Source organism: Capsicum annuum, chromosome 10 (assembly GCF_002878395.1).
Source record: "Capsicum annuum cultivar UCD-10X-F1 chromosome 10, UCD10Xv1.1, whole genome shotgun sequence".
NCBI lineage: Eukaryota > Viridiplantae > Streptophyta > Magnoliopsida > Solanales > Solanaceae > Capsicum > Capsicum annuum.
Window position 1 is genome coordinate 62,838,375 of NC_061120.1, and position 72,089 is coordinate 62,910,463.

Below are 72,089 nucleotides of genomic sequence, written 5' to 3' on the forward strand. Positions count from 1 at the left end.
TTAGAAATTAACATCAATTTAGTGAGCAAAATATGGTTAGTTTTTGTTATAGATTTTGTTGCTAGTCATTCAACAAAACACCAAACTTTCACCTATTGATTCTTTCAAATACCTAATAGGTGTGTTCAACAATTGGTAACCACAACCTTAATCTAGGTAACCCTATTTATGGGATGATACCTATGGTGTAGTCAACCTCACATTCACCCTTATGTAGAAGATAGTGAATATTTAGAAAACTACACACTCATTTGTCTATCATTTCTTTGGTCTCCACATCCCTCTTTCAAGGATTATATGGATTCCTAAACTTCACCCAAAACCCTTCTTTCAAAGATAGCTTGGGGTTTTCTAGAGCATGGAGCTTTCACTCTTCATACCCATGCGGGTATTTGGGGATTTCACCCATCAAATCCCAACCAAATTATCTTAGCAATGATAAAACCCATAAACTTGAACTACTAAATAGAAGCTAATTAATAACAACCCATACACAGTTTAACCCCTATTCACACATAACCCCAGGAGGGAGATCTAGCTACATATAAGATAAATAAGCAAAGATATACAAAAAATATCCATTATAATGACTTGTTAAAGATTAAGTGAATGTTACTTCAAACATGACACTACCACAAATCAATAATGAAAGTGAGCTAATCCTCCACTTAGAAAGTCTCTAATGCATTCTTTGCTAAAAATTTATATAATATTTTCTTCTCCAAGAATGGAGGCTGTGAATCCAAGAACTAAAACCTAAGAAAATTAGGGAAGATGCAATCCCCATAATGTTAGGGTTTGAGTCTTTTTGTAAATATTGGGATCAGCCACGTGCATTTCTAGTTTCACCCTTGGGCTGATTTATTTTGCTAAACTGTGATCGCGCATGTTTGGCTGTGACCGCAGTCTCACGACTGCAGTTATCTTTTGTGATCGTAATTGAATGACTTTTTCTTGACTGCAATGATCGCAGTACCTAAGGACTTTCTGCTTCAAGTCTTCAGCTATACATTTCTTGCTCCCTTTTGATCAGTTTATGCTCCAATCTATATCTTTCGATCTCCTCAACCCTATGCCTACAAAGAGTGGATATTAGTTCATTTTATCACCAATATGTCTCATTAATTCTTTCAAAACAAGGTAATATACACAAATATTTAGTGAGAATGAGTGATAGAATTATTATGCATTACCTTCCTTTACCCAAGAGTGTTAGAGAGAATTCTAGAGCATTTATGAGAGTTTTTTGAGTATTAATGAATAGTATAATAGGGTAAGTAAAATCCCAAGTATGATATAAGTTGTCGAGCCTTAATAGGTTACTTGGAGAAATTTACAGATTGCCCTCACTTAAACTACATAAAAATCCCGTCATAGGTTACGACTATAATATACCAATCATACCGTCCAATACTAGTGGTACCCACCACTCGTAACCTGGGTCTTCTCTTTAGACCAAACACTGTCCAACATATAATGTAACATGACCAAGTCATATCCAAGCATACGACTAGTACCCTCGATATGTACCCCTAACAGAATAGAATCACAAGAGATTTGAGCACTTTTCACTATACGAGTCCATGGTATGACTCGTACCCTGGCTTACGGCTTATGTTGATCCACTCATACTCAGATCCAAGTTATTTTACTAAGCATCAGATCAATTAAAGGAAAACCCCAAACCAAATGACCCATATCCAACCGTACGACCAGAACCAACCTAAGTTGTACCCATTCCAGAAACCAATCCAACAAACCCGCCAACACTGGTTAGCATATGACCAAGGTATACCACTCGTACCCCATTATACGACTGGTACCCACTTGTCATATGTTTTCCAGAACCTAGAAATCTAAAAAATTTTCTAAGGACCAAAATCTAGGGAGTTTAAATAATGTAGACTTGGGGGCTAGTATGGTACATATAGGTATCAAGTGACTAAGTCTCCTTCACCCTACACTAACTTTGGGGTCCACACTTTTACTAATTTCTTTTTATTCCTCCCTTATTTCTCCCTTTTCATTCTTTATTGCATATTCAGGTTGGGTATGGTTTCCTTTATTCATTATTTCTCTTTATCTTTTTTTCTGACATTTTTTCCTTTTCTTTCTTCAAAACAACATCCAGTCTTACTAAATTTTCTCTTTTTATTGCCTCTATTCATGCCCACTTTACATCATGACCTCTATGATAGCTACCCTTAACTTAGGCGATTAGCCTGAGTTTAGGTTTACGATATCCAAGGAGGACCAAATCTAAAATAGGTTCATTGCAACACAAATGGGAAGGTGAAAGGTGAAAACAAAAAAACAGGATACAAGTCTAAAAAATGGGATCAAGGGATACTATTTCACATTAAGAAAGTCATTTTGGCAAAAAAGTGGACTAACATAAAAAACTACATATGATCCTTTCCAAACCAACTATCCTACAATCTAGGTAAGACTAAATAGGTAAGTTCTAGATTTAACACACAAAGGGAACTAGGTAGCATCTCACACACATGGCACAGAGTCACATCACAAGCTACTTGCTATTCGTTTTATGCACAAGTTAGCTATTATTATCATGTCCCTAATTCTAATGCCATAAAAAGATCCACAAAGGTCACACATATATATATTCATACAGTTCTAAATAAGAAATTTTTAAAGGGGTATCTTTTTATCTAAAAATCAACAAAAATATGACAACTTCCCTAAATACTCATAATCACCTAATTACACAAAGAGAACACAAAATGAAACAAAACACATAACAACATAAATTTTAAATTTGGACATGATGATTCTATAATTATACCACAGTCAATAGGATAAGAAGAACAGAAATAACAACCCACGATGGCTATGGTATAACCCATCCCTAACTGAAAATTGCTTATTTTCCCCAATGTTCTAAATAAATATAAAGGAATGAAATAAGGACATACCTGGGACACATTAGGCATATGTGTCATTATGGCGCTCGGGAGAGGGTATCTGGAGTGGTGGTGGTTCACTACTAAAAGGTGCACCCACTGCTATCTCAGTCTGCCTTTGTTAATCAATAGTTGCAGTCTTCATCGAATCATATCTTGCTTATTTTAGAGCCTTTTCATATGGCATAGTAGGATCATGCAGGTCCCCCTCTCAAACTTTCACAGTCCCAGCATAGGAACCATATAATCATTCTCTGTAAATATATTAAATCATCTGGGCATAGGCGGAGGTACCGGCTAAGTAAATAGGGGCACAACTAGAAATATGGCTAATATATGGCTCTTAGTGAGAAAGTGTACCTCTGTGCTAGGTACAAATATGTCCTCTCTAATATCACCTAGATCCGGCATCTCAATGCTAATGAACTAGGTCGATACCTAACCCTCAAAATCATCTATTTATGAATGCAACTTAGCTTATAGATCTGACATAGCAGCTCGATGTATAGACTCTAATCTGTCCTCAACCATCTCTAGTAAAGTCCAGATCCATGGCCGAATTTATCCATATAAAGTCTCCACCTTAGCCTCAATATTCTATGGCCTAGTGTTGGTGACTCTCCAACTATCCACAAGCTCTGCAAAAACACATAAGATACCAATATCATACCTATAATAGTTGAAGTGGATGGGTGAGGGGGAACTTAAGATGCACCCACCAGCTTAAAGTATAATCCATGGTTAAAGTATATGTAGTAGGGGTCCCTTCATCCTAAGTAATCAACTTGGGGGCCGCTCTCTACTCCCTTATCTCAAAATCTATACTAGCCCTCACATCACTCCTTGTGTGTCAATATACTCTATAGGTACTGATAGGTCCTCAAATAGGGCCATAAGCACTGTAGTAGGTGCACGAGGTCTCCTGGGAAGGTTTGGATGAGTCGTATCCTTCATCATCCTAGTCTGTGTTGTAGTTCATTTCTTATACTCACTTATCAACTCCTGGTATCTTTGGCACACCAGCTATATCATATGACCGTTGAACAAGACATGGGAACGACAGAGTCTTGGCCCCACTAAAACCTCTTTTGTAAAGATCAAGATGAATAATAGTTATAAAGCAATATCATATCCGACCATCATGCTAGAAATTAACGCAGCTCCATCCTAAGTTAATACATTATCCCCAGTAGTCGTACATAGTCTATAATGGACAAGTAGCCCCCAAAACTTTAAGGAAAAAATATGTGTCGCCTTCTTTATCATACCCTACTTCTCAATCCAAGGGGTATCATCACCCAAAGGTGAAATATAACTAGCGGTCCATAACGCTATCTTAACTCTATTAGTCTCGTGCTTAGCATCTCGTATAATTTGTCTATCTCATGAAACTCTCAACATATAATCACACTCAGTTGTATATGCTAAACAAATATAGTTAGGCCCAAAAAGAACTCAAAAAATGGCCGCTGCTGAAATATCTACCATAACCCCTCTCACATGAGTTTGCTTTAGCTAGGGCTACTTAGTATACCTCAGAAGACCTCTACTCTTTGGCATAGTCAAGGCTACTCTGGCATAATATGATGCATATAATTCCCTCACCAAAGTCAGGCTATAAGAACCTAGGGTTCGAGTTATCCACCTTAACTAATATTTGTCAAATATAGCCCAAAAAAGTGGTGCACCAACTAACCTAGACAAGTCAATAGGTCTCTCCTTATAGATAGTCCTCATAGGCCAGCCTTACTATGTAATAAGGATGTCTTTCTCTAAAATAGTTTGAAGTCCCTCCATGCACTATCTCGGGTTTTCCTTATTAAGAGGTTCCTCTCAGACATATGTAAGGTCGGATGCTTGATCATGCTGAGCTAGTGTCTGTGACTCAAGAGCTGGCACATGATGTGTAGCCTATTTCGTACCCTCCTTAGACTAGGGTACAACTGACTAATGCTCCTGAATAATTATACTCACATCAAATTGGGGTACTACAGATGACCGCTCATCATCTGTTGTATTAGACTCATCCTAGGATCCCTCCTGAGACTAGGCTCCTATTTAACTATTGTGTGAGGTGACTCTTCTTTATCCTCCTCCTCCTAATCATCATCCTCATCATCTTCACCACTATCTTTAACATGCTAGGGAGACTATGGTAGTTATATTCGAACCATCATCATCCTCGATCATCCTTGGAACTTAATAGCCTTAGCCTATGTCTTAGGCTAAAGTGAAAGTCAATAGCTTTCCCCCACCATAATTTCTATGGAATTTGTACACCAAACTTAGCAATAAAAATGACTCAAATGCAACATTCATCCAACCTTTAGTCACTATCCCTATCACTCTATTTGATACTGTTCTTGATTACGCCTAGGGTACTCCTCCTCAGAGCTATTACTCTCAAGAGAGTCATCCCATATCCTAGTAAGTCCATCCTTCTTAGCGTTCAACAGATAATGAGGGATTGTAAAATTTGATGAAAAGCTCAAAATCCAAAAACTTCAATTTTTTCCTCAATTTCTGCATCCCTATCACTTATTCTCAGTCCCAACAAGTTCCATATGCACATATTTACTTAGAATTAAATTTTTAACAAAGTTAGAATTTAAAATTTTAGTATTCCTCTACTTTTTTAAGTTCAACTTCCGTTTAGGGTATGATTTTGAGGTTTAATTAAAGAACAATGCCCCGCATTTGGATTTTAGGATAATTACATGGCTTCTACATACAAGTGAAGTATTTCCTTTAGGATAAGTTGTTACCAAGAACAAGTGATATTTTTACGTTTTATTAAGTGTAGGAGTGGGGTAGTTTTAATTTTGATAAGGAAGAGGGAATTTTGAGTATTTGTAAGTTAAAAAATGAGTTAAAGGGGCTTAAATAGGGTAGGGGATGATTTAGGGTTTAATTAAGAATTGGTGGGCCCAAAATTTTTAAACAAAATTTGGGTGCAAAACTGCCCACTTATGGGTTGTTTGCGATAAATATGGTATGTATGTGCCCACTGTATATGGGTCTAATTTGTTACAAGTTTCCTGTTCTCTCGACTTTGTATTCTTACACTTATTTTGCTACTTAAAAGGTCGTAACTCATATTTATAATCCTACAAGTAAGTTTGTCGGTTGAAGTCTAGAAATTCCTTAAAAATCCTCAAAATTTCATCTTTTAAGTTAATGCACAACTTACCTAGCCCATGTGGGACTTATGACCTTGCTGAATTTGTCAACAAGTCCCTTTACTTGGAAGATCATGGTTCAAGAAATTTTTACCGCTTTCTAGGCAAGTCTTTATTCTATTTTACCTATAAAAAAATAAATGTGAACACTAAAATAGTGGGATGCCTCCCACCCAGCACTTGATTTAACATCACGGCACAATGTGGCTATGTTGGTTATTCAAAATTAACCAATAAGCCCATAAGTTTCCTTCCATGCGGTGCTTGATTTAATGTCATGACACAATGCAGGTACCTTGACTACTTAGAATTCATCAAGGTACCCAAAGGAATGCCCTCTAGGGTCATCAATACAATGGATCACTGACACAACCCTCATGCTAGTAGGCTACTTCATAGTTCTTTAGATGTTAAAAGTGACATATTTATTGTTGACTCTAAACTTGAGCCTCCCTTCTCCATACTGACCATTGCTCTACCCATGGCCATAAACGATCTTCCCAAAATAATGGGCATCTTGAAGTCAACCTTATAATATAGAACATCTAAATTAGATGGAAAGATAAGGTTGTCAACTTCTACTAATACATCAAAAGAAATCCCCATGGGTTTTAGCATAGTGCATTCAGCCATCAATAACTACATCGTAGTCAGCTCTAGAGGGCTCAAGTTTAATTTCTTGAATGTGGTCAACGATATCAGATTAATGTTGGCCCCTAAATCACATAAGGCTCTACCGAATCTAGATTTCCTCATAGTACATGGGATTGTGAATGCTCTAGGATCACCCTTTTTTTGTGTCAAAGACTTGGATGTGACTATACTGTAATTTACACTCCTCCAACTTACTCAAAACTAGTTACCCTATTCTTCATCATCAGCTTTTTGATAAACCTAAAATATCCAGGCATCTATTCTAAGACCTCAATAAGAGGGATATTCAAGCTTAAATCTTTTAGTATCTTAAGAAATTACTTGAATTTTAATTTCTCTTTCTTCTTCTTCAGTCTTTGTTAAAAAAGGTAATCACACTGAAGGATCATTGACCTCGCCCTTAGTTGTATCCTCACCAACACTATCATCATCACCTGTTGCCTTGTTACTTTCCATGGCAGGTGTCTCATTTACCATAGGATTATTATTCTTGGGTACCTCAATTCTAGGTAATGATGGATCAATCGTAGATAAACCACTATGAGTGGTGAGAGCAAAACAATGACCATCATTCTTTAGGTTTTGGACCATCTTACATAGAAGGGTACCTGGCTGCCTTCGATTCAACATAGTTGTCATTTACCTAAACTGGTGCTCTAACTACTTCATAGCAGTGGCATGAAACTCAACCTTTTAGGTTAAACCTAAAATATCAACCTTGATTTCCTTAAGGATATCCTTCAAATTTCTTAACCCTTCACCATTTTGGCTAGCATCGCCTCCATTCTCACTTCTATATCATGGATATTTGGTAGAATGTACTTGTCTCTCTTCTATTTATTTTTGTCCTTTTTCCTCCAATCACCATTGCACTCCCTACTATGATCCATATATCTATTACCATAAAAGTTCTGACCTTGGTTTTCTTGCCCTTGGGCACAGAAACCCACAAACTCAACACCAAAATATCTAGCCTTATTATCTAAGTCTAACTAATATTATCTGGAGGTTGAACACTATGCACCTACTGTATTTACCTTTTTAGAACTCACTACTGCAAATTACATAGTTAGAAACCCAATATTGGTCCTCAAATGCGCAATCTCTATCCCACAGAATCATTAATTATTTTCTAGTTACCGAAAGCTTAGATAGCATAAGTGTCATAACCCTTCTCAGCTCCTAAGTATGCCCCCTCGATTAGTGAGAGAAATCTAATCTGGAACCTCAATAGCTACTTTCTAGCATAATCTCATAAATTCTCCTCCAATGATGGTGTTTGCTATAGCTTGGGAACTGATGTTTGGTGCTCTATATAATATCTACAATAAGTTCATCCTTGAAATATGGTGGTTCGACACCATACTCAGCTTCTTCATAAAAATGAATCAAGCCTCATAGATAGACTCAAATAAAGCTATTTAAAATTATATATATCATCTTTAAGCTACACATCCTAGACAAAGGGAAAAATGGTTAAATAATTTCTTGTAACTCATTCCATGTGGTGATTGATCCTCTTGGAAGTTCTCCTAAGCTTAAAGAAACTTCTCCGGCAACAAGAAGGGGAACAACCTCAATCTAAGTGCCTCCTAGTCTAGCCATGAGATCGTATAAAAAATGCAGATCCTCATAAAATTAGAAAGGTGTATATTATCAACATCAATAGCTGAGCCCAAAAATACACCCATCAAGTTTAAGGGTTGGATCATGGAACTAGTTATGTTGAATTTTACATTGGGGGCAAAGTAGGAGGAATGATAGTTTCTATTTTTGCTGACTCAACGCATCCCATATCTTCCTCATCATCATATGTCTAAAAGTACTGGAACATAGGATAACCTGAGCCTAAACTCTTTTAACTCTATGTCTATTACCATAGAGTACTATTTAATGATCAACTATCAGTCTTAGCCAGGCTTGCTCTACCTGTTGAGCCAACAGGATTTCTTAACCTTTCTTTTATAGTTATATACCTCTGCTAACATCTGATCCACTGTCTATCAGTAATATTCTATTAAACAATTGGAGTAAGAAATGGTATAGCGTTAGGATCATTTGAATCCCTTCTAAGTTGCCTTCAGGTACTAGGTCTGCCATCATACGATTAGGTTATTGAAGTATCTCTAGGTTAGGATTTAGTAAGAGTAAAGGAATGCCTTGACTCCAAGTGTTAGGCATACACTTGTGTATACCCAAAGAAGAACAAAAAAAGTAAGAAACTGCAAACTCCAACAAACTTTAATCAGCACAACACCGTCTTCCCCTATGATGGCGCAAAAATTTTGATCAATGCCCAAACTACACCTCCGATTAAGGAAAAATAGTCGCTGTCAAGTAAAGTAACCCAACTAGATTGGGGTCAAACCCATAGGGAAGACTTAGATTTATATCTATAGTTTGATAAACTTAACAGGTAAAGCAGAAAGTAAATGGGGGTTGTTGATATTATCTCAAATAATTAACAGTATATAAATTTTTTTGCAAGAAGTCAGAGACGAACACTAGAGTTGTGTTCCCCCTTTCTTCTTGAATCCATAGATTTATCTTTCTTGGCTTAATGAACCCAGTACGTTGCATACAGAATCTGATAAGTTATGTTCCCTTAACTATCTTGTGGACTCATTGATGGATTTCATCCTTTATATTTTGAGTCTCACGATGTCGCATTACTAACCCTTATCCTAGATTCTAGTTAATTATTAGCTTTCGAGTCTCAAGTTATTAGATAAAAGATAACCATCATACTTAGCTAATACTAATTATCTTTGATCGATAGTTAATCTTTAAATTACTATTGTATTATCTTTCCTAGTCACTACTCCTCTTGTTGAGTAAGTAACAATAATCTAGGACAGGTTATAACATTTTCAACCATTAGAACATTAATCAAATCAAAGATAATGCAATATATGCAATGATATTGGTTTAGAACAACTTAGCACTTCCCCTACTTCTTTAATATACTAGAGTTCCTACAACCCTAGCTAAGGGTTTTAGTTGTTCATGCTTGTGAAATGATCAACAAAACTCATAATGCAAACCATTAAACAATATCACTAGTATAATTGAATAAAAGTCAAAGTTTGAAACTGAATTATTAGCCAAAAACAATACAAGAGTAATCCCAAGATCAAAGATGAATCTTGGAATTAAATATATGTTTGTGAATGTTAAGAGTGTGTGACGTAACTACAAAATGTCAAAAGGGTATATATAGTACACAAGGAAACCCTAAAAATCAAATCCTAAATGAAAAATGAAATTTAGGTCGGTGGCCACTTACATAGGCCACATACGGACCGTATGTAGACCTTGGTAAGTACAAAACTTCTACACAGATCCTGTAGCTCTCTGGACTTTTGATCTTTGCATATACCTTAGTTACATATAGAATGTAAGTGGACATAGGTTTGTGCAGAGTCTTTTTTTCATACTCTTGAGCCTCTGGACTTCAAATTCTAATGCATACTTTGATAACCTACACTCGGTAAGTGGTAAATACTCCTAAAATTTCCTTGGTAAATAGGCAAAAACTTAAATTTTTATTGTTTTCTTCAATTTTGTCATCCAAACCTAATTTCCTACAAAACATACCCAAAACACATTATATCTCACAAGAACATCTAAGAAACTTGCATATTTTCATAAGTTTAACATTGAAAGTTCTATAAATCCATAGCTCATCATTTGACAACCTCGTACATCATCATTATCATTCTTATTGTATTTTCTTCATTATTGTTGTGATGATGTTTTTTTTTTCTTTGACATATTCCCCGTCTAATCATCCAATATATTTAAACTTGTACTCACTAATCCTTGTATAGATATTTTCCTTTCATGTCCTATTTGTATGTGGTATATTGTACCCCAGTGGTCTTTCTATGTTTGTTGCAATATATGTGATTTCTTAGAACTGTTAGTGCAAGTGGTATGGGCTATAATTGTGGGACATTTTCTAATTGCAGGTAACTTTCCCTTAGTGTGTATTTTGTATGTCTTATTTTCTACTTTCCTCAGGAAGCCTATGATACTTACTAAGTACAAGTGGACTATAATTTCTCCTATTGTACCCTTCTGGTGCAGATTCAGGTTTATGTGTTCCTTTATTACTTAACTCGGGCAATTATGGGAGGTTTCCAGGTATTGAATGATCTTAAGGCATCCAGATATCTTCCACAATCTTTCTCTATTATTATACTATGTGTTTAATAGTTTTCAAAGACAGAGTTGTATCTATTAGATTTTATTATAAATTTTATTTAGTTTTGAGTTGTACTAGATATGTTCTTATATTATTGGCATTAGATTTTTGGGGTTATGGTTGCATTGTGATTTATGTTTACTTCCATATTTGTTATACTTATCTAGTTTGACTTTATTCTAGAAGCGTTACCTTGGGGGTATTTCTATTTTCACCCTTTTGTGTATCAGTTGGGTGATAGGGTTACTGGTCAAGGTGTGTTGCGACAAGTTCCATCATGTCCCTTGAACTTTGGATCATGAAAAGTTTGTATCAGTGAAGCCAGGTTCTTTGGTCACAACGATTTAAGAACAGGACTAATAGAGTCTCACAAATCGGAACATAAATGTTCTAACTATCTTTGAGAGGCTATAGTATGTATTTTAGTAAACTTTCCTTATTTTATTTCTTGTTGTGTGAATTCTTATATACCTTGTGTTCTGAGTTGTGTTTCATTCTTTCTGTACAAATAGTTTTGACTAGGTCCTGTGAGGTCAGAGATGTAGAGCCTTCTCCTAGAAGGCAAACCTTATGACATAGCTAGACTTTGGGGAGTGGATAGGCCCATGGATCAGCCTCATCTAAGAGTAGTGCTAAGAAAGTCTTCCTTGAGCTTCAAGTGGAGCATGTTGGAGTTGTTGTTGGTGCATTTTCTAACCAACTTAGATGCTTCTCTTTTGGTTATGTTGGGTGTATCTCCAGTTTTGAGTGTAGATCCTCTAATTGCACTTACTTCTATTTTGGCCACTTCTTAGACACTAAGTACTAGTCCTCTATCATCACCGATATCTTTGTATGTTTTACCAAGATCAGGAGTTAAACTTTTGACTATGTTACCTCCTTATAAGGGATCTTAGTCTATCAGATTCACTATGCCTCCTCTTATTATGAGTACTATTATCTCCTCTTAGGATTAAAAGAGGTTCAGAAATTTACTCATTTGGGTCCTTCTAGATTCAGTAGAATAATTTTGGTTTATTTGAGTCGCATGGGGCTATCTATACTATTTATCAATTGAGAGATGTTGCTAGAGATTATTGAAGGTTGGTTTCTAGTCGTAGGCCTCTTTATTCTTTAGAGATAATGTGTATCAGTTTGTTGATGCCGTATTAGAGAGATTTTTGCTATATAGTCTTAAGAATTAGTGAAAGATGAGTTTGATTATTTGGAGCAGGGCTGCATGACTTTAGCTGAGTATGAGGCACACTTGCATTCCTTGTCAAGATATTCTTATGCTAGTATTCCCACAGAGTTCGACAATATGAGGAAAGTTGTAAAGGGTTTAGATGTTTCCCTTCAATTAGCTATATCTCATGTACTTGTTTTTAGATCATCCTTTTGGAGTATAGTGGATCATTCTAAGATGATCAAGGGCATTCTTAGATCATCCTAGGAAGGCTCTAACAAGGTGCACTTCTTGGTAAGTTCAGAGGTTAGGTTTCTCATGGTAGGGATTTAGAGGTTCTGGTGGATATTAGGGTAGGCCAGTGTAGACGGTTTTATAGATTTTATGTGGTGGACCTTCTAATTCTATAGTTCAGGGTGGTCTTCCTATTGAGGCAGGTCATAGAGATTGTTATGTGTGTCATTAGGTTGGCCATTTGTCCAAGGACTATTTTTGTTGTGAGATTAGAGCTACTCTTATTTCTGTTATGAGAGGTAAGGGTATTACCAGAGGTGTAAAAAGTAGAGGTAGTGGATCCTATGGTGGTGGTCGTGGGACTACTCAACCTGTTGGTGGTCGTGGTCAGTGTTATGTTAACCCTTCCATTCCAGAGGTGAAGGGTTCAGATGCTTTAATCATACAAATCATCCCCATTTATTTTAGGTCTGTAACTGTGTTATTTGATCCTAAATTGACTTTTGCCTATGTGCCTGCAATTTTGCTTTAGGTTTTGATTCTATTAGTGAACTTTTTGCAATGCCTATTTATGTATTTTCCCCTATAGGAGATTCTTTAGAAGTGGATTAGGTGTACCAATCTTGTGTAGTGATGTTTTATGGCTATGATACTTGGGTAGATTTGCTTGTGTTAGATATGGTTGATTTTGATGTTATTTTGGGTATAGATTGGTTGGCTCCTTATTATGTTGTGTTAGATTATTATGCTAATATCTTGAATTTAGCTTTATTGGATGTGCCAAGGATAGTTTAGAAGGGTGTATTTTATTCGGGTCCTAAGAGGGTCATATCATATGTTTGGGCTCATAGATTAGTTGAGAGGGGACATTTATCTTATTTGGCTCATATTTTTTACACTAATGTTATTTCACCTCCTTGATTAGTTTTTGTTCATTTTGTCCATAGGTTTGTGGATAGGTTCCTTATATATTTGCCTAGTATGCCTCTGAATCATGATATTTATTACGTCGTTGATGTTGATCCAGGCACCAAGCCTATTTCTATTCATTCTTATAGGATGGACCCAACTGAGTTAAAGGAATTGAAGGATCAGTTACAGGAGTTATTGGATAAGGTATTTATCTAACCTAGTATATCACCTTAGGGTACGCCTATCTTGTTTGTGAAGAAGAAGGAGGGGTCTATGCGTATATGAATTGATTATCGACAGTTGAAAAAGGTAATGGCTAAGAATAAGTATCCTCTTTCTCATATTGATGATTTATTTGATTAGCTTTAGGGTGCTGCGGTGTTTTTGAAGATTTTTTTGAGATCCAGTTATCACTAGGTGAGGATTAGAGCTTTGGATATTCCAAAGATAGCTTTTCGGACACTATATGGTTACTATGAGTCTTGGTCATGTCTTTTGGGTTGACCAATGCCTAGCAACATTCATAGAGTTGATGAACCGAGTATTTTGATAGTATCTTGACTCCTTCGTTATTGTATTTATAGAAGATATCTTGGATTATTCCAAGAGTGAGGCTAAGCATGAGGATCATTTGCAGATTTTGCTTCAGGGATTAAGGGATAAGAAGTTGTATGACAAGTTCTCCAGGTGTAAGGTTTAGTTATAGTCTATTTCTTTCTTGTGTCATATGGTGACTAAGGAAGGTGTTATGTTTGATCCATCCAAGGTTTCAGTAGTTTGTAATTGGGCTAGACCAACTTCGCCTACTGAGATTATGTGTTTTGTCAGCTTGATAAGTTATTATAGGCATTTCATTGAGAGTTTTTCATCTATTTTAGCTATGTTGGCCAAGTTGACTTAGAAGAAGATTTCTTTTTAGTGGTTCGATGCTTGTGAAGTGAGCTTTCAAAATATCAAGGATTTGTTGACTTCATCTCTGATCTTGACTTTGCACAAGAAGGGCAAGGGTTTCGCCATATTTTGTGATGCTTCATGTGTTGGTTTGGGTGTTGTGTTAATGTAGGAGGTTAAGGTGATTGCCTATGTTGCTCATTAGTTAAATCCCCATGAGAGAAATTACCCTACGTATGATTTGGAGTTATGCGTGGATGTTTTTTCTTTGAAGTTGTGGAGGCACTACTTGTATGGAGTCTATTGTGAGATTTTCTCGGATCATCATAGCCTCCAGTACTTCTTCACCTAATGAGATCTTAATATGAGGTAGTTTCATTGGCTTGAGTTGCTTAAGGATTATGACTTGACTATTCTCTATCATCTAAGCAAGGTTAATATGGTTATAGATTCCATGATTTAGAAATCGATTAGCATGGGTAGCCTGGAATAAATTTTGACCCAAGAGAGGACTTTGGCCTTAGAAGTTTAGTCTTTAGCTAACCAGATGGTTAGGCTTGATTTTTCAATAGTTATGTATGTTTTGGCATTTATAGAGGCTAGGTCTTCTCTGATGGAGAGGATTTGTGCTCATCAGTTTGTGATGTGGGACTCAGGTAGATTAAAGATAAGGTGTTGAATGGTGAGGCTAAGGAAGCCTCACTTGATTCTGATGGAGTTTTGAGTATCAGAGGCAAAGTTTGTATGCTGAGAGTGGGTGATTGGATCAAATTAATATTGGAGGAGGCTCATTGTTCCAAGTATTCTATCCATTCAGGAGTAACTACGATGTATCATAATTTGAGGTAGCATTACTGGTGGGGTGGTATGATGAAGGATATAGCAAATTTTATCGCTCTTTATCACTGAAACTAAAGTGACCAACAATTATTTGCTAATCTCCAAAACCCCCTATTTTATCTTTTTGTATCATCTGTTTGAATTCAACTTGTATCTATAGTTTCAAGTTAGTTTAATCGCCACTCACATTATTCCCCGTGAATTCGACCCTGACTCCAAAGTTGGGTAAATATATTGACAACGACTACCTTGCACTAAATTGACGTGTAAGTTAAGCTTTATCAAAAAATAGCACCGTAGCCGGGGAATAATTTGGTGTATTGAGATGTCAACCTGGATACATGGTTTTTTGAGTGATGACGATTCTTGTGATGATTCTTGTTATTATTGTGGGGGACCATATTTTAAGGCTTGTTGTCCAGATTTACCTGGAAGTGCATAGACGGGACCTTCACAATATGATGCGGATACTGTCCTACTTACTGTAACTTGGTGTTTGGCTTGTGGTCAAAGTGATCATACTGAAGATGTGTCCAATCACGATTTAAGTGAACAAATTGATGAAACAAATTTTAGAGAATGGAAAACAGCTGTGGGCATAGCTAAAAGAGTTACCACTCCCACCATGTTTACAGTGGCTAAACAAAGAAGAATATGAAAGGGACATTAGCCAATTTGAGGAGAAAACTCAAGAATTGCAACCACTCGATTGTCATCTTGATCTTGAGACTGACATTGAGAAGGTGAATAAAAGTGAGTGTGTAGTAGATAGTGTAACTTTTGAAGTAGAATTAGTTGGGCCTCACTTGAAGCATTTTTCCATATTATGTTTAGATGATTTCTTGTCTGTGGAATCATCTAAAATAGAGGAGTGTGAAGATCAAGAAAAAAAATCATGTATTCTTTATTTTACACTTGCTAAGTAACATAAAAACACACCTCACTTTAAGATCGAGTGGTTTACCATGCTCAATCCATTACTCGACTTCTTAATTTTTGTACTACCCCCTATGATCGAGGCAAGAAGATGGACTCTAAGTTGAGGGTGAAATTCATATCCTCAAGGTGGAGGAAAAAACTGAGTTGGGTCATGCCACGACATTAAATCAGACGCTACTTGGGAGGCAACCCAAGGTATTTTGTTGGTTGTATTTGTATTATGTGATTGACATCAAATCTTCGCACCCATGGTGCCATAGGTATATTTCTAACTTTCTTGTTTTGGTTTGACGCATTAAGGACATTGCATGATTTTAAGTTGAGAAAGGGGCAACTTGTGGGTGTTGATGTCCTCTTGGGGTTTTTGTTGTCGTGCCTTTTTCCCCCGGAGTCTTGTTCCTAGTAGAGCCAGCATATTTTGTTTGTTTTATGATATTTTGTAGTTGACTAGGAGAAATACAAGTACCTATTACAGTTAACACGGTTTTGTTATTTTGTGAACATCTCTCAAGTGGTTTAATTCTTTAACTGTGTGATTTGCATCTAATTGTGACCACTATGGATCTTTGTATGGTATTAGCTCTAGTGACTTGATAACCATTGCTAAACAATTGCATGAACTGGATAAGTAGTAACTTGTGATATACTTGTCTGCCATGTGCGTATGAGATTCTACTTAGTTCCCTTTGTATGTTGAATTCAAAACTTGCGCGGTTAATCTTACCTAGGTTGAAGGATATGGGTTAGGAAAGGATCATAGGCTATTTTGATATTAGTCCATTTTTAGCCTAAATGACCTTCCCTGTAAGTATAATATCCCTTAATCCCTATTTTTAGCCTAAATATCCTATTTCTTTTATGATACCTATCACCAAACCATTTATATCATAATGAACTTGTTTTGGCCATGGTCCTCCTTGGACACTTTGCACTTTGACTTAGGCAAATAGCCTAAGTTGAGGGTGGCTATCATAGGGGTGCGTGATGTAAAGTGAGTATAAAGAAGGGTATTAAAATATATATATATATATATATATATATATATATATATATATATATATGTAAGGCTAGGTGTGGTAGAAAAAGAATGAGAAAAGAAAAGTCGTGAAAAAAAAGAAAATGAATGACTAAATGACCACACCCATCCTGAATTTGCTTGATCAAAAAAAGAGAAGAGTAGCAAAATGTAAATGAGTGAGACCCCAAAAGCTAGTGTAGTGTCAATGAGGCTTAGTCACTTTAAATATCATCGAGTATCATACCAGCCCCTAGCCTACATTACAAGCTAAAGAGAAGACCTATAGTGACCCTAACTGACCTATCTGAAAGTCTTGGTAATAAAAATAAGGGCAAGCCTATGGTATTCAACATACATTGATTTGTACTTCATTCTGAGAGTGAGTGTCTGGTGATTGTCCCAATGGTTACATATGTAATATCTGATATAAGTGAAGTGGGACTTCTTTGTAGTGAGGGCACACTGGTGACGTTACTAATTGCTAACTTGTTTGGGTAATATAAGATTGATAGATGCATGGTTGTTGTTGCTGAACTGATGTCATATCTTAATTCTTGTGTGTCTCATTGTTGTTCTTCAGTAGCCTATATAGTTGATTTAGAATTAATTGACCTTGGAGAAGGTAAAAATGGTTTTGAGATAATATAGATGATTGACTGCCAAATGTACTTTGTATTCTCTTGGTTGTGTTATAGTTGCTTGAGGATAAGAAATTGTTTTAAGTTGAGGGTATTGATGTGTGAGTAGATGCTAACACATTTGAGGCTTTTAACTGAGAATAATTGCCAAGTCTTAAGTAATTTTTGTCATTTTTGATGATTTTATCTTTGATTTTGCAGTGAAAGTCAAGATGCAAGAGAACCAACAATGATGGAAGTAAAAGAGTTTAAATCTGAAGCAAATAGAAGAGAAGTGCGGCTAACGACATTCCTGATAAGTCGTCAGCACTCTGATAGGTTATCAACTTCATCGTCACCCTTAAACAAAGAATGAGATTTAGCTAGAACAAGTGACAACGACATGTGTTAAGCCGTCAGCCTTGTGATAAGTCGTCAGAGTCGCCGTCAGCCTTAGAACATGGGAGATATGGTGGAGAAGTGATGACATTGTCTGATATGTCATCATAGTTTTGATAAGCTGTCACGCTTTATTCTCAGCCTAAGGCGACATCTGTGATAAGTCACAGACTCCTGATAAGGCATCGCAAAATATCATCACCTGTTCGAGAAATTACTGAACTCTGTGATTTTATTGCCATAATTAGGGTAAACTATTTAAAGTATTGTTTAGGGTTTTCTTGGTGGGGTACTCGACATTCTGGACTTGAACTTCACGTGTTTACTCTCTAGTTTTTTGGCTTGAACAAAACAATTAACTTTGAAGAGATTATCATCAATATTTTAGGATTTCTACTTTGTTCTAATATAAGAAACACTCGTTGCTATTCATCTTGCTGTAAGTTCATATTTCAAATTATGAATTCACCTTGTTGTATCGATTATTACATTATGAGTGGCTAAATCCCTTTAACCCAAATTATGGGATCTATGGGTTAGGTCTTGGTAAGTTGCTAAGTGTTCAAGATTCTAAAGATAATAGGACTCCTTAATACTTTTGAGATTTTAATTATTTTCGGTTTGTTGCAAATGATATATAACACCTGCTTTGATTTGTTTGAGATAAGAAATCAACTATAGTAGAAAGTGAACTATTGACAGGGACTTGGAAGCTACCAACCTTCCGTTTAATAATTGATGGTATAACAAGGTTAATTAACCTGAGGTGAAGTCTTGTTAGAGAATATAAATTGCCTAAGTCCGAGAAGATTAGGTAATTAAATATTTAAGTAGGTCGAGAGATAATTAAGCATAACTTTGATAAAGATAATCTGTTGTTCCAACCTATTGTGAGAATCTTGAATCACTATTAGGCCTCAAGGTATGGACTTTCTTTGTAAGTCCTTAGATAGAGTCTGGATCATTCAGGATAGGCTTTGAGCACCTTAGAGTAGTCATAAATGTTACGCTAATCGTAGACTTTGTACCTTGAGATTTGGTGTTGTGGTCGTATTTTTCCTTCGAGTTTCACCAACGAAGGGTGTGACGAGGTTTGGGAAGAGGAGAAAGCTTATCCCCATGTGTATTGGTCCATTTGAGATTCTTCATACTTTGGTAATGCAGCTTATGAGTTTACCTTACCCCTATATTTATCGACTATTCATCTTGTTTTTCATGTTTTGATGCTTTGCCGCTATATTTCAGATGAATCTCATGTCATTCATTGGGAGTCAGTTCAGTTAGACGAGCGATAGTCTTTCATTGAGGATCCGATCACTATTTTTGCTAGGGATGTTAGACAGTTGCATTCTTAAGTTACCTTGTGGATAAGGATCAATGGCAACATCGACCTGTATATGAGGCTACTTGGGAGGTCGAGTCTGATATGTGTAGTTCTTATACCTAGCTCTTTGTTGATTTAGGTATAACCTTTCCATAGTTCGAGGACGAACTATATTTTTATTGGTAGATAATGTAACAGCCTAAATTTTTGATATTATATGAGAAATATGGTGTTTTGTCTGATTAGACTATTTTACTCCTCCCCATAATTGCATTTTGGCATTTTTTGGATGTGGGGATGAGCATGGTTCCCAAGGCATTTTGGTGCCTTTTATGCGATATTGTGCTTTTAGTGGCTTTAAGTGGCATATTATTGACTTCAGTAGTTATCTTTTGATCCCTGCGACAAATGGTTGAATGGGCTACGTCAACAGATTCAAAATATTGATTTTAAGGTGGTAAGACGTTTGGTGTGGTTATGGCTTTTAAATCTCATTTCAACCCTCGATATGGAAAATTTTTATTTTAGGTTTAGGCGATCAACTTCATGAAAAGGACATATTTTCAAAATTCTAATACCACCATAGAGTTTGGAGCACCAAATTTAGTGTGATTACATATAGTTTGTCTCCGTATATCAAATTCTGAATAAATCTTTAGGCTTTGGCGGAAACACGAAAGAATTTCCAACTTTAAGCGGGTTTTTGGTGCATGTTCAATCATAATACTTGATTGGCAATTGCACAAGTGTGGATGAGAGGGTTGTGCGATTGCACTATGGGGTTGGCGATCACCACACCTCCTTCTGTTGTCAGGGTGTACGATTGTACACCAGGGTCTGCAATTGTAGTATCTGATCACCAAAAAAGGGTATAAATAGACCCCTTAGGTCGCGATTTAACTCATTATTCAACTTGACTCTTGAGATCAAAACCCTCCTATAGTGTGAGAGCTTAAAAGAGAAGTTTGTGGGTGCTTGTGAAGCTAGACTAACATCCATTTCTTGATTCTTTTATGCATTTAAGGTTAGAATTCACCCTTTTCTTAGTTAATTTATTAATTAATTGCTCAAAAATCCAAAACCTTAGGGCTTGATTTTAAACCCTAATTTTATTCCTTTTCACTTGAAAAATGTTCCTAATACTATAATTACGTATTTTTCCTTGATTTCATCTTCAGAACAACATTAATTCTTGATTTTGAAATGGATTCAAATGTTTTATCTGGAAAAAATTTAAAATGATTTTTTTATTTGAACCTCATTTTAAATCGATTTGAGTAGGGTTTTCAGCTGTAGGTTCCTAAAGGCATGGGGAACACATTTTTTAAATAAAGTTACAATTTTTCCCTTCTTTTTTGAAGACCCATTTCAAGGGTCCGTTTTGGTCCAAAACTAATAGTAGGCAATATGGATTCAATAGCTTTGTTTTGAAGCATAAATTCTATATTTATTGGTTTAAATTGATTTTGAGATTGTTTGTCAGAATTAAGGTCGTGTATTGAAGTGTTGCAGGTCAATTTTTGGCCTTGAGGTAAGTTATGGCTTAACTCTTTCAGACTAGGCTGGGTAGTTAATTTGTATACAAAATTCATGCTAAAGGACTGGGAACTAATCATGTATTTTTCTATCTTAATGTGTTGTTCCTGTGTGGGGGTAGGCCTATATGTTATGTAATTGTTGTTTTTGATATATTACGTGATATATGCGACCGCATGAGATCCTTTGTGATGTGGATAACTTTAAATACATATGCACAGTTATATTGGGTAGTTGAAATACCTAATATGGTACTATTGTTGCATTGTTCTATATTCATACTTTATTAGCATATAAATCATATAGAATTTCATGGACGGTGGAAACAATAAGTGAAAGTTAGCTTAGGTGTTGTGGAATATATCATTCTGGATGGTTGTGAAAATATATCATTGTGGTTGGTTTTGAAATACTAATTGTGATTGATTGTGAGAATGACTTCCTTATATCTTACTCACTCGTAAAATGTTGGTACCACTATGGTAACTTTTGGGAAATACTGCAACACCTTTTTATAACCCTTCTCGAGGGATATATCGGTAAGGAGATATTGTTACATCTTATGAAACCCTCCCTGAGGGATGTGTCGAGGAGGAAATATGATATATATATATATATTGTCTATGGGTTGACAAACCCTCATGGGTCCCATATTTGGAAGTGTGTCACGATAGGTACATATGGAGGTTATGCGACAACCTCAAGCATCATCATATTCATCATTCTTATTGTGTTTACTTCATTATGGTTTTGCTATGATTGTACTTCTGCTTTGACTTATTACCTATCTAATCATCCTATCTTCTTATACTTGTACTTACTGATCCTTGTATGGATATTGTCCTTCCATGTCCTACTTGTATATGGTGTATTGTACACCTGTGGTATTATTGTGTTTGTTGCAATATATGTTATATATTAGAATTGTTAATGCAAGCGGTGTAGGCTACCGTTGTGGCACATTTTTTGATTGCAGGTGACATGCCCTTAGTGTGTATTTTGTATGTCTTATTTATTACTTTGCTTGGTCAGCCTATGATCCCTACTGAGTACAAGTGCACCATAATCACTCTTATTGTTCCCTTCTGGTGCAAATTCAGGATAGGGTGAGCACTACGTTGCTTGACTTGGGTGATTATTGGAGGTTTCAAGGTAGTGGATGATCTTCAGGCATCCAAATGTCCTTTACTATCTTTCTCTATCATTAGACTATGTCTTTACTAGGTTTCATGGACAAAGTTGTATCTATTGTATTTTCTTATGTATTTCATTTGGTTTCGAGTTGTACTAGATGCATTCTTATATTGTTGACATTAGATTTTGGGAGTTATGGCTTCATTGTGATTTATGCTACTTTTCGTATTTGTTATATTTATATGGGTAGGCTTCGTTCTAGAAGCCTTACCTTAGGGATATTTTTTCCCCTTTTGTGTATCAGTTGGGTGATAGGATTACTTTTTAAGGTACACTGCAACAAGTGCTATTATAACTCTTGAACTTTGGGTCGTGACACGAGGGGTTGGTGGAGACTTTGAAATTTCCAAGTCTCAAGTGGTGTTGGTGCACTCACATATGCGAGTCAAAGATAGTGATAGCGATCTGTCCACTGGCAGAAAATATCATGAACATGACACTTACGTTGTGAAAGAGACTCCCTAAGAGCCGACAGATGTCGTGATCGCGACTCCCAGGCACCCGGGAAGGGTATAGATACCCCATTTCTTCTTGTTTTTGCGCATTCCTCATCCATTCTCAAGGGACTTAAACTGAAGAAATGGAATAGCTTAGGAATAGCATTGTGGGTACTTTTTGGATCTTAGGCAAAGATTGATTATGTGTTTTTCCTTCAAATTTGAGGTAAGATTCCTCCATTTCCATGGTTGATTTTCCATTTTCTTCTCTAAAATCCCAAAACATTGATGACTTGATTTTAGCACCAATATAGCTCAGAATTCACCCATTTTTTAGGATAAATATTCCTGAGCATAAGGGGACGTTGAGTTAGTTTTGGAAATGCAATTTCCATAAACGCGCCCCTACATGGAATTTTGTGTGGTTTTAGACCCAAAACACAATAGTGAAATATGGGTATCATTGTTCTCGTTTTGATGAGAAGAATGTGATTTTGATAGATTGGTACCTTGTGGAAGCTTCTTGGAAGAAAAATCGGTGATTTAATACATTCTCCAAGCTCTCTTTAGCATCAAGGTTGCCTAGGTTTTCCCTCTTCATAGATTTAGTTATGTCATGGTATGTTTATCATATTATGTTAATATTTGAGATGAGTTTTAGGTGTTGGTGATGGAATTTTCAATACTTCGGTTAGTTGGACCTTTTAGGCCTTGTGAAGTCCGTACTTTAGGCATAATTGGCTTAGGATTGATTGCGGCTTAGTTAACCTCTAAAGTGGATTTAGATAGTTTAGCCTTGTATGGGGTAGAATTTGCCTTGTAATGAAATTCGGGGATTTAGAAGTGGGCTCTTCAACTCACCTTAGGCCAAGATTCATGTTGACCCTTGTAACTTTTTATACGCTTGTTATACAACTTGAAAATGCTTACTAAGATGATATTGAGGATATTTTACACTTGATAGTTAGGATGGGTTGGTATTTGGAGATGATGCTTATTGGTATTATGATAATGATATATTTACCGGTTCAAATCTGACTATTGATTATACTACTGATGATATATTTATTGGCTTGAGTATGAATATTGGCCATGATAATGATTATATGATTATCGGTTCAAGTCCAGCTATTGATACAATATTGATGATATGATTACCGATTTGAGTATGTGTACTGATTATGATGTTTATTATATAATTAATGGTTCGAGCAGATATTGATTATGACTATGATGATACATGTACCGGTTCGAGTCTGGAAAGAGAGTGTGATATTGATTAAATAGATACCGGTTCAAGTTCTAAAATAGGAAAGTTGTTATAGTGCGGCATAATGTGGACGGATTCTAGTTGGATTATGGAAGTTAGTAAGTGAGAGTGGTTCTGGTTATACTTTACTTGGTTGTATCCTCCAAGCTTATAGGGGCTTGCGTTGGGTTACTTACTTTTCCAAACTTATTGGCTTATAGGGGCCAATGTTGTAGTTATAATTGCTCAATTCTTTATGGTATTGTTCGGGTTTATTTATTTAATCACTATAGTGATGTGGGAGTTATTCTCATGTTTGCTAATTTTTCTTGACTTAGTTATGTTATCTTGTATTTTGTTTTATTTATATCATGATTTACCTCAGTCGGCCAATGATTCCTACTGAGTACTCGTGGTTTTGGTACTCTTACTAAACTTTTGTACCTTTTTGGTGCAAATTCGACTACATGTTGCTATCGTTGATTTGAGGATCGTGGTGTGGTGGATTTCAGAGATAAGGTGAGCTCTTGGAGTCGGAGTTTCCCCATTTCCTTCTATTTATCTATGTCTAGTATTTTATCTCGATACAGATTGTATTGACTATTCTAGAACTTATGGTGTGTTATAGTAGCTCTTGTGCTGACTCTACCAGGTCGTGGGATGGTTTTCAATGTTATGGCTACCCTTTATACTATTTCTATTGCCTTGATTAATTACGAATTGAATTGTCTATTTCACCCTTTTTGGGGAATTTCTCACCAAGTTAGCCCATTTCAAATATAGCTCCAGGTTATGGTTCGGCTTACCAACCGGACGGGTTTAGTAGGTGATACCATGACTCGTAAATTGGATCGTGATAGCATGAATACGCCTCAAAGTATGTATACTATCACTAGTATCCAGACAATACTACCATAAGCGCCTAATAATACAACCATAAGAGCCTAAGGGTCTATAAACTGAACTTTTCTTTACGGATAGAATACTTACCTAGAGTCCAATTGGTATCGTAACCTCGGCCTTAGGACCAACAATACATTTTTAACATCATACAACCACATAACTCAAAAACTATTGGAATCAGCGACATAAAATCACTACAAGGATCTAATTAGGAAAATACCTCCCAATTCACTAAGTAAAATTGTAAGTCTTATATTAAGGGATCTATTATATCAATCTACAACTAAAAAAGTCTATATTCAAGGAAAAAGGGTTTCTAAGGTTATAACAAGTATACTATGGAAAGGTTCGGGTCATATTTCTATCGCAAATTCCCTAAATAGGTTAAATTATGGTATATTAGTCATAATACCCTTTTATAATCGCAACCTAGCATGCAATCTATATAGTACACAATCTTGTAAAGAAAAGTAGACCGGAGACAACTCCAATGTCGAACAATAATCTTGAGTCATCCATAAATTGCTCGTACTTCCTTCATAATAACGAAATGATATTGCACTATCAAAATCATAATCTACACATTAATAGTTGTAAAATAATATCCATATTGCAGTATAAAACTATGGGCCCAAAATTAGATTAAAAATGGGCTCGTGGGACACGCCAACGGAATCACAAAATTGTATCTATCACGAGGTCCTTCGAAGGACAAGGAATGTGTGGTCAAAGTTAAGCATGGATGAAGTACCAATTGGGGCCCAACTCAGACCCTAAGGTTTAGGAACTTAAGACCTAAATTCTAGGAATTTACAATGAAAAATGATTGAATTTGACGGAGAAAATAATGAAAAATAGCTAACGAGTGTTGAACTACATTAGTTCAATGGATGATTCCCGATAATTTTCCACACTTCAAGATCCAAAAATGGAGGAAAAGCCTAATGAAATGAAAGAAAATTGGGTGAAGGAGTGAATATAATACCTAAAGTGTCTTCTTAAGTGGCTATGGGGTCTCTTACGCGACAACCACTTAACCGACATTTCATCGCTAAAGCAGTGGGTTAGTAGAGGTGGGGACTACTTAAGCAACACCCTAGTCACTAAATTGATGTCCGCTTAAGCGAATAGGGTTCGTTAAAGTGACCCTCAAATGGGAGGTCAAGGCCTCTAAGATGGGACAAGGTCTCTAAAGTGACTATCTCTTAAGCAACAATACTAGAAGTTGAGGCATCAAATTTTGCTAAGTCCAAATAAACTCCGATAGGCTGCTCGGGATTTGTTCGATACCCCATGCATGAAAAAAACTATACTACCTACCAAATTCAATATTTTTGACTCAATGAAATTATCAAAACTTTCATTTGAGATCATTTTGACTAAATATTGGTCCCACACCTAAAATTTTATTTTAACTAAATTCTATCCAATAATCCAAAATAAGTCTGAAAGCCTTGGGACCCAAACCAAGGGTCCGCCTAGCCTGAAGTTATCTTATTGATGCTAATGGTGCTATTGGAATTCTCATCTAAGACCTTTTACTAGGCGTTTTGGTCCAAGACCATTTCCTTAACAGCGAAAGCTCCAAAATAGAGAAATAAACCAATAATCCAAATAAACTGTCAGATAATCGAACTGACAGTTTTGGCAAGTGATAAATAACCTGTAGCTACTATTGGAAGTTTTGAAATATTGAAAATGTGAGGATATTTGGAAAACACCTAGAGGGTCATATATAATATCCACTACTAAAAGGACTTTCGCCCGCAAAAATAAATGGACAACAGGAATCCAAAAGCTCAAAGGGATGAGGTATTGGGGCTATATGGACTAAGCATGACTCCCCAGATAACCTCAAACGAAAAATAAGCTTTAAAGGAATTTCACCAAAGGTATCCCTTTTTCGCCAACTTCCTTACTTCACTCTTCAATAACCAACATTCAGCCTTATTAACCTACAATTATTCAACAGAATCAAGAACTGTTGAAACATGCAATCCCGAACCACAACACTCTGATATTACACTGATACAAGCATAACTATTTGAAACTCAACCAAATTGAAGACCACTCAAGGCATGAACCATGCAACCAAATCAAAATTCCAAAATAAAAAATCCTCTTGCCTTACCAATTTCTCTATCTAATATAATATACACAAACTATTATATGAGTCCTATATGCATAATCTTCTCTCACTATCTCAATATACTGAAGCTGATTCACTAAAAAACTGTAATGGAAAGCAGAAGAATAAGCCCATAACATGCTACATGGAAACCCAAATGGAGATGAGCAAATCTTGTGATCTTCAGTCAAAGCTAAAACTGGTTAGGACGACCCTTGAAACCAATAATCATAAATCACAAGCATAATCTCTCCAAGCTGAAAAAGTCTCTCTAGAATAACCCACTGACTATGAGTGAAAATATGTTAATGCCAACTTAAGCACACTTCTTCTATTGAAAAGGCAATCCAAAAGTTCTAACAAACACTGAGGATCAAGGTCAAGCATAGTAAAAACCAATATAATGTGCCGATAGAGCATCTTTCGAACATCTATCAAGTGCAACCTATCAAAATTGAAGAAAATTGTGTTAGTAAGTAACAAATAGGCCTAGTCAACCTATAAATGAATGTCTAACTGAAATGAACTTGGAAATGGGGTTGCAATTTATTTATGAAATCCATAGTTGTAATCTTAATATCGAATCAATCTCGATATCAACTATCCGAACCGATCCTCTTGATATTAAACATTCATAGGTTAAAATTTATCATAACCTTCAACCATTGATTCAAAAAAGTCAAAATCCAAAACTTGAGCTAACAAGTTAGAACTAAGGCCATACACCCACATCAACCTCACCATCAGGAATCAGGCATGTCCTAAATGGTTTTCACAAGAGTCAAAACTAAAATATTGTCGAAGAATGTAACCATAACTGAGGAAACCCACATGTTAAAGGTATAAACAATCAAATCCAATCCGCTAAAGTTATGATACATCAAGGCATAACAAATAACTCACCAAGGATGCAATGAATAAATACAAATGGTAGTCAAATCTTGAGAAACTTGGAAAAGTTACTATCCTAGCCTGAATTTGCCTAATCCAATACTCAACTTTTGTCAATGAATTTACATAGAAAACTATCACCAAGGTAATCACTCCATGAAATAAAATTAGGCCAAACAATTGCCAAAAAAGAGAATTTTTAGAATTCACCCATTTACACCAACTCTAACTCAATTGAATAATGAATCACATCATAGCAAGAATGAACCACCCGACACATTTTTAATATCAAGGTCAATACTACAACATGGCAATGAAATATCCAAATCAAAAGGAAAAATCTCAAAGTTATCAACCTTAAAACTAGGTTATAGAAAATAATAGCATATGCTAGAATCTCAACAACCTAAAAAAGCAGCCCATAGACATTTCGACATCAGGAATAGGCAGCATAATTGAATTGCCAACTTTAGAACCACTACAAAGCCCTGAAAGGCCAAACCTACCTTCACTATCAGAAACCACTCAACAACTGACCCAACCTCACTGACAAGAAAAGAAAACTAACCTACCAAGCAATCTAAGCCAAATGAATATGAATCACAAGGAAGGGGATTCTAACTAGATAACACTAGTCTAGCTATCATTTAAGAAAGAAAAGTAACAACCAAAATAATAAGGTGTAGAAGGCACCAAAAAAGAAAAATACCACATAGATCCTCTCAATATACGACTATAAGAAATCATTTTGGGGGGTAGCCACAGAAGCATAAAAAATCTACATAGAGCCTACAACAATCAATATAGTAACATCAAGGCATAAAATCACTGACGGGTATAAAAACCTCAACTCAACTAAAATAGAAAGTACAATATAGTTATACAAATTGTACCTATATCAAAGGAGTTCATTGTCATAGTCGTGATATGCTTAAAGGAGTATAAATCAAGGCATATTTAAACCCAAACTGAACATCTGAATTAACAACTAGGCATTTAGTGTACTACCTCTAACAGAAGGTGCTAAAACACTTTGAGACTAATCTGGATGAACTGAATGACTAGTATCCCATGCTAGACACTCTTTAGACCAGTGACCAGTCTCTTTGTAGTCATAACAAATTGTAATGCCCCAAGACTGTACCATGGATGCTACACGGTGCTCATAATCCTAAAGGACCACAAGATAACCCATGACTGGTACCTGCTACAATCACTGAATAATAATACTGCATAGTGTGGAAATTAGGTGAAAATTTTTGTAAGGTTCAAAACTGAATCATATACTGATATGTAAATACTGAATATTGAATATCTGGCAATCATATCTAAAAACTGAATAACTATCTGCAATAGTCTAGTCTGAAAAGCCTCTAACTGAACTGTTTGAAAATAGAGTTGATAGGACAAGTCCCTAACTAACTCCAACTACTTATAATATACTGAAAATGCTGAAAATAACAACTCTATCCGTAAACTATGAAGACTCATCACTAAATTTGCTGCTAATAATCTACGCTTCTAGGTACGGTCAGGAGCCCATGCATCTAAACCTATGACATAATACATCATAGTACAAAATAAAGGTATCCTTTAGTACTTTGAATGTAATGGTATGCTAAGTGAGGTAGGAGAATATTCATGGGTTCATATGCATGGACAATAACTGACTGAGTAACATGAATACAACTGAATAAGAGTACATGTATAACTAAAACTGATGAAACACTGATTATGCAATACTGTGCACATATCTACATATACTGTGTCTGAGATCATAGTAACACTGGATATTGAGTTCTGATAACTGAATAATTGATATCTCAGTTTACTGATAACTGAGTTACTAATAGCTGGGTGACTATTTCTGACAGTGGTGATTCTATAGAACTGAATGGAGTTTTATACTCCGCTGGAAGACTATGTCTTATAGTCCTAATTCTGCAGAATTAAACTAAATTCTATACTAAGATTGAAATTGAAACTATGGGAGATAATCATCTAACCGACATTCCTTTCTCTGAACTGATTGGGGTCAAACTTATAACCCCAGCTGGAAAGGTATTCGTACCGTGCCACGGGTAAAGGCAAGCTGAAGAGTCACCCTTATCTAGCAGGTGCTCAGCATAAGAACCGTGGTACCCTCAACTTGCAGGTAAAATACCTCATCAACACTCTACTGGCATATTGATGTCTCAACCTACGCTGGCTACATAGTTCTAGAATGCAAGGACTGTTTCTAAGGATTACATGCTCTACTTGTAGGTGAGTCCCCATCCTTGGTTTCACTCAGTGCTAAATCCTACTCCCAACTGATTAGACACTAATCTGATTTCTAAACTGTACTAGGCTGGACTGAACTATTACTGATTGTGTTTTCTAACTGAATTTACTGGGTCCCATTGAATGATGAAATACTATTGAGTTTTGAACTGAGTACTGAACTAAGACTATGACTGATTACTGAGTACTACTATTCATGACATTATTAAGACTGTTCCATAACTACTGTAAGCTAGATTTTTGGGTATTGAATACCCCCAGGACTCGGTAGAATGAAAAGTAAAGCATAGCATAAACTTGAAAAGCATAACAATGTTCATTTGCTCACAACTCATTCATAGAGGCATTTTATCAAGCACTTGTAAGATATAAGCTTGCATATATGCTTGCATGTCAAGATTTTCATATTTAATTCACATGAGTAATTTATCAAGCACTTGGAAAACATAATTTATGCATATGATACTAAACAACATGTAGGCATCATAACTTCAAATCTCAATTCGAAAATCAAGGGCTTTTAACATGAATCCACATGATACTACACACATGTTAAAAATTTCACATAAAACTTGAAATAAACCATGGATTAGAAGACAATTAACATCATCATTATTATTACACTCAAATCCCATATGGAATTTATGAAATCAATTAACTATGAACTCCAAGGGTGGAAGGAAACCCTTGGATGAATACTTCACATACCTTGATGCTTGAATTTGTGAAGACTGAAGGTTTATTCTTGAAGCTTTTCTCTTGAAATTAAAATCCATAGGTTTTGTTCTTGAGTAACTTTGAGATAATTTGAAATAAAGTGAGAAATTTAGCCTCTAAAGTCATTTGATTTTATGTTTTAGGGCTAAAATGGGTGTAAAATAACCCAAATACCCCTCTAGATGCGGCCTTTTAATGACTAAAAGTGTGCCCAGTGATGTGGTTACGGATGCATCATGTCGATGTCATCAATGCAATGACTAATTCCCCACGTTAAGTTCACATTGGTTCACTAGAGTTACACTGAAAGCCGGAGGAAATTATCTGTCAACGTGATGGGCAATGCGACGCATCGAGATCATGTCGACCCACTATTTTGGTCAACTGAACATGGTTCAAATGAGATCCAAAAAATCTAAAATTCACCTGAAGTGACCTAGTGACATTCCTGATAATGAATCAACATAAAGATTGATAATTTTAAGGTCCTGAGGGTTGTAAAATAGGATCGCCAACTTATGAAGTCTAAAATGCTTCTAAGTATAAACACTTCGCTGAAATTACTAAGTCTAGGACCTCTTTTCAAGCTTTAACAAATTATGTTAAGCTTAGAATTTTGCAGGGTCTTACACAAACCCCTAAAGATCTAATATAGCTAAAAACATGATATGTTCCTAACTTGTTGACCAACTAATGTTTGGGATATGTTCTACTAAAATGATCATCCTCATTGTAATCAGAAAATACCTTAGGGGCTATAGGCTGGCGAGGAACACCCTATCTGAAAATCCAACTCACATTTGGGGCATTCCCTAGAATAAAAACAAACTTCTTCATAGTTCAAACATGCCCTTGGGACTCTTTGATGTCTTATACCAACTGATTCAAAATGGTTGCCACGACCTGAAGGCCTATAATAAATACTCCATGATGTTTGATAAAAACTCCACCCAATGTTACCACCATGATTGATCTGAGAGCCATCTATAACCTAAGATGCGACCTATATGAAATTGATAGGTTGTAAGTGATGTTAAACTCTACTAGGAGGAGCCCTACCTTCCAATATAATACCATTAACATTGTACTAATGACATAGCCTCTTATTGATACCTCTATATATCTCAATATATGCCCACTATGTGGCGATCATATGATGAACAACTTGAGAGAATGAAGACCCAACCACTATCAAATAGTTTCATACTGAAAAATGTGGTGAAGATAATCCTCTAATAAATCCATGCACTATCTCTTGCTTTGAAGGATATAGTATAGGAGTATATATGGCCCACTCAAGAAAAACTAATCTCATACTCTAGAATGGGCAAAAACCCCTACCGAACACCAATAGTCAAACTCTGATATGAGAAGAACTTGATGTACTAGACATCTTCTATACCTGGGAGGTATCCACTAAATAACTTAGAATCTCTATCACTAGATCATGAAGAACTGAGGCGGTTACAAACTCTACAAAGACTGAGTTGACCCAAACTCTCTAGCTGATGTTGATGATCTTCATCATCAATCTCTAACTCTCTATCCAGATACAAAGCTAAAAGTATAGTATGAGTATCAAATCAGTGGTACATAGTAGGCATCAACCGGCTGAGCTCCAAAGAAAGTGTAAGCATAAATAACATGTAAAGTAGGAATATAAACTATAGGCAGTTATCCAAGAAACTAAACATATAATGCTAATGGAGAAATAAAGATAACTATCATATTCTAATAGTATTCCGGAACTAAAGTGCAACATTGCATATCACTATCCAATATACAAGTGAAGAGTAAAAGAAAGATATATGTAGTAACACAAGGCCAAAGGATACATATACAACATTAATTAATAAGAAAAGGGAGAGATATACGATAATACCATATATATATATAGGACTAAACTCGAAGGTAAATACCTGAGGGAGCCAACCTAACATTTCTAGGAATCCTAGCTAAGAAGAAAAGCTTATAATAGCATAATCAGGGCCTCTAACCAAAGGATATATAATCATGAGATAATCTATCATAATATGAGAAAGAAAATGAATCATAAGTGTACTAACAATCTCAGGTACCATTTTGTAATGATCCTACTACAAACTAACTATAAAAATTATTAATAAAGTAACTGTTCAATTCAGACAAAGAATAACCGACTTGGACCCCCATAAGCCCGAAAGGTTTAAACAAGCACTCAAAAAACCGTAGCTTACACCTATAAACAACCAATAAGACTGATAGATGTAAGCACAAAGTAATATTACTTGTGATAGGCAATTCATTTGGATGAACGAATGCAACATAATATAATAATACCATGAATAATCTAAGTGTCATGATGTACTAAGTGCATACACCCCCTCTAGCTCGGTATCTTGAAATAGAAGGACTGACATGACTCAAAGAAGGGCCTTGACTTAATGGGCATATTAAGTCCAACCAAGATCGGAGATCACCCCCGTTACACAACCTAACCAACAAATTATACTCTGAGTCAGATGAATTATGAACATATAACAAGATAATATATTTGTACCAATCTAGACTCTGGGATAGGTCCATAACCGTGACCAATCCAAGCAAGTCCAACCTCCTATTACCAACCAACAACTATAATCAAAACCAAAACAATAACCAAGTTCCTTTCTATAACATAGCATAAGAGAATGGAACAATCAAAAATTTAGTCAACGGTATTAGCCTCAATACCAAAGCCAATATTAAGGCTGACACCACTACCAACACCTTCATTTCCAACCCATAGTAGTTCCATAAAGCCTCTAACCAAAAGAAAAACAATGTCCGATTGGGACATGCCCCTAACCATAGTAAAAACTGATATCCATAAAATAACCAAAATATGAAAAGATGTCCATGATATGAAATGCAGTCTTCCAAAGTATGAAAGTACACCACTTTATATAATAGTTGATCACAAATTTGATAACTAAGCAAGAGGAGTAGAATGGTCAGTTCCTGCATCGTGTGGGGATATAGCAACTAAAAGATAGGTTAGCGGGTAAACGATAGCAAGTACTCAGGATAAGGATAAAATAATGTCAACCCGTAAAACAAAGAAACAACCACATGTATACAAATCCATCCATATATAGAAACCATGCCGGGAAATTGGTTTTAGCATGTATTTAAAATCATTAACTTATGTATGTGTAGCTTAACCGTCCTTGTACCACCCATGGGCTATATGGGTCCACTGTAACCCCCTGAATAGGCCTTGATGCGTATAGACGCATAAACTGGAGATACCATAGGAGTTAGAGATTCTCAAGTACCCTTCGTGGTCCATGATACTTATATAAAAGTGTAACTTAGGAGATTCCATTATACCCCATAATTATCATATATGGTCATCATGACCAATCCTTATGTCAGCAAATATAAGTTTTCAGTATCCGCCCATTGGACTCACATCTTCACGATTAGCTATAACATCTTGCCATTATTGCCTAATTAAAACCATTAGCACATAACCCAACCACCATTCTATTTATTATTAACCAAGTCTAGAAGTAGTGGTATCGTTATATTGACTATGGTTTGCTTGAGGGGATTCCCTTGTACCCCAAAAGATTTTCAATTAAACAAACCATAACCACCAAAAACATTTAACCATTCCAAGCAATTTAAACCATTTATACCATTTAGGGTTCTATTACCAAGCTATAATATGCAATAGTTTCATTAAAAGTTCAACAATGTAGTAAAAACGTTCTTATAGGCATTTTATCAAACATATTGGGGGCATAGTGTATCAAAAACCAAAACCAATTACCAATTAACCATTTCCATGTAATAAAGTGTCAAAACAATCATTAAAACGTCTAAATCCACAAATAAAACATGGGAAAATCATAACCAAGCATTCATAACAAAAATTCCCAACATATATTTAAAAACCCAAAACCATACAACAATTATGCCATGAAAACAATTTATAAAACATGCCTTTAGTTGGATCTAACAATGAGGGACAATTATATTACCTTATATTATGAAGCAGGTAAAGAGAAACCACCCTTGCAAGTCCTAAATTGATCTTATTGATGAGAACCTAGCCTTTCTTCACCCAAGAGCCTTTGAGTGAATTTTGAGAGAGTTTTTAAGTTCTTGAGGGATTGAAAATAGGTTAAATGAAGCTCCAAAAGGTGTTTTAAGTCATGGGGTCCCAAGCTATTATATGGGAAAATATCCAAATTACCCCCAACTATAACTATATTAAATGCCCACAGGAGGTTATGACCACCCCCTCCATCCATACCCTAGGATATGAGTGAAGCCTTACTCGTACCCTAGGCCTCACCTCAGTCAAAATACGACCATGCAATACCAAATCATACCCTAAGGTATGAGAAATACCATACAACCCATAACCTAGACAAAATATGATTAGGAACACACTAATTACCATATGAGTTATCTCCATATGCCCTGTACCCTAACATATGATGTATATATTATCCACTCATATATTGGACAAAAACCTATTCCCACCACACTGTTTAAGGTATGACTAAGACCCTTTTAAACCGTATTATAATATACGACTAGTACCCCTAGTTATATGATGTTCTGTGGGTTCAAAACTTTGAAAAATTCTAAGGATCAAAACCCTGGGTGTTTTAAGGACCTACAATGATCATTATTCTTCCACACTATGGCTTACAGATAAAGGGACCTACAAGGTACTTGGGATATTTGTATACAATGTCTGATCCCAAAATAGGTCTTTCAATAACCATCATAATCAATCTACTCTATCCAGTACCGAAGAGATATTTAAGTATACAAAGTTCTTAGGCTCAAATAGAGAGTGAAAGAGTGTAAGTATGTAAATTCAATACCCAGAATTGACTCCAAGACTAAATCATCATAATAACATAGAAATGGTCAAAATCTTCTTCGGTCGAAATAAGTAGTATTGATAAAAGACTGGATTAACAATAAACTAGAATAAACGTTGTTCTAATTTCTAAAATAGCATATTTAGTTTCAAAAGCTCATAATTCATTAAATAAGAGGGTATGATTCCTATTATATAAGAATCCATTTTAAAAGTGAAAGTGAAAATAAAATCCTTTTTAGAAGACAATACTAAAATCAAGAAGTCATGCCATCACCAATATCCAAACAATACTAATAAGTATCTAAGCATTTATAAACTAGAACCACATCCTCTTTAATAATAGAATACTCACCTAGCGTTTCACTAGTATTGTAACCATGGCCTTGGGCCCATCAATACATAATAACATCATAAAGCCTCACAACTCGAGAAACTATGGTAATAAGGGGCATAAAATCACTATAAGGATCTAATTATGGAAATACCACTAAATTCACTAGGTCAAATGATATGTTTTATATTAAGGGATCTGTAAACTCAATTTATGACTAAACAAGTATATATCCAAGAATAATAGGATTCTATGGTCATAACAACTACCTAATGCTAAGGTAGATCCCAACTAAACTCATTTTTTTAATTAAGGAGAAGATAAAAAATAAAAAAACTAGTTGCAAGTATATAAAATCAAATGTGTCCTAAATAAAGTAAAACATGAATAACGAGGACAACCTAATATTTACCTATCGCTAAATAAATATAATAACTAATTCAAAATGATCCTCGAATTTGAATTCAAGCAATTTCTTCAAAAAGCAACGTCATGTACCTGTAAAAAAAAGTGGTAAAAGTGTTAGTAATGAGAAAATATAAATTAAAAATGAATAAAAGAAATAATGAATAAAACGTCAAACTCATCTTATATACATGGACGGCCTTTAAAATTGATGAAATTTTCTTTATCAAACAGGTATTTGAACTTGAATAAAAATAATTGAACAAAAATAAGTCCATCATTTATAATAGGGAGGACACGAAAATCTCATAGAGAGATTTTGTCATTGGCCAATCAAATTAACACTTAACATCCAACAATTGAACTTGAAAACAAATTTCGTCTTTTAAAATGTAGATGCCTCAAAAATCCAACTAATAGAATTTATCTTTGCAAATATATTATTTTTCAAATACAAAATCAATGATAATATAAAACAAAGATTAAATAGTGGCCGAAATAACCACGAAGATGGATCAAAGCAATAACAAACAAATCATTATCAACTGGTCATAAATAAACCTACGGAAACTTTTGACAAAATAATGTTAAAAGTCCCAATTGTATAATAATCACACTTCACAAGCTATTTGAATTACTAGGAAAACATATAAGAAGTGTAAAAATTAAGATAAAATGCTCCTAATATTAACATAGGAATAGTAAAAATAAAAATGAAGTGACAGTGACCAATATCAATAAGAAGATGTAAAGCAATAGTCCAAAATAATGGTTAATGCATTGATAGGCAAAATAACGACTTTGATAAGAACAAAAGCAAAAAAAAATCCGGCAACTTAATTTCAATAGAAATAAAATTAGAGAAAATAACAAAACAATTAACTACAACAAGTAAAAAGTTGTAAATTTTAGATAAAATAACAAAGTTCACGAGAAAGTTCAAACCTTATTCTATCAACACAAACATACAAAATAATCATGGACCAGAAGGATAAGGTTTCAACGAGAAGGCCATATTCCAGCCAAATATAATGGTTTAATAGTGTTGTTGGTCGATGTTGTTCATCGTGGTTGTTATCCAGTTCACAGGAATGGATGGATTCATGGTTGTTTCGCATCATGATCTTGTGGGAGCTCATGGTTCAATGGCATTTTGTTAGCTAGGTTTTTGTTTGTTCTGCCGTTGTGGTTGTTTGATAAAGAGAACAACGAAGGGAATAAAGCATGAGGGTGGAGTGGAAGGTGGTTTGTGTTATTGGTGTTTCTTTGCTAGAGACAGAGAGAAAAAGGGTGTTGGGGGTATATTGAGGTTTGCTCCGATTCATTGGAGTTGGAGCTCCTTGCCAAAGTAGCGATGGGCCACATGACGGGGTTGTTTGGTCTGAGATGGTGAAGAGGAGGTGGAGTAGGGGTGGTTTTTTTATGGCGTAGTGGTGGATCAGTTGAACAATGGAGGTGTTTTGGTGAACCGATGGTGGAGCTTGCTGTAAAATAGAGAAGTGACTATTTAGCCAAAGATGGAAATAAGGGAAAAGAATTTCTTTATCATAATTTAGAAATTTTCACCACCATTAATTGTTAAGGGAGTGAATTAGTGTTATGGGAAATATAAAACCACTCAAGAGCAAAATCATGTGCTCAAAATTATGATTTTAGAAAAATCATGGGCTATTCAAACATCATGACTATTTGATCATATTCAAAACTATGAATTTTTAACTTATTTTGTACAAAAATATCTTCTTCAATTTTATGAACTAATAGACCGTGATAAAAAAATAAATTAATAAAATATATTTAAATCTAGATAAGAATATAATTTGAGTTCAAAACAAATTAATAATTAATTAATAAAACTCAAACAACATTTGTTTATAAAAAACGTTTGTGTAAAAATCAATGGCATCCAATATTAATTTAAAATAGTAAGAAATTGATAAATGTCCTAACATTTTAAAGAAAAGTGATAATTATCAATAACATGAATTAAAATTGAACAAAATATGTAAAATTTAATTTTGTTCTTTTTAAAAAATAAGAAGCACAAAAGTGTTTATTTTGAAAATATCGGACTGCAATTAGGTATCAACAAGCCACATACTCCTTCAGTCTATTCTGAGCTGTAGCCAACATTTCTTGGATGAACCACACTTTCTCCAATGATTCCTTCAACATACTAGTGCGCCAAGGTCTCGAAATGAAGGGGTCAAATCACTCAATTGGTTATCTATACTTTCTCCCATACAAGACATTAGAAAGAGCCATGTCAATACCTTAGTGATAGTTATTATAGTATGTGAATTCACATAGAGGTAAAATCTGGTCTACACTGAATCCATTAAACATGCTTAGAGCATTCCCTTTAGCACCTGAATCATCTACACTGACTGCCCATCAGTCTACAGATGGAAAGTTATACTTAGGTGAAACCTAGTACCCAACTCTTCTTGAAACTTCTACCCAAAATAAAGATAACCTATGTACCTCTATTTGACATGATGGAGATATGCACCCCAAGAAGTCTAAAAATCTCCTTTACATAAATTTTTACTTACTTGGTTGTATTATAATGCACTCGCACCAAAATAAAATATGTAGACTTAGTCAAGCAATCAAAAATATGCAAATGGAATCACATTTTACAAGGTCTTAGGAAGATCGACTATAAAACTCATAGATACTCTTTTCCACTACCATTTTAGAATGAGCATCCTCTGAAAAGTGGCACTAAATTTTTTATGCTCATACTTGTCCAGCTGAAAGTTTTGACATTTAGTTACGAAAATAAAAAATATCCTACTACATCCGACACCACCTTGCCTTAAGTTTCGATACATATTGGTTTCGCCCGTATGTATAAAGTACTTAGAACTATGAGCCTTTTCAAGGGTAGCATAAATCAATTTGGCCACATAGGGTACGAACACATAACCCCTTATTCTCAACACACATTTCACATCCAGATGGCCTCCTTATCCACACCTTGTAACACTTTAACCCAAATTTTATTCAATTTATCATCCACGAATTACCTTTTTGTCACAATTGAATTTCTTAGGTCATAATGACACCTACTATAACCCATTAATAGGCAAGAAAACCCATAGTTTAGAACACCTAATAACGGATTAATAAAAAATGGGAAAGCCAAATTAAATAACAAGGAGAAAAAAAACAAGAAAAAGGTAAATATATTTGCAAAGCCTGGTGAAGGCGGTACAAGAACTTCTAATGTAACAAGAGTATAAGTGAAATATAGAATAATACCTATACATACCATCTACAAAATAGATATAAATCTATTAAATATGATATAGAGTAGGAATACTCCGTACCTTAGGAGCTCAACCCAAATCTCTAATCCATAGTTTCTCCGCATGATGCATATGCCAACAGTAAGAACTCATACTATGATCTACAATCTGCAGAAGTGTAGTATGAGTACAAAGTACTCAATAGGCATTGACCGAATTAGCTCCAATGATAGTGTAAGAATAAATAACATGTAAAGCAAGAATAGAAACTATATGTAACTATCCATGAAACTAAACATAATAATGCTATGGGGGAAATAAGGATAAACTATCCTATTCTAATAGTATTCAGGAACTAAAGTCCAATACCAATATCACTAACCTATATATATTTGAAGAGTGAATAAAGAATATATAGTAGAAATACATGGCTAAAAGATACATATACGATATGAATGAATAAAGAAATAGAGGGATGTATGGCAATACCATATATAGATATATAGATAGATAGATAAATAGATAGGACTAAACTCAAAGATAAATACCTAGGGAGCCAATCTAACATCTCGAGGAATCTTAGCTAACAAGGAATACCAATACTAGACTAATCAGGGTCTCTAACAAAAGTATGACTAAACATGAGATAATATAACAATATATATATTACTATAAGAAAGAAAAGGAATCTGAAATGTACTGATAATCTTGGGTACCAATCCGAATCATCCTACCACAAACTAATCATAATAAGCAACAACAAAGTAATCGTCTAGTCTGGACAAAGAATAACCTAACCAGCACCCCATAAGAGCATAAGGTGTAAGGAAGAACTAAACAAACAAAAACCATGGCTTATACCTTTACAACCTCCCCCCATAAGGTTGTTAGATATCGGCACCAAATAATTATATTGGTGATATGTGATGCATACTAATGAGTAAATGCATCATAAACCATAAATACGATGTCCAATCCAAGTGACATAATGTACCAAGTGTATTTACCTCCTACATCTCAATAGCTCACAAAGGTAAGACCTACAACAACCATTTTTTTTCAACATTCTAGGTCATTGATGAAGGGACCCATAGGGGACTCGTGAAATACTTATACACTGCCTGATTTTAAAATAGCACTTTCAATAACCATCATAATAAATTAACTTTATATATATATATAAGTGCATGAACTCAAACAATGACAAAAAGAGGGTAAATCTGTAAAAGTCCATTACCCAAGAGTGGTGTCTAGACTAAGTCAACATAATAGCATAGAAAAGGTTGTAATCTCTCTCGAGTAAAATAAATACTAGTGGTAAAAGAGTGGATTAAAAATGGGCCAAAATCAATCTTGTTCTAAGTTCCAAAATAGTATATTTAGTTCTAAAGTTCATTATTCATTTAAAAAGGTGGTACGATTCTAATTAAATAAGAAATCCTTTTAAAGGTGAAAAGTGGAAATAGATCCTTTGTAAAAATAATAATATATCAAGGGTTAGTTTACGATCATACCACTATGTAAGCATGAATGTGCCTAAAAGTATGCATGCCATCACTAGAATTATGTCCTTTATAAGGATAAAATATATACCTAAGCGTCTATAAACTAGAATCAAGTCCTTTATAAGGATAGAATAATCACCTTGAGTCCAACTGATATCAAAACTATGTCCTCAAGTCTATTAGTATATAATGACCATGAAAATGCCTCATAACTCAAGAAACTATGATAAATAAGGGCTTAAAGTCACTAAAGGATCTAATCGTGAAATACTATCCAATTAGCTAAGTAAAATTGGTAAGTCATATACTGAAGGATCCTTAATATCAAACTATGATTAACACCAACAATTGCCTCAAAAGCAGTCAGTTGAATGCTTAAACGGATGGTGAGAAAACGCAGGATCGCTAAAGCAACATCCTATCAGCTAAAGTGATGTCTACTAAAACTAACCTCAATCAAGTAGCCAAGGCCAATAAAGTAGCTTATGATTCAGAACCCCGTATGCACAAATGAACTACGCTGCCATATCAAATTTGATATTAAAAACTTAATAGAACCATCAAGTATTTCATTTGAAATTATTTTTATTATATACGGGTCCCATACCTAGTTCAATTTTAATCAAATTCTACCCAATAGCCTAAAATTAGTCCAGAAGCCTCAAAATTAAAACCAAGGGTCCCCTAACCTAAAATCAGCATTCCAGAGTTGATGGTGTTGTTGGAAATTCCATCCAAGTCCATTTACGGGAAGTTGTGGTCCAAGATCAACTCCATAACAACATAAACTCCAAAACAAAGAATTGAGCCTAAAATTTAAATGGACCATGCGATAAGCAAACCGATATGTTCCATTGATACCGCCAAAATTACACCTCCAAGAAAGTATAATGTGGTCAACTATCAAATAAAGAGCTCAAAAAAAATTGGGGTTGAACCTACAGGGAATAAAATATATTTCTGTCAAGATTTTGCTGACGTAGTCGGAAAGTATAAAAAGTAAATTGGAAAATTTATAAAAACAATAGTAGTAACAATTCTTCATCACTTAGGTTGAAATCAATATGAGACAAATATAGGACTATGTTCCCCCTAACTTCCCAAATCTGTAGGCTTATCATCCTTCTTAAACTATCTCGATTCCTTACATGCAGAGTCTAACAAGTTATGTATACCAACTATCTCTCTACACCTTTTAGGTGAATTTCACTTATATTCTCTTAATCTCAGAGTGTCGCATTACTAACCCTTGCCCTAGATCCCAATTAAACTATCTCCTCTCGGTCTCAAGTTAATTAGATGAAGGTTGGTAGCTTCAAATTATTGTTTTGATCTTCTTTTTCTAATCTCAAACTTTCTCTCATGTTAGTATCAAATACAAGTAGGTTCTTAAAATATGCAATCATTAAGAAAGCAATCAAACCAAATTAAATCATAATACATACAAGAACATCAATTAAGAAAGACTTTGCACTTCCTCTACTTTATTATTCCACTAAGGTTCCAAAACCACACTTCTTCTACTTTGTTAGTCCACTAGGATTCCAAAACGTCAGCTAAGAGGTTTAGTCGCTCATGTTTACAAGAACACCCATAGAATTTATAATAGAAAGAAAATAAATAATCTCATAATAAATTAAGAATGAAAACTAGAATCTCAAATTAATCTGAAACAATAAAAGGTCAATAACAAGAATTCCAAAATCAAAAGTGTATCTCAGATTAAATATAGCGTTGTAAGTATGTGAAGTGCATACAATAATAAGAGAACATCAATGGAGCATTTCTAGGATACATCAGAAATCTAAAAAGCCTAACTAAAATAAAATAGGAAAACTAAGTCAGCACGTACCTATGGACCCACTTATGGGCCATAGCTACTACCTACAAACCATAGGTATGTCATAGGTCTCAGAGAAAATCAATAAGATTTAGATACCTACTAATGAGAGGTACCTATGGGGACCGTAGGTACCACTTATTCCACGTAAGTAGGCCTTCATAGGTGTCAAAGCAAACTTTAAATCTTCAGAACTTTCTTTTGTCACTTTCGATTCCACTTATGAGGGGCGTAAAAGGGTCCGTATTTAGGCATTTATAACTTTTCATAATCTTTTTCTTTTCTTCTTCTCAACAACCTGTTTTCCTATACAGCAACACAAAAATACATCACATTTAACAAAAAAAGACCTAAGTACATTTCTAGCTTTAATCATTGAAAGTGCCATGAATCCATGTCACATTGACACCCTCAACTTAGAAAATCTGCATGTCCCTAAGAAATCAACATATAACAAAGACATTACGATGCTTAAATAAGAGAAACATACGACACCTATGGCAGTTAACTCAATTTTTATTTAAAAGCTCTTATTCCCTCCTATTTCCAACTTTTCAAAACCACTATGTGGATCTATGTAGCATGGCAATATGACTCAAAGCAATCAAATGATCAGATTATATTAGCAACAAACAATCAAGTATATATGCTATATACACTACTCGAACAGATAAGCAGTTGAAAACAAAACCCATATACCTTCACCAAAAATAAGTCCAAACTCTCATAGTATCATCATGTCAATGGAAGGGGCAATGTAAAGACACTCACATGCACAAAATAAGTTCCTATCAATATGCATAGAATACCATAGGCTTACCCTTATATCTATAACTTAGTTTTTTGGATAGTTGGACTAGGATAACTATACGACTTTGCTCGGCTTGTAATGTAGGCTTGGGTTAGGTATGCTACATTTTAGAAGTAGTGACTTACCCTCCTTGACACTACACTTACATTTTTTCTCCACTTCTCAATTGTTTTCGTCTTATTTCTCCCTTTCTCATTTTATTGATTTTTTGGATTGGATGTGTTTTTTTATTAATTTTCATTTATTCTACTTTCTTTTATTTTCTGTTCTTTTCTCAAATTTGTCAATTTTTTTTCTTTTTTTCGACCTCACCCACCTTTCTTTCATTTTTTTTACATTAATCACCCTTATACATACCCAGTTATAACTATGCACCCCTATGATAGTCACCCTTAACTTAGGTGATTTGCCTAAGTTAAGGTGCAGGGTGTCCAAGAAGGTACTTGGGCCAAAATCGGTTCATTATAATCAATTTGGGAAGGTAAAAACAAAGAAAATAGATCAATGTAGGCTCAAATCAGAGATCAAAGGAAACTTACTCATATTTGGATGGTTATTTAGGTTAAGATCGGACTAAGTCAAAACTGGCGTATGATTATGTTCTAACCAACTATTCTACAACCTAGGCAAGACTAACTGGGCATGTTCTGGATTAAATACACTAAAAGAATTAGGCCTTACACACACATGGTACAAGGTTATGTCATGAACTACTACCAATCCAGTTCATGTAATGCTAAGCTATGATTATTTTTTCCATAATCCTAATGCCATGAAAAGATTCAGACAATGATCACACATATATATACATTAGATAATTCACAAAAATTTTGGAAGGGTATTATTTTTTCAAAACACTTAAGAACAAACAAAATATGTCAATTTCCATTAGGTTCCTTATTTTTCTCCTAATTAAACACAAACAACACCTAGTATAAATAACGATACAAACAGAACGTAAACATGCCAGTTCTACTAAGATAACATAGCCGACGGGAAAAGAAAAATGGCAAGAAAAATCCTCGATTGTGGTATACCCTCATCCCCAACTAAAGGATATGAATTATCCCCAATGCATAACTACTACATGAAAACAAGGGATGAAAACATGCCTGACATGATCTAGGCATCCCAATCTAAATCCCCCCATCTGGGGCATGACATGGCTCAACTAGTTAGGTTGTGGTGGTGTGTGACTAGAAGAGGTACCCGCTTCCATCTCGCCACTCCTTTGCCCATAAAACAAATATGACATAATAGAATTGTAAGATTTTTAGGGCCTACTGATAGTCTATAGTGGGATACTATAACTCCTTCTTAAGACTTCTCTTTGCCTCAATAACTAGGCTACCTCATCCTCCTCAAATAAATCAAATACCACAATATGAGATTTGTGTAATGGTTGCATAAAAGCTAGAATAGATGGAGGGATAACTGAAATATGGCTCTGAGATAATTGTCAAATCTCTGAATGTAATGCAACCATCTTCTCATATAAGCTTAACAAGTTTGGTACCTGGACCTCACTAATAATGTATTTATCTGACTCTCAAAGCTATTTATATAGTAATATAACACTCTAGTATACTTGTTCATGTCTTCCATTATCATTCTCTCTAATTTAGACTCAAAAACCTTTAAAGTGGTCCAAACCTATGGTCGGATCTATTTGAATATTGTGGCTAACTAGTTCTTTTTAAGAGCAAGGTTATCAATTACCTCCTACTACCACTCTAACATCTGCTGTAAAAACTCATGTGGTGTAGTAACATACCTAGTATTTGATAGGCAATGGAGCAAAGTGGTAGGCTCAGTTGGTGCTAAAGTAGAAGTTGAGGCTAGTGCGGATGTACCTGTGGCCCTCTCACTGCTTGTGGTAGTAGTAGGCTCAACTCTCTAATTGCTCGTGTCTATATCTACTCTCATATTTAGACTCTTACCAAGATCGGTTAGAATAGAAGGCCCCTCAATATGGATAATACCATAAGATAATGATGGATACATATGATGTGCAAGTATTGGGTTGATTGCATCCTTAATTAAACTAAAGTTAGCCATGCAAGTCACCTCGATCCACTGATGTACCTCTAGAATAGGTGTCACTATGATTGGATCACATAGTTTTTGTATTAACCATTAGAAAAGAAAGGTCGTGGTCTCATTAAATGCTCTTATGTGGATCTCAGTCCGAATCTATCTAGAAATATCAATATCATATCCAACAATCAAGCTGGCAATCAACAGTACTTTGTCCTAGGTGAATATATTATATGTAAATTTCATACTCAATCTATGTCGTAACATTACCCACCAAAACTTCACTGCAAAGTGCAGCGACACCTTCTTGATCCCTCCTTTTCCCTCAGCCCATGGGGCATCAGTTCCTGAATCTGCTATCTATCTAGCCAAATGTACTCTAAGTTCTTTGTGTCCCCTATAGTGCACATACTCTGCACAATCTTCATTTGATAATTGAACTCAACTGTCATGGCGATTCTCACATAATCCAGCCCAAATAACACTCGGTAGATAGTTGCCTCAGAAATATTAACTCTAGCTCCCTGAATAAAGTATAGGTTAGCTAGGATTGCTCAACTACTCTACCGTTAACTGGGTAAGCTAGTATACCGATGATGTATAGGATGTATAGAACTCTCAAAAAATAGTTGGGATGTATGAATTTGAAGGAGGGTTCATCCACTCCAACTCGTATCTCTCAAAAGAATCCTGCAAGTCTAGAGCTTCTTCTAACTTGGTCAACTCTATCCTAACCTCCACACAATACTACATCATGGTTGACCCGACTCTGTGATGAATTTTTTTGTGTTATAAAGTTGTTGTATCCCCTCCACACAGCATCTCAAAGGAGTCACAACTATAGGTAGTGCAAAGACATGTGTGGAGTCAAGTGCTGGTGTAGCAGGTGCTGACATAGTATCCTGAATACCATAAGCCAAAATGATGATATCTACTATGGAACCTAAGTTGCATCAGCACCCTTATCAGTCTGGGGTAAAGCTCAGCCTAATGCAAACTCTCTATCAAAACTAGATGTAGCCTCTGACCCTTCTTCAGATTAGGAGTCGATTGTATCCTCCTTCTCCCAAAGCATGTACGTGACTTAATATCATCCTTTGAAATAGAATTTGACTCATTGATATTTCCCAAGACTAAATTGAAAATAAGTATATTACAGTCAATGCCAAATATAGTAACCCAAATAAGGTTGGGGTAGGACCCATAGAGAATACGTGGTATAGTATCTCATGTGAATAGGGGGATTTGGAAAGAAACAGTATAAGTATCCAAACATGAATGCTTGATTTTGTAAACAAAGGAAGGTAAACACTAGGACTGTGTTTCCCCTGGATTTTCTATTATGTAACTTTCTCATATTTGATCCACCTTACCCATTGTTCTATGTGAAAAGTTGGCAAACTATATATTATCAAGTATCTTATGAATGTGTTAAAAAATCTCACCCTTTACCTTGTGAATCTCAAGGTGTCGCCTTGATGTCCTTTGTCTATAACCTCAGTACAACTCTCATATTTATAGCCTCAAATTACTATTATAGTCTTATTTTCCTAATCTCAAGCTCCATTGTGAGGATGTTCTCGAATACAGGAAATTCCTAAGCTTCTACAGTATCTTGGGAGTAATTAACATAAAGAAGATTGTAATACATGCAACTACACTAAAAAGGATGAATCTCCCTCTTCCCTTATATAGTTAATCCACCAGGGTTCCCACAACCTTAGTCAAGGAAATTAACCACTCATGTTCATGAAAAAATTCATGTTAATCAATGAATAAGACATATAATTAATTGGACAATAATGAAAGGATAGAATCTGAAATCTCCAATTGAATACAAAACCAAAAATCCAAGAACAATTGTATCAATTTCAATGTATGTAAAAGTATGTAGAAAATTATCAAAAGTTTGTAACATAATAACGAAATAACCATAGGGTATTTATAGTGTCTCAAATAACAAATAAATCCTAATAAAAATAGAATAAGAAGACTAGGTCAGTAGTGGTCATGCCTCTGGCAATGAGTCATTAGGTCTTCTTACAACTCGATGCCTGTTGTAGTAGCTCTCTTTCTATCTTTATGGTTACAACTCGTATGGCCATTATGAGTTGTATACTTCTAGTCGTAGTCACTCCAATAGCTCTTCTTCCTCAAGGCATTTGGGTCTGTTGTATTTACAACTCCTCACCACAAGTCATCACCAGACTTTACGACTCGTGCTCTTCACTCATAAGCACTGGAACATCTATTTTTAAGAATTTCAAACACTGATCTCCTTATGAATTCTTGCTATAAATAATAAGGTGACTTAACAACTCGTAGCTAGACCAGTATTTCACTTTTTGAGAGATTTTTCTTCTACTCTTTAGTCCATGCCACTTCCTACCTAATTTCTCTGCAAAACACATTAAAAACACATCATATCCGAGAAAAAACCTAAGTTAATGGATAATTTCACCTTTTTAAGCATTAAATGTTCCATGTTTCTATATCACATCACTCATACTCTCCCTCCTCTGACTAGGGAGTGTGTGCTGGTGAAGTCGAGGCTAACTTTGTTTGAGGTACAACCCGAATCACATGATATAGAGTACCCAACTCAGTAATAACTGCTGCAACTATAGACTATCACTGTGATCAACCTTGAGTTTTTCATACGAGACCAATGGTGTGCTATCAAAGCTCAAGAGATACTCCTTATTGGAACCACTTTATTCAAGAGACTCATCACGCATCCTGGATTGAACTTTCTTATTTTGAAAAGCTTTCGATGTCGTAGTACCTAAAAAGTAGTAGTTAGTGATCGAAGCATAATACCAGAAAAAAATAATTGAAAAAATTTGACTACCCAAGGAAGAGGCTACCTAAGACCCTTACGAGCTATAGGTAGTACTATCGGGGATCGTAGGTACCATTATAGGCACTAGACAAAGCCCAAGCTTTAGTTCTTCACATATGATACCTACGAGGTCACTTATGAACACCATAGGGTCTACTTATAAGGATTGTAAGTAGCTTTCTTTGTCCCCTCTAAGAGCATGGCAGATTTTTGTTAAAAAAATTCATCCCACAAAAGTATAATTTTTGCTTTTTTAGACCAATTTATACCACTACAATATGCTACAAATTAATTTCAATAGGTATAACCATATTATGCAATTTAAACCACTTCTACCTCAAATTTATTTGTGATCACAGGTAACCCAATCAACAAATCATGCATCAAAGTTATTTGTTTCACTTTTAGGCTTCATATATTTCAAGAACTTTGACAATGTATCAACTTCAAGATTTCTTTAAGTAATATAGAAAGTTCTATCTTAATAATACAATTTATAACTTGTTGAAGCCAAGAATTTAGCTTAAATGTAGATTTTGGAAGTAGAAGATGATTAACTTGATGTTAGCCCTTAGATTTTGTGAGAATCTAAAGCAAGTGAGGAGTGAGTGAGATGGGTTTTGCCTTTTATAGTATTAAGGAGAAGATGACGAGTTTGAAATTAAGTAGAAGATTTGAGTTTGAAGGGGTGGGGTTGAATTTGATTAGGTGATGTTATGGGGGTCAAGTTTTGGATTAAAATAGGACAATGAGGGTCAGATCGAGTCGAGTAACATAGGCCCAACATAAATTTTAAAATTTGGGCCCAAAAATTTTGGACCACTTTTGGGGAATTTTACTGCCCATAAGTCTATTTATGGTCCCCGTAAGTGGGTCCATAAGTAGGTCTTGAAACTATTTCTTCTCTGATTTCTATGACCCCAAATTAAAGGGTCGTAGGTTTTACTTACAACCCCCATAAGAGGGTTTGTAAGTACAACTTCAGAGACCCAAAAATTCTTCTGACACCTATGACATCAACTTACTTATCGTGGGTTGGAACTACGACTTCCGCAGTTGGGTTGAAGGTACTCAATTTCACCATACATAAATACTCTAACCACGATGAATGGTCCAGACCACCTAGACTTCAACTTGCAAGGAAACAAGCAAAGTCTGAAATTATACAACAAAACCATATCACGGGGCTGGAATACCTTTTTCTCAATCTTTTTATCATGGTACAACTGCATTTTCTCCTTATACAAAGTATAACTATCATAATCATAGAGATGGAATTCATCCAACTCATTTATCTTACTCATTCTTAGCTTTGCAGCATCACTCCACTCAAAATTTAGGTTCTTCAATGCCCATGTGCCTTGTACTCAAGTTCAATCGGATGGTGACATGCCCTAGCGTATACAAGTTGATATGAAGAGGCACCTATGGGGGTATTAAAAGTTGTCTGATAATCCCAAAGAGCATCATTTAGCTTCCTTGATAAATTAGTCTGATGGCCATTCACAGTCTTCGCCAAAGTGGTCTTGATATCACGATTGGAGACATCAACCTAACCACTTATCTACAGCTGGTAAGGTGTTGCCACCATATGTTTCACGCCATATTTCTCAATCAGGACCATAAATAAATGATTGTATAAATGGGACCCACCATCACTAATAATAGCACGTGGAGTACCAAATCGAGAGAATATGTACCTTGTTAAAAAAGTTGTGATACGGTGACCCTCATTTTTAGGAAGTGCAACCACTTCTACTCACTTAGAAACATAGTTGATTGCCACTAATATGTACTTCATACCATAAGAACTCACAAACGAACCCATGAAATCAATTCCCAATGCATCAAACAACTCAAGCTCAAAATAGGTGTCATAGACATCTCATGTTTTTACGAGATATTTCCTTGGCACAGGAATTAGTCACAAGCCCATGCATAACCATGTCCATATTCTTTATACATACTCAGCCAATGGTAACTACATTGCAAGATTTTGAGGGTCATGTAAGTACCATGATGGTGACCCTAACTCGAGATGAGTGATGGAACTTAAGAATGTGCATCATCTCTACTTTAGGAATACACCTAAGAATCACCCCATCCATGCATACAAAAAATAAGAAAGGATCATTCTAGTAAAACTTTCATACCTCATGCATCACTCACTTTTGTTGCTAAAATGACAAGTCTTTCAAGATAAGGACACTTACCAAATAATTGGAAAATTTAGAAAATCAAGGAATTAAGTCTTGTGATGCTTCCAAGACCCTCTCATCTGGAAAAGTATCATCAATCTCAAGATCATCCCAATGGTATAGGTGGTCTACAACCTAATTTACTATACCCTTATGGTCCTTGACCTCAAAGTCAAATTCTTGCAGCAATAGTACCCATCGAATCAACCTAGGCTCCGCATCTTTCTTTTCCATAAGCTACCTTAAGGCTGTAAGATCAGTATGCACAATGACTTTGGTCCCAATCAAATAGTATGAAAATTTCTTAAAAGCAAAAACCACCGCAAGTAACTCTTTCTCAATCACTACATAATTGTTTTGTGTGAGGTTGAGTGATTTGCTAGAATAATAGATGGGATGAAGTATTTTCTCTTATCTTTGGCCTAGGACATATCCTGGGGCGACCACTATTATCACATATCACCTAAATTTGGAGAATCTAGTCTAGAGACACAATGATAGGGGTAGAAATCAACCTCTCCTTTAGGAACTCAAAGGCCTTGACACAAGCATTTTCAAACACAAACTTCAACTCTTTCTCCAATAATTTACACAATAGATTTGCAATATTAGAGAAGTCCTTAATAAATCCCCTTTAGAACACTACATGGCCTAAGAAACACTGACTATCTTTCAGAAATAGATGGATGCAATTTTTCAATCTTCTATATTTTAGCCCTATCAACCTATATTCCCTTCTTCAAAATCTTGTGCCTCAAAATTATTCCCAGTTTAACCATGAATGACACTTCCCTCAATTCAACACCAAGTTGCACACCTCACATCTCTAAAGTGAATTAGCCAAATGGTCCAAACAACCATCAAAAGAATCACCCACAATCAAGAAATCATTCATAAATACCTATATTGTATCCTCTACCATATCAAAAAAGATAGACATCATACAACATAGAAAGGTGGAGGGCATATTACAAAGTCTAAAAGGCATTCTCTTGAACGCGAATGAACCATGTGGACATGTGAAAGTGGTTTTCTCTTGTTTTTATTTGGAAATAGAAATCAAATAATGCTCAACTTACACGTCAATTTAAGTGCAAGGCAGATATCATCAATATATTTACCCAACTTGGAGTTGGGGTCGAATCCATGATTAACAATATGTGTGGCAATCGAATTAGCTCAAAATAAAGAAAACTTGCTAAATTCAATCCTAGAATGCATGTTTGTAAAGATTTTGGGGGGTTTGAGAGAGTATCAAAACTAATGGTTATTTACGGACTTTTAAAAGACTAATTTGGGGCTACGAATAATTAGATTATAATCAATTAAGCATGGATCTTAGGATTATGGTTTCCTAGGGGAAAGTTATGCATAGGAACATGATGATTAGGTGCAGATTCTAATCACTGATGATGTTGTTGGCTAGGTTGAAAGTACTTAATACTAGTTTGTCAACATAGTCTCAAAGATATCACTCATTAACCCTTTTGAGTGCCTAACAAGTGTGTCAATTAAAGCCACCCAATACCTTAATTAGACACCTCTATTATGGGATGGTGCCCAAGGTATAAGAAGCCTCACAATCACTCTTATATCTAAGATGGTGAAAATTAGCATACTATGCCCATAAATTGTTTACTATTGCCTTGGTTTCCACATCCCTCTTTAAAGGATGATGTGAGTTCCAAAAGTTCACCCAAACTCCTCTTTCAAGAATAGTGTGAGATTTCAAGAGCTTAGGATTTTCACCCACAAACCCATCTAGATGTTTGGGGCTTTTAACCACAAATCCCAACCAATTTACTAAAGCAATAGTAGAACCTATCATCAACAAGCTATCATATGCTCAAATGAATGGCAACCCATACACAGTTTCACCCTATTCTAGCATAATCCCTAGAGGAAGAACTAGCTACACATAAGACTGATAAGCAAGATATACCCAAAAATCTCCATTTTGATTTATGAAGGTCTAAGTGAATGTTACTTCAAACTTTTAACTTCAACAAATCTTCAATGACAGCTTGTTAATCCTTCACTTGGAATCTACTCCAATGTATTCTTCACCCAAAATTATTACAATAATTTTCCTCCCAAAAAATGGAAACTAAGAAGTAGACAAGGTTTCAATAAGGTTTAAGTCTCAAAGAAATTTTGGGATCAGCTGCGAATATTTACATCTTTGCCCCTGGGCTAAAATCCCGCTAGGCCGCGGTTGCGGGAGATTGTCTGCGTTTACAATTATCGCAACCGCGGTCAGAGCCATTCAATCATATAATATTGATATACTTGACTAACTGTGATCCAGTCATCAGATCGCAATCGTGGTAACTAAGGCTATGTTCTGCTCCAGGTCTTCAAACTGCACCTCTTTCCTTCTTTTGATCTTTTTTAGATCACATCCATATATTTTTATCTCATTACCTAGTGCCTACAACATATGGATATTAGTGCATTTAATCACAAATATGTCTCACTTAATCATCTAAAACATGGTAATGTGCACGAATGTTGAATTTGAATGAGTGGTAAATTCACCATTCATCAATACCCCCAACTTAAAGCTTTGTTTGTCCTCAAGCAGTATTACCTTTTTACCATAAGACAATGCACATTTATGCCTACATAAGATGACCCAATGATCACAATGACATCAAACTTAGTTACTACCTCCAGTAGCTCTTCAAACATGGTCAAAGCTATTCTCCTGACCCCCCCCCCCAACATAAAATGCAATAATTATGGAAGCAAAAGACTTCGAAGAGCAATAATGTAACAATTACTGATACTCTAGAAGTGACTCACTTTTTGACCTCAACTACACTAACTCCTGTTGCCTCTATTCCCGAAAGATGACAAAATCACCCACCTCAACTTGTTCACATGCCTCCTCACAAGAAGGAAAATTCCATACACCAAGCTACCAAATACGCAACAATGAATTTAAATGAAAAACTCTCTCCCTCACAAGAAATCTCTATGTTAACAACTGTCATACCATAGGATTGCCCCTATTTTCAATCTCCACTACAATGAATGTAAATATTTTGAGATCTCGAAGGGCTTTTTGAGCTTATAATGTATGTTCGGGGTAAGGTAGAATATCATTTAGTGTCAACATGGTTTATACCCTTCTTGAACATCTACAACACACTATTTAATCTACTTTATTGGTTATGTCCCACTTCTTTTGGTTACAAATGTGCCTACATTTATTCCCTTGTTTCACTTTTTTTCATTTCTTTTTCTTTCATGCCTTTCATCCCTTTGTTGAATCTTTTCTTCTTCTATTCATTTGTTTCAATACTTAAGCACATAGGCACTCACTAACTTTGTGGCCCAAAGTTACTTCCTTCAATCTTCACCACCCTCAACTTAGGCTTTTAGCCTTAAGTTGCAATTTTAAGTTCAAAGAGGGTATGGTTCAAAAAAGGGAAAAAGTTGAATGGCTCATGACTTTTAATGTATTTTCAAAAGATAGGTCCAAAGTCTCAGAGTGGGTGACTAAGGGTAACATCCATCCACGGGTAAGATTTTTAGGCTAAGTGGGCTTCTGATGACATAAAGATAGACTAAGATTATCTTACCAACCAAATACAATCCAAATTTAGCCTTGAGAGACTAATGAGGAAAGTTCTAGATAACAAAAGTATACATGAGATTTAGACAAATAAACTCACCGCATATGTCTTGTGGACTCATTAAGGATTCCCAATTGCCCCTCAAGTGAGAGAAAAAAATAGAATACATATCACTATTTACAAGCCAAAAATTTTGGTGTCACAAAAAGAGAAAAAGTTATTGTTAAAAGGTTGCTCACGTCCATGCCCTTGATTTTTGAAATTTTTTTGAACAGAAGGGGGTGTTTGCTTTGCATTTGCACCACGCACAATTTTCTAACTATGGCAACAACCCTAGCCTTTGTCTCACATTTTGTCTTCATATAGGAAAACAAACCATATGGCTATGCACAATTCACTAATGGTATGAGTTCGATCCCACATCCACACTGTCACAAGTACTCAGACTTTCCTTTCATTTGTGATTTCGATGCCATGGGCACTCAGATTTCCCCTGCATCTAGAGGAGTCAAAATGAACTCAGATTGAGTTAACCCTCCTAACCCGCCTAACTCGCCCAAAACTTAATAGGTTGGGTTCAAGATAATTTGCTATTGGGTAAATCTCAACCCGTTAAGTCCCAACCCATTTTCAAATTGCGTTCAAATGAACTCAATCAATCTCTATTTCAATCTGTTTGATACAAAAATTATTTCCTTAATTAAAGTAGGGAAAAAAGTGATAATATGTCCTCCCACACTCAAAATCATCCACCTCACCTCACCTCACCCCCACCTTGCCCCAACCCCACCACAAGCTAACTTACCCCGCCCCCAACTCGCCTTCCTTAAATAAATTATTTTTATTTATTAAAAAACTCTATATAAACTTTCTATCTTGTCCCCACCCACCTCATCCCTATTCCACCCTTCCTACCTCGAACCCTCACCCCTACCCCCACCGTAAAAAAATAAAAACAATTTAATTTTTAAAAGTAAATAAATAATTTTTTTGAAGAAAAAAAAATTAAATCTTACCCCAACCCCTATCTCTCCCTACTCACTACACCCGCACACCCTCCTCCCCTATAAAACATATCCCTTCCTCCCTCCCCTTCCTCCCCTCCCACCAAAAAAAAATGTAAATATTACAAAAAAAATATTTACCTCAATCCCCATCCTTTCCCTAACCCCTAACCCCTATACCCATACCCACACCCCGCCTGCTACCAATTTTTTTTAACAAAAGAATGTTTATTTTCTTAAAAAAATTGACCTCAACCCCCATCCTAAAACCAACCCCTCTGACCCCTAACCCCTTACCCCACACCCCTCCCTACAAAATAAATTTTTATTTATTAAAAAATTAAATTTTAAAAAAAATATTCTTACCCCACTCCCTACCTATCTACCCAACATTTCAAACCCATTCAAATTTATTTTCTTTATAAGGATAAATATTAATATGTTAATATTTTTTAGATTAAACGGGTTAAATTGGGCGGGTCAAAACCCAACCCAATTTTACCCACTTTAATCCAGCCCTTTTTAATCCAAAGTGAATTTAGGTGGGTCATGACCGAACTCGATACCTAGTTCAACCTATTTAATATCTTCAATCTCAACCCAACCCGCCCATTTTACACCGCTAACTGTATCTATGGCTCAAAACTCAATCACAATGCTTTTACCTTATATATTCTATCAATCTACCATAGGGAAAAGCTCGTCAAATATTACCATAATCAAAACTAAACTAAAGTAATCAAAGACAACAATACACATTTAGGGACTGGCACTCCCAACTAAGATCTAGCAGTGTCCCTATTGCATGATCAATATAGCAAGAGTAAGGATGCTCTTTGAATCTGCATTAAGAGTTACTCTTCACTGCTGACTCTGATCCATCACCACCGGCATCAAAACCTGACCACTCAGTAAGGGCCTCATAATCACTCTCTGCACTGGGAGAAGGTAGTCTATCATGGGGTTTCAAGACCTTCCACCGGCCCTTGACCCTCATCCACATCTTGCTAAAGAACTTGTCTCTATTCTTCTCTCTCTACTTTATTTTCTTATGGGAGTCCCAAAGCTCCTTGTGAGACTCCGCCAATGATAAGTATGTCATCTCGAGCCTAGAAACTATGGCTTCTTGCTTTTGCTACTCCTTTTTATACTTCTAATAGTCTAAACAAAACACATACAAATGGCTCCTAGTAGAGGGCTCTCCTAGCCCCTGAGGCATTTCTGATACCAGCTCTTGGATAACTTGAATATCAACACCAAGATCTTTCAAAGGACCGGAGGTAGATGGTCTATATCACTCTGACTCCTCAACTATCAACTTGCCAAGTCGATCTTTCTCTTTTTTCTCTTACTAGATGCACCATCACCCCGAATTATAGTTGGGTAAATTAGGGTTCCAGGGTGCACCGATGTGTTATCTGGGTATTCTACCACCCCTGCTCTCCTGTACAACTCAGTAATAAGAAAAGGGAATAAAAGATATGTACCACCATAGTTCCTGTAGAACTTCCTATCAGAAATCATAAGTCAACCAACATTCAGAGTAATGTTATCTTGTATGCAAGCAACCATACAGGCACGTATATCAGTAACTATAGTTAAGTGCATCCAAGGAGAGATCCGACTGCAAATAATGTTCAGCCATATTTAGGACTTAGCTGTGAAGTCATTCATAGATATTCCCTATTTTGTAGCCACCCAAAAGACCTTCTTGGTCGGGCACAACTTCTCTATCATCCAGCTTCCCAGCCCTTTGCCTTAAATTTTTCCATGTCTATATTTGAGAGACCATATATATCATTTATCTGCTCTGCCCTTAAATGGACATTTACCCCCCGAATCTTGATAACTGGGTTTGTGAATGATACTACACTAATATTAGCATAGAACTTGTGCACCCACTATTCATTTTCTATGCAGGGGTCCAGGGCAAAACAACTCCATCCGATGGCCATGAACCTAGCATAAAATACCCAAAAAAGTTTTGGCACTTTCTCTAAGCATATACCCCTTTTCGAGAGCATCTTAGTCCTTGGGAGCTCATCATAATATTGGTTGTGGCACTCCAAGTTCATGAACCAGACTTGATCATAGTTTTTTATGAATGAAATCTGCAAAATATGAGAACAATACAAAATCATTCATCATCACTATTTTTTATGATTAAACCTCCCTATATTATCTACTAAAGTTCATAGGATGAGTACTAGATGGTATGTGAACAAAAAGTTGAATTCCAGGAATTTTGGATGAAGTTAAAATTGGATCTCAGTTATACAATTACAGTTTCTTATCTGTGATCACGGTTTCCACGATCGCATCTGCAAGATAGCAATCACGACTGGTGCGATTGCAGACCACAATCATAGTACCTAAGACCGAACCATGCCAATTTTTCACCATTTTAAAAATCTATTTTCAGGACTAAAATAAGTTCTAAAATAAGAATTGATCATTATAAATATGAAACATGCATTCTAAGTGCTTGATCATTCCTCTTTAATGTAAAAGTACTTAGTTATTAACTCATTTGGGAAATTGAATGGCATAAGGTGTTCACCTTGTATTTTGCTAAATTTCACGCAACTTTGGGTACTCTAGGCTTCCCCGCATGCGAGCACACTATATCTAATAACTAATTTCCCACACAAGCATGATTCATCAACCATTAAATAATGAAGGCCTCAATATTAGGCCATACCTAGTTCATGCACCCTAAGGCCTTTTCATAATAATTAAGAGCATAGGTTTGAATCACTTACCGGATGAGTGATACATAGAGGATAAAAATATGTCTTTGAAATACTCTAAAGATTTCCATAAATGCAAAAAATTTTGAGATAAAAGTTGGAGAGGAAGTGTGGGGTAAATGGAATACCAATGATCTTTTAAAACTGGTCCGACCGCGATCGCGGTCAAGTATCTATGATTGTGGACACGCGAGTGACCGTGATCGCAACTCTGTTCCCATGATCGCAGTAATAGATGGCATTTCTGCACCTTGGTTTCCCCTAATCAGTCCATCATGCAAATATCCCACATTTTCCTTTTTCAATTTATTATGCACCAAAGTGCCATAAATTTATGGATTAATCAACGTCAAACTTAACATTTACTCTATCAAATTCAAAAAGAAAGGATACAGGCCACTTTTTGGGATGTGATGGGGTGACTTCCATCGAGTGCATAGTTTAACGTCTTGGCACGACACCTCTTCAACTGCCTTTTTATACTTTCACTTAGAAGATTTGAATCTCCATCCCAACTTTTGCTCACTATGTATTGAGTGATAGAGGAACATAAAATTTAGATCTTCGAAGATGAAACACGATAAATATGAGTACATGATAAGGAAATTTCTATCTTGCCACTTGGTAGAGTTGAACCTTTTACCCAGTTTCACATTAAATTTCTGATTTAGCTCCTTGGTTAATGGTGGGAACATCAATAGGCCACCAGTTGAACATCGGATGTTGAGCTCCTTGGCCTTCGAGTGTAGGGTTATCATGTGCTCATTTAAAATATGAAACTCCAAATTATTGGGATGGTTCTCATTCCCCCCAAAATACATCATTTTCTTGGGTAGATGGATTTTCATCATATCCACCAAGCCTAATGCTTAAAAATGGTTGGAATGAGATCCATCCCTTGATTTTAAAATCGCATCCCTATTAGAATCCTCACCCCAAAATGGGCTAAAGTCTTTATAAGAGATTTGATTGGCTTCTTGGTTTGACTCTAGCGTCATTTTCTCAATTTTGGCATCTTCAACTTTGTTTGGTTTGGTGGGTTAGGAAATCACCGAGGATTCTTCACTTCCAACTCATCATTAACCATATTGCTTGGTTTCTACTTTTGATTAACCTCCCCTTAGGAAGTGGGCAAGGTAAAGGTATTTATAAGATTTGTTTCCTTGCCTAATTCTTCTATCATGGCAATCTCTCTCCAAATGCATCATTGGATTGATACATGTGGTGTACATTCTCTGATGTTGCTGTTACCCGATCCAATATATTTTGAAGTATGGCATAAAAACTATAGTACCCGATATGTTATTCATCTTTTATTTCATAATGAGGCCTATTAAACTCGTAAAAAGAACTAGCATTTGGGTTAGCATAATAAAGGGAGGGAGAATTTGGACAATCACTCCAGTATCCATCGCGACCACTACATAAGGAATAATCATACTCCCGATAGGATCGAGATGGTAATTTTATCTCTCTCCGGGGAGCATATCAAAAATCTCTCCAAAAGTGGGATCCATCACAATATGGACATGAATCGTCAAGATAGGATTCCAACTACCAAAATCATATTTAAACCAAGATGCCACAGAGAAAATTAAACAAAAACAAAAACTACCTAACATAAAGAAAACAAAAGAGAATCATAAGAAAATATTTACAAGTTTGGATTTAATAAAGTAATCTAAAAGTTCAAACTAACTCAATACGACAAATTATTCCACAGCAATGGCACCATTTTTTATAATGCTCAACTTACACATCAATTAAAGTGCAAGGTAATCGTCGCCAATATATTTACCCAACTTTGAGTCGCGGTCAAATCCATGAGGAACAATATGAATGGCAATTGAATTAGCTCAAAATAAATAAAACTTGCTAAATTCAAACCTAGAATACAAGTTTGTAAGGATTTGGGGGGTTTGAGAGGGTATCAAAACTAATTGTAATTTATGGACTTTTAAAGGACAAATTTGGGGCTATGAATAATTAGAGTATAGTCAATTAAGCACGGATCTTGGGATTATGCTTTACTAGGGGCAACTTATGCATGAGAACATGATCATTCGGTGATGATTCTGATTGTTGATGATGTTGTAGGCTAGGTTGAAAGTCCTTAAGAATAGTTTGTCAACATAGTCTCAAAGATGTCATTCATTAACCCTTTTGAGTACCTAACGAGTGTGTCAATTAAATCTACCTAATACCTATATTAGGCACCACTATTTCTAGGATGGTACTCAAGGTATAGTCAATTTCACAATCACTCTTATGTCTAAGATTGTGAAAATTAGCATACTATTCCCATAAATTGTCTACTATTGACTTGGTTCCCACAACCCTCTTTCAGGATGATGTGGGTACCAAAAGTTCACCCTAAGCCCTCTTTCAAGGATGGTATGAGCTTTCAAGAGCTTGGTATTTTCACCCATAAACCCATTTGGAAGTTTGGGGTATTCACCAAAAAATCCCTACTAATTTAGTCAAGAAATAGTAGAACCTATCATCAATAAGCTATCATATGCACAAATGAATCACAAACCACACACAATTTCACTCTATTATAGAATAATTCCAAGAGGAAGAACTAGCTACACATAAGAATGATAAGAAAGATATACCCATAAATCTCCTTTGATTTGATTCATGAAAGTCTAAGTGAATGTTACATCTTTTCCTTGGGTTGAAATCGCATTAGGCTGCGATTGTGAGAGCTTATCCGTATTCATAACTATCGCGACCGTGGTCTGAGCCACATGATTGCGGTATGTTGACCATCTTAACTGAGCGTAATTACAGTCTTCACACCGCGATCATGGTAACTAAGTCTATGTTCTGCTCCTAGTCTTCAAACTGAACTTCTTTCCTTCTTTTGATCTTTTTCAGCTCGCAGCCATATATTTTTATCTCATTACCTATATGCCTGCAAAATGTGGATATTAGTGTATTTAATCAAAAATATGTCTTACTTATTCATTCAAAACATGGTAATGTGCATCAATGTTGAGTGCGAATGAATGGTAAATTCACCACTTACAACCCTAAATAACTATCAAGAAAACAATGTCATCATCTGCCTGCAAGAAAGGCTAACATATAATCCATGAATGGCATAGAAAAGTGATCCTTCTGCCTCCAATTATTTAGCGTTCGATAATCTATACAGTCTCTCCATCCCATAACTTGTCTCATGGGTAATATCTTATTCTTCTCATTCCACAATGATCCCACCCTTCTTCGGCACACACAGAATTAGGCTCACCTATTTGCTATCGGTAATAGGGTAAACTACATTTGCATCTAAGCACATAATAATTTCTTTCTTCACCACCTTTGCCATAGCTGGAGCCTAATGATGCTAATGGTCAACACTAGGTGAACACTCATGTTCCTGCTTAATCTTATGAGTACCAATACCAAGTGGAATCCCAATAATACTCATAATAGTCTAACCAATGGCACATTTAAACCTTTATAATATCGATATCAAGGCCTAAACCTGCGTATAAACTGAATCTATAGTAATAATAAAAGGTAAGGTATTGTTTCCCCTGAAGAATACATAAGTGAGAAGGGTGGCCTTCAATTCCAAGAACGGTGGCTCCTCAATAGATGGCAGAGTTGGTGGAGTCTATCTATTCTTCAAGTTAAGATCTGGCTTCTTTGGACCACAAGAATAAGAACAACTAGCAATAAAAGAACTTAGCATATCGTCATCCTAATTGATACTATCACTATAAAAGTTTATGATCGCCGTTGCTAATAATTCTACACCATATCTCTCCTCAATAGGCGCACTCACTACATCATACTTAATAGTGTCTATCACAGACACCACTTGAATATCTTTTAGTTGTCGAATTGACCAACCCACATTGAAAGTAACTTTTCCATCATTGAGCTTAAACTTTCTAGGTCTCATCTCTATATTACCAAAAGCCCAATCTATGGCTAGGGAAGGCCTTAGCAAGATAATGGAGACATCAAAATCCACCTCACAGTTGAGAATAACTAAATTATCTGGGAATATGGAGTAAGTTAAATTTATCAAAACATAACATAAAGTACCAATCGATTTCATCATAGTATGATCTGCCATCAATGATCTCATCAACATTAACTTTAGTAACCCCAAGTCACAAAATGCTTGTGTAATATTTAGGGACTCAATAGTGCAAGGAATAGTGAAAGCTTTGGGATTCTCCCTCTTTTCAGCTAATAATTGAGAAGTAAGAGCACTATAATGGTGTATATTATCAACAGGCTTAAAACTCACCATCCAGTTATTCGTAAATAAATCCTTCATGAACTATGCATAATTGGGCATTTTCTCAAATGATTATACAATAGGACTGATCACAGACAATTATTTCAACATTGACATAAATTTCTGATATTTCCCTTTTTCCTTCTTCTTCTTCAACCTTTGAGAAAAAAAAAGAGAGGTTGTGAAGTGGTCTTCAAAACTAGTTTGACCTCCTTTTCCTTTCGTTTATTAGTATAAAATCAATTTTCAACAATTGTTGACTTTTGTGATGTCTCGGCATTAGTCACCAACTTCTTAATCTCAACTTTGGGTGCATCATTAATATCTTTAGTGTCATTTCTTACCTCATCAACAACTGGTGTAGAAAGATCAATAGTAGCCTTACCACTCCGAGTGGTGATGGCTAAATAGTGATTGCCATTCTTCATAATTTTGAATGGTGTTACTTAGAAGAGTGCTCGGTTGACATTTATTCAAAGTAGCCGACATTTGGCCAAACTATTGCTCAAGGTGCTTAATCATAGTAGCATACGATTCTACTTTTTTCCTCAGTCCTAAAGAATCTTCCTTAATCTCCTTAAGGTAACTCTCTTGACTTTTTGAACCCTTAACAAGCTTTTTTAGCAATTCTTCCATTCCCAAATTAGTATCACAGTTCCCTGAAGGAACATACATACCACGCTTCTCCTTATAATGATCCTTTCTCTTTCAGTCACTATTTTTCTCTCTGCTCTAATCGTTATATCCATCCATGTAATAGTTTTGACCTTGTTTTCCTTGCCTCGAGTTCCAAGAGTCCTGATTGGACCCTTTTCCTTTCACTCAAAATCCTACTATATCTTTGTCTAAATACTTAACTTCCTTCTTAGAGTCAGACTCATCATGTCTAATAGACATACCTTATGTACCTACTGCATTCACCTTTTCAGCAGTCGTAGTTGGAAATTGCTTTGTAAGTAACCTAATTTGCATCCTCAATTTTGCTACCTGTTAAGACATTATATCATCTAGGGCTCTCTGCTCTTTGGAGGCACGAATAACCTAAGTACCAACTCTACTTTTTACCTTTCAAGTATGCCACCCTCAATTGGTATTAGAGACTTGATCTAAAGTTTTTGCTAGTAATGCTATCTGCAGCAGCTTAGTTGTTTGCATTTAGGGCTTTGAAGAATATTTCAAGCAAGTTCCTCCCTAAAATTCTATAATTGGACTCAGTCATCATCTTTTTGTTGAACCTCAATTATGTCTTGTACAATGCTTCTGCATGCAACAAAATTCATGATGTACATGTTTGCGTCATCAGTTGGCAAACTTGTAAACACACCTTTTAGGTTAAGAAACTGAACCATAGAACTCAAAACATCAATCTTCACTCCTTGGGAAAATTCAGGAAGAATGATAGATCCTGTGACAAGAGACTCAGCATATCCTAAGTCTTCTTCCAGATCATCAAAAACTAGTAAATACTGATAATCTTAAGGTTGTTAAGCTCTATCTCATCTAGCTCTATCTCTATCGATTGTTACTCAATGTTGTTCTTCCTATCTTTATTTGTCTTCTTGAGCTGCACAACAAGCATCTACCAACCTCGCATTCTCTTCAGCTAATAACTGAGCAATGGTCTGTATGGCTGTTTCTTAACCCCCCTACAAAGGTTGTGAATTCAAGAGATTTGGGTCATCTTGCACCCCATGCTCATGCACTTCCATCTTACAATTTTGTCATAAGGTCTGCTCCAGCTCAATATAAAGTGGGATTAAAGGATTGTCTTGAATTTGTGTGTGGGGTATACACTAGTGTACACCCAAAGAATAGTAGAAAATTGAAAACCAACAACCTCAATCAAAAATTCCTAACCGTATTCCCCAGCAATTGTGCTAAAATTTTATGTATCCCAAATTACACCTCCAAGAAATTATAACGTAGTTGCTGTCAAATAAAGAACCCAACAAAGTTAGGGGTCGAACCAATAGAGAATAGGACAAATTTGTATTAAGAACTTGCTAATATAGTTAGAAAGTGTAGAGAGTAAATGGGAGGATTTTGTGAAAATAGTAGTAGTAACAATGCTTGATCACTTTAGGTTGAAATCACTATAAGACCACTACTAGGACTGTGTTCCCCCTGACTTCCTAACTTCGTAGAATTATCGCGATAGTAAAATTAACCTAATGCCTTGTATGAAGAATCTAACAAGTTATGTATTACCAACTGTCTCTCGATACGCTTTGGTGAATTTTATTCTTTCCTCTCTGTCTCAAAGTGTCATTTCTAACCCTTGTCCTAGATCCTATCTTGAGTATCTCCTCTTAGCCTCAAATTAATTAGATGAAGGTCGATAACTTCAAATTAATCTTGTGATCTTTTTTATCTAATCTCAAACTCTCTCTTAAGTAAGTATAGAATACAGGCAGGTTCTTAATGTCTGTAGTCATTAAGAAGGCATACCAAAGAAAATCACAATACATACAAGAACATCAATCAATAAAAATGTTGCATTTCCTCTACTTTGTTATGCCATCAGGGTTCCCACAACTCAATTGATCCACGATGACCCAAGCACTATTAGAAGAAAGAGAAGTGTGGTCAATCCAGTAACAAAGTTCATAGTGATCCTAGTTAAGAGGTTTATCCGCTCATGTTTGCAAGAACACCCATATAATTCATAATAGAAAGCATATAAATAATCTCAGAATAAAATAAGAAAGAAAATCAAAATCTCATATTAATCTCAAACTGTAAAAAGTCAATAATAAGAATTCCAAGATCAAAAGTGTATCTTAGAGTCAATACAGTGTTGTGAGTATGTCAAGTGTGTAAACTAATAAAGAAAACTCAATAGGATATTTATTTGATATATCAGAAACCTAAAAATCCAAACCAAAATAAAATAGGAAAATTATGTCGCACCAACCTATGGACCTACTTACGGGTCATAGATACTACATACAAACCCTAGATGGATCATAAGGCTCTGCAAAAATCAACAGTTTTCAAATAACTACTTACAAAGGGTACCTACGCATCCGTAGGGACCACTTACACCTTGTAAATAGGCCTTCATAGGTCTCTAAGGAACTTTCAATCTTCGCAACATTCTTCTACCAGTTACGATGCCACTTATGAGGGTTGTAAGTGCCACTTACGACCTGCAGGTGGGTTCGTAAGTAGGCATCTATAAGTTTTCATCTTTTTTTTCTTCTCTTCAAATCCACAACCTATTTTCTTGAACAACAATACAAAATAATCATCATATCTAACAAAAAAGACATAAGTACCTTTATAATTTCTATTTCACCATCAAAACGGCCATAAAACCATGACACATCATTAGTCAAATAAATAAATTTCTTCCACTGTGGGAAGGCTCAAAGCACCAGAAACACGTATAAATCAAGGAAATGACCTAAAGGGTCATTATAATATCCACTACTAAAATGATTTTTGTCTGCAAAAGTCAATGGATAGGAAAAGCTCAAGAATTTAAAAGGATGAGGTACTGCGCCCGCAGGCTCCAAGCAAGATTCCTTTGATAACCTTTAAGAAAAAATAATACTTTAAAGGAATTTCATCGAAGGTATCCCTTTTTCACCCACTTCCTTACTTCACTTTCCAAATAATCAAAGACTCAACCTCAACAACCAATTGGCATCCAACTTAACTTAGAATTATTAATGTGCACTAACCCAAACAACAATACACTAATATCATGTTGATAGAAATATAACTAAGCAAAAACTCAACCAAGTAAAAGAAAATCAAAGGCATAAAACATGAAACCAAATCTAAATTCCAATTCGAACATTTCCTTGTCATTTCAAACCTGCCCTCTACTATGAATCACACAAAATATCATCTAATCTTGCCACGAAATCACACCATACTGACCATGAAGAACTAAAATGATCCACCAGAAATCCATAAGGGAAAACATAAGAATAATCACATAAGGTGCTGCCTCAACACATAAATAGAGATGATCAAAGCATATGATCTCTAGCAAAAGCTATAACTTGTCTGAATGACCTTCACAACCAATAATCATGAATTCCAATCATTATATCTTAAAACTAAATAATCTGATCAAAAATTCCCCACGACTATAGGTGAAACCATGCTAAGCCCAACTTAAGCACACTTCTTCTATTGAGAGGATATTGAAAATTTTGACAAACACTTAAAATTGAGGTCTAGAGTAGTATAAACTAATACTATGTGACAATGGACTATCTTGTGGGCATCTATGAAGCATAATATATCTGAACAAAATAAAACTAAGTTAGAAGGTATTGAATAGACCTAGTCAACCTACACATAAAGTTATAACTGAGTCAAATTTTAGAATGAAGGTTGTAACCAAGCTCTATGACCTATAGCTAAAATCTCAACACCAATGTGGAACTGATCAAACTCAACTGTCTAGACCAATTTTGTTGATGACTTGTCACGATACAAAACTACCTCTAGGCATAACATAATGCTCAGAGTCACAAGTGCCCTAAGCTAACTTGTGGCCGGACAAAACACTAGGAATACTAAAGCAAATAATGAGATACTGAGTGAAAGATAGACTAAAATAAAATGAGTATCATATAAAATACAATATCATACTAGAGGTAAAATTTGAGACTGGCTGACATAGTCAACATGTTTAAAATATAACTATCTATCTGGAAGCTTCTAAATCATATGAGTTATTGGGACAAGCCCCGAGATAACTCTAACTATCTAAAACTAGAATATTAGTAAAAATATTGATAATTGACCCTAAAATAATAAGGACTAGCCAAAAACAACTTTTGATATGGTAAGGAATTGTACTAAGCGTGATCTAGATGTTAAACATCAGAACCTATATTTTAAGACAATATGGCGCTAAGAAAGTATGCGACCAATATTTTAAATATACTGAGTAAGTGAGATAGGAAATAACAGATATAGGCTGAACAAGATGCATGTGACATGGTAATTTTATGCAAGACCAAGTAATAAATATGTAATGTATGATATGCGAAACAACGGAATATAAGGTCAGGGCAAGTATCTAAATTTGAACTGTTAATTGTGGAATGTGGGAGCTACCATTATCCGACATACCCCAATATGAGCTAGAAGGGGTCCAAATTGTAACCCTAGTTGGATGGGGTTACAATACCTTGCCAAGGGTACAAACACAAACTGATATGGATTCACTAACCTGATGTCCGAAAGGACTAAGGTGTCAAGCCTAGTCTAACGAGTGACAATTTAGAACCTATGGTAAATCTATAGTTCTGAGACTAAGTTACATCTACTAAAGGTCTCAACATAACTGACAGGTGAGCCTTAATCCCTGCGGTTGTTTAGTGCTATATACTACTCCCAACTAAAAGACACTAATAGCTGAAAATGATCAATAATAATAATATTTTGAAAACTAAAATTAAATGCATAATCAAAATGTATTAAACAATATGTAAATTATAGTATCTAACACTAATAAGTGTATGTATGATATCCTAGGTCATCAAGTGTTCATAACCTACCATCTCTAAAGAATGCAACTAATAATGCCAATACTACAATCTGAACGTAATAAGGAATTTCATAACTGAATATCGAAATCAAGAATTTATCAATATAATAATATTTCATAGTTATGAATATGGAAATATGATCAAATTCATGGGAAAATATATATTCATGGTTTACTCAAAGAAATAAACTCAAAATTAAGGGAATAAACACTTAACATTAAAACCCTAAGCTTAAAGGGTGAATTAAACTTGGGAAATTAAATAAAATTTGGGAAGCAAAGGGTGAAAGGAAACCCATTGATGAAATATCACATACTTAAGGTTGTAAACGTTGACAAAATCTTGGGATTTGAAGCTAAAAGTTGAAAAGCCCTAGTTTTTTTGTGGAGAAAGAAATTGCCTCTTTCTCTTAAAATTTTATAAGTGTTGAGTGAATTTTGAGGAATAGGAGTTTCGGGGGTGTTTTAGAATAATTAATCAGACCTTGGAAAGATTCAACAATGTTTTTTTGGTGTTAAAAGAGTGGAAAAGGACCAAACAACCCCTTAAATTCATATGGAAAACTACTGAAAGCAATCCCGATGGCTCTGGTGATGACTCATAGGTTCTGTTTATAAGTCGTAGTCTAGGTCATAGCTAGAGGACTAAAATTTTGTTCCTCATTGTTGTAATTATGAGTCACACAATGACTCATAGTGTGAACGAATGATCCATAGCATCTAATGACGACTCATCATCTGAGTCGTCGTCACTGGCAACTTTGACAGTGCTTCATTAAATTGGCCATAATGTTTTACTCCAATATTGGATTAGGAAAAACTAGATAAGTTGGAAATATAATTCAATTATCTATCTTTTGGTGGGTATTGAGCTCAAAAACTCTTAGTAATATTGAAGTTATGTTTTTTTGTAGTTGATTATAGCAATATTCTTCTAAAGAGTTCAATTTATATGATTAATAAATAACTTATTGTAGTTGTCTATATGCTAGGAGATATTTATGGCCTTAATAAATGTCAAAATAACTTATCAAAATACCAAAACATGATGTTTGATTTTGCAAGAACTTGAGGAATGGTTCTAATATTGTCTTGGATTTTCAAGGTGTTACAATATATCCCCCTGGGATCATTCATCGTCAAATGAAAACTAAGTTAAAGTGTTAGGGAAAGAGCTATCACTCCCATATTGAATTACTATGAGCTGAATAATAACTTGATAACTGAGTTTGTAATTGAATATGGACTAAACCAAACTCGTGAATGCATGTTATGACAAAAAATAGTTGGGTGGCCTGAGATAGAAAGAATTAATTAAGGAGAAACTATTACCTCAAGTTGGGACTACGTTCGAAGAGAAAATATAGGGGTAATTAGTTATCATATCATCCTATGTTTCCCAAGTAGCTCCATCAATTAATTAATTTCTCTAAAGAACCTTTAGCAAAGCGACCTCATTATTCCTCAGCTTACAAACCTGATGATCAACGATCTCATCAGGGACCTCTTCTTAAGAGAATATCTATCACATCCATACTCTCTAACGTAACAAATAATGTTGGAGCACAAATGCATTACTTTAACAAGAAAACATGGAAAAATTGGATGCACTATTGCTAAATCTATAGGTAATTCTTAAATCATAGGCTACATTGCCATAGCGAGTCAAAATATTATAAGGACCCACATAGAGAGGACTAAGCTTTCCCTTATTACTAAATATCTTTATACCTTTTATGGTAGAAACTTGAAGTAGATAAGATCACTAATTGGAAACTCAAGATCCTTTCTCATTACATCTGCATAGGATTTTTGATGGCTCTAAGAAATTTTAAGCCTTTCTATAATCAATTGAACATTTTCCATAGCCTCATGTACTGAATCTTCCCCTATTAACGCAGCCTCACCAGCCTCAAACTAATAAATAAGAGATCTACACCTCCTACAATAAAGTGGTTCAACCGGGGCCATTTAAATACTGGAGTGGTAGTCGTTATGATAAGAAAACTAATCAAAGGAAAATGATCATCCCAACTACCATTAAAATTAATCACTCCCTCTGTAAACATACCCTCTAAGGTCTAAATAGTCCTCTCTACCTAACTATCTGTCTGTGGGTGAAATGTCATACTAAGATGAACTTGTATACTAAGACCCTTCCAAAATATTTTCCAAAATAAGAGGTAAGCTGGGTACCTCTATCAGAAATGATAGTTAAAGATATTCTATGCAATCTCACTAACTCCCTAAGATAGAGTTTTGCATAATCTTTGACTGAATCAAAAGTCTTAGCTAGTAATAAATGGGCCGTCTTAGTCATTTGGTCCATAATAATGGAAATAGAATCATGTTGTCAATGAGTATAAGGCAACCCTGTAATGAAGTCCATATTTAACACTTTCCACTTTCATGTAGAAATATTGATTTACTAAAGTGTAACACCAAGTTTCTGGTGCTCAACCTTAACTTTTTGGAAATTTGGACACTTAACCACAAATGCACTAATTTCCATGTGATTAAATGCACTAATTTCCATATTTTGCAAGCTTGCGGGTGATGAGAAAGAAAGATGTGAATTTTAGCCAAAAAGGATCAAAAATGAAAGAAAGTAAAGCTCGATGACCTGGACCAAAATTTGGTCTCAGTTACCATGATAGTGGTCAGAAGGCTGCAATCACGGCCAGTCAAGATGGGTCATCCTACGCGAATGCGTGACTTTGACCGCAATCACAGTGGCCCTAATCACGTATGAGCTACTACGATCACAACAATGCGGGGATATACCCAGGGGTAATTTTATAATTTTGCACAGCCTACCCTAAATTCCTTAAAGGGCTTAAACCCCTTCTCATTTTTGGTATTGTACATTTTAGAGAGAAAATTAATTTATAGTTATAAAACCCTAACTTAGGCAACAAATGTATTGGGATTTCTTACTTTGAATTTGGTGAAAGTGAAGGATGGATGTTTTGAATGAACCTTTGGCTATATTTCTTCCTCTTTACTTCATAAGTAGCTAAATTTATTTGTCTTGGGATTATGTTGAACTAAGGTTCAATTGTGTGAGCGTTGTGATATATTTGTGTAGATTCTAGATTGTTGATGATGGGTTTCACTATTGCTTAGTTTAATTAGTTGGGATTTGTGGATGAAAACCCTAAATTCCCAAAATGGGTTTATGGGTGAGAACCCTAACTCTTGAAAGCTCACATCATCTTTGAAATATGGATGTGGGTGAATGTTTGGAACATATGGAATCCTTGAAAGAGGGCTATAGGGGACAAATTAATACTGGACAATAATGGATGTAGTTTGTTATCTTTTTTTTCTATCTTATAAATAAGGGTGAATAGAGAGTTAGCTATGTCTTGGGCATCTTGTCAAAAATAGGGATACCTAATTGAGATATTAGGTGGATGAAATCAACACACTTGTTAAGTACTTGAAAGGGTCAACAAGTGATATTATTGAGGTTTTGTTGACAAACTAGCCTCAAGGACTTTCGACTTAGCCTACCACATTGTTAGTAACTAGAATTTGCACCAAAGCATCCTGTTCCCACGCATAACTTAACCTTACATAGACATAATCCCAAGAGCCTTTTCATATTGAATTGCAACTATTTCCCTAGTTTGTTATCTTTTCTAGAGAATTTAAAATCCCCCACTATATTTGTACCTTAGGTTTGAATTTTGTAAGCAATTGTCATTTCAAACTTTCTCGATCGCCATTCAAATTATTCCTCATGGATTCGACCCCGACTCTTGTTGGGTTTATATTGACAACGATTGCCTTTCACTTAATTTTATGTGTAAGTTGATTTTTATCAAAAATTGGCATTGCTGTCGGGGGAACAATTTGGCAAAGTAAGTTAGTTTTATATTTTAGCTTACCTGCTTTGATTCAAACTTGTAAATATTTGTTTGTGGTTTTCTTTTATTTCTTGTGTTAGGTAGATTTTTTTTTGTTTACTTGTCGTTGTGGCATCTTGGAATGAATGTGAGTTTGGTGGTTGGAAATCTTATCTTGATGATCCATGTCCATATTGTAACGGGCCCCATATTCGGCAAGATTTTAGATATGATCCTCGAAAAGAGATGCGTGCATCATCTCAATCCAATTAGGAGCATCATTTTTCTTTGTATGGTGGTCGGGATGTACATTGGAGTGATTTCCCAAATGCCCCCTCCCATTATTATGCTAACAAAAATGCTAGTTCCTCTTATGAGTTTGATAGGCGTCAA